This window comes from Aplidium turbinatum, chromosome 1, assembly GCF_918807975.1.
Source record: "Aplidium turbinatum chromosome 1, kaAplTurb1.1, whole genome shotgun sequence".
In the NCBI taxonomy this organism is placed as follows: Eukaryota; Metazoa; Chordata; class Ascidiacea; order Aplousobranchia; family Polyclinidae; genus Aplidium; species Aplidium turbinatum.
In genome coordinates, this window is record NC_137472.1 from 43973914 (window position 1) to 44028299 (window position 54386).

General features: G+C 38.1%; 2 protein-coding genes across 5 annotated transcripts; one reads left to right on the forward strand and one right to left on the reverse strand.

Moving 5' to 3' along the window:
- Window positions 1–5780: 5780 nt before the first annotated feature.
- On the forward strand, window positions 5781–6931 carry LOC145777193 (EKC/KEOPS complex subunit TP53RK-like). The gene has a single exon (XM_082588517.1). It carries the CDS (start codon window positions 5835–5837, stop codon window positions 6528–6530), a length of 696 nt encoding a protein of 231 aa, XP_082444643.1. The 5' UTR covers window positions 5781–5834; the 3' UTR covers window positions 6531–6931.
- Window positions 6932–23973: 17042 nt separating this feature from the next.
- Window positions 23974–35049, reverse strand: LOC145774805 (uncharacterized). 4 transcript variants are annotated; one of them, XM_082586129.1, is made up of 11 exons: window positions 34766–35049; window positions 34107–34289; window positions 32770–32853; window positions 32037–32486; window positions 30525–30707; window positions 29803–30003; window positions 29447–29621; window positions 28917–29139; window positions 26661–26991; window positions 25844–26053; window positions 23974–24831 (listed from the first exon to the last, which is right to left on the reverse strand). In XM_082586129.1, exons 1-11 carry the CDS (start codon window positions 34949–34951, stop codon window positions 24712–24714), a joined length of 2346 nt encoding a protein of 781 aa, XP_082442255.1. In that variant the 5' UTR covers window positions 34952–35049; the 3' UTR covers window positions 23974–24711. The 4 variants fall into 4 exon arrangements, with proteins under 4 accessions (XP_082442255.1, XP_082442248.1, XP_082442263.1 ...); XM_082586122.1 differs by having other exon boundaries at window positions 26661–26994; XM_082586137.1 differs by lacking the exon at window positions 32770–32853 and having other exon boundaries at window positions 26661–26994.
- Between the last annotated feature and the right edge of the window lie 19337 nt (window positions 35050–54386).

The window sequence follows — 54386 nt, forward strand, 5'->3', positions numbered from 1 at the left end:
GAGTTGGCCCTATTTTTGGCCCCTTGTTTTAGAAGTTGGCTCTTTTTTGGCCCTTTTTAAACGTGCAGTTGGCCCCTTGCCAATTTACATCTGGTAACCCTGCTTTATGGAGATTCTGGCGATTGAAAACAAATCACAGTCACAGAGGGTACCTCTAAATACCCATTGTCGGGCATTGTCGGCTTTTTGGGGGGTTGTGGAGCATTTTCAGGGGTTGTCGAACATTTTCAGGGGTTTCAGGTATTGTAGAGTAGGCTAACTCAGGGGTAGGCAAACTACGGTCCGCGGGCCACATTGGTGAACGATAGCAATGGACTGGAGGCAGGCGTGGTTCTTTGTGAGAAATTGTTGAAAGGTTTGATATGCTTCTAAACAACTGACATTAGTCCCACAGCCGACTTAACTTATCCCGGGGGGAATTATTTTTTGTTATTATTAAGGTTGAAATTATCCATCGATTATACATTTTGTGGGGCTGGCTCAGCTGAAACCAACGCTGAGCCAAATGACGTCAGTTGAAACAATCTGAAACTTGAATTGTTATATAGTTTTCATCATAATTTCAATCAATTACCGTAGGCTATATGTCTGCAAACATAGGCGCTGACTTTTATTTTTGCACGGGGTGGCGGATAGCACAATATGGCAACCTAATAACTTTCAAACTGCATGTTTTTGTTTGATTTTTACTAAGCGTGTTTCGTAGATGCAATTGTCTTTTCACACCTGATTTGTAGCTCGATAATTTACAAAGCAACTTTAAAACAAAGCACAGGAGGTATGTCGTGAATTTTATTGTTACGTTGCTGCTCTGACACTTAACACTTGGCAAAAGTATTTTTGTGAACAGCAGCTCTGTCAATCCAACTGTTAGCCTAATCAACTGGTCAAGTTGTAACCGTGAAGCTTCAGCTTGATAAACATTTACAATTAGGACGTGGTTCAATCGCTGTTGCGTCATGGTAGATCGCAGGTAAGTTTTTAGGCGCCTGAGTGCACTAAACGATCGCCTCGCAGGTGGTGGAAGGCAACGTCGATAAGTATATTTTCACAATGCAGACCACGTTGGAAGCATTAATGAAATTGTTTCATTGCTTGCAAATAGATCAAGCAGTTGCGACATAGTTGCAAATCGGACAGAATGCTCTATCTTTGCATCTATCGTATTCTAGCCACGGGAAGTCGCTCTCCCACGATTTTTGATAGCTCCTCCCTTCAACAGCGATTATCCTGCTCGTGCTGGGTTCTTCCACCTCCCTGATAATGCTAACGCCTTTTGGCAGTGGCACACTTTCGTTTCGTTCAGGCGTTTGGTCACTTTCATGCTAGCTGAAATCCTGACTAGACGGTAGACGCAACAAAAAATGACTCAATGGAGGGCTGCAATTTTGAACGCTTTTTCAGTGGCATCTTTAAGCTGAATAAAACTGGAATGTCGGCGAAAACTTTTACTGGACGACTTTTCGTAATTTTTTCTATGATGTAATGTAACAAGCAACTCCTGTGTCAGACCAATAAATTCCCGCCTCACAGTATGTCACGCATTGACACGGTGACGCAATATTACTGCATGAAGTAGATAACAAAGTAGAAATTAAAGCATGAAGTAGATGAGAGTACACTCCAATTGAAATCGGAAAATAATTCAAAATGCAAAATGTTGAGTAATTGAAAAAGGTTGCTTTTATTATTGGGAATTGGCAGGGGGTGTAGCTTTCCTCGAATAAAATCATGTAAACGTGTAAATTTGCAGAACGTTAAAACTGGTACTTTACTAAGTGCACTTTTTAAATAAAACTCAAAAAGTTTCGAAAATTGCATTTTTTTAATGAAATTTGAAAATTGATATTCATTTAGGGGGTGGAGCTATCAATCATCGAGATAATTTTATTTCCAAGTATTTTACAGCTGGCATAATTTATAGCAATATTATGAGCAGTTTAAAAATTTTCAAAAAAGATTTTTGAGGGAGGCAATAGAAAGATCGTATTTTATTGATTAATAAATCCTATTGTAAACCTAACAAGTGTAACAATGACTTATGACAAGTAACAAATAAAACGATCGCAACAACAACAAGGAAAAAACTCGTAGCCACGTGTTGCGTAATCTTCACGTAGCTTGCTTGATGTTACGCGAGTATCATGCTTGTGACAAAAACAATCATTTTCTTCGCAATACTGTATTGGTTCACCTCTTCTTTACGTTGACTTAAAGCGAAAACCAAAGATCAAAAAAAGATTTAAACGTCCGTTCAAATTACATTTATTAGCAGTAAGTAATGTAACCTAAACGGGGTGGCTGCCACCCCGCCACAGCGGTTACGGGGTGGCGTGGCCACCCCGTAAGTCGGCACCAGTGTCTGCAAACATACAAATATCCAATTGGTCATGGACACTGCATAGCCTACAGGGTTTTAAACCAAATTTCAAGTTAATTTTTATTCCAGCAAAATTTATTGATGAGCATGGCTGTTTTAATGTCTATTTTACAGCATATCATATATGTCGTAGTATCATTGTTCACAGTGGCGTAGCCAAAGGGGGGTTGGGGGTTACAACCCGCCCTTTGGCACGCGTGTGACATTGAGAATGATGCTTTCAGTCTCTGTGTCCCTAAAACAAAGTTTTACCTAATTATAAGCGAAACTGCATTAAAAGAGAGAGTTTTGCCAATACCAAGCATTCAAACATCTCAGCCAGGAATTAGCAACAAGAAAACATAAAGACTTAGCTTTATTACCGAAAAAATGCCGAAGAAAACATGATCTTATCCTTTTGCTATGCCACCGGACAGCACCATTTTACAAGAATATTTATACCCATATTTTTGTTGAAAATGCTCTCAGAATGCACCAACTTTAAAGTAATTTTTCAAAATTTTCTGGGGGAGGCCCCCAGACCCCCCACCGCTGGCTGTCACCTTTGGTGAATACGCCGTCGGGCTTTGCCCGTCGGCCGTCAAAAACCCCCAAATTCCTGGCTACGCCACTGATTGTTCATATCTGTTTCATCTTTTTCTTTCTTTATAATTCATTTTCAAATTTTCTGGCCCCCCCCAAAAAAACTCCTAGATCCGCGCCTGACTGGAGGGTGTTTGCCATCAACATCATAAAAAACGACTCCAAGGACAAAAAGACTTCCAGCAAATAACTGAATTTGTAGAATGAAACATATTTGAACAGTGGATGGGTGGTACAAAATTTATACATAGCAGAAGGTGTAGTAAACACTTTGAAGCTTTTTTATTAACTATTATAATCATCTGTTTTTTTGCCAATCTGTTATTTTATAGATAAAATTTAGGTTTTTTTTTCAAAATTGTGGATGGGAGCACTAACAGCTTCTCCAATGTATTCCAATTTCCACCTCGCTGTGCTTGGCAACAAGTGTTGAAGACAAAGTTGGGCCGAAGCCCAAAACAAGACCGTACATTCTTGCAGGTCCAGGGCTGTGCGGTCGGTGGGATTTTGGTGTGTCCGGAGTCGGCCAGTTATAAACCGAGAAGTCGGAGTCATACATTTTTGCCAGACTCCACTGCCCTAGATTCTTCTTGTAGTTGTAAGCTACGGTAGCTAGCCTACTTTTCTTTTGTTGAGGGTGGCTGCTTGACTACAAGACCTTCCAGGTAACTTCGCATTCACCCGTTGCAGTATCCACACATTCTACGTGATCGTTTGTATTACTTGACTTAGCTTAATGAATGTGTGTATTCATGCTCACAACAAAATAAATGGCAATCAATCTTCAGAAAAATATTGCTGAAAAAATTTTTAGTTACAAAATTTGCAGATGGAAGAAAATTTTAGGATAGAAGGGAGAAAATGTCTTCCATGCCATACCCTGACTGTAAAATTTAAAAATTGGCAGAACTGCAAGAAGTTTTCTTTTCTTTTACATGAATCCATTCTCATCAAATGAAATGTTATATTTTGCTTCAAATTTTGGGTTCTAGAACATCGGCAGAACTTTACTACAGCAGTCTGAGGCTACATATCATGTAGGTGATTTTACTATTGCATTATCATGACTTGAATAGTATGTATTAAACAAACTTGATATTACGTATTTACATACATTTAATTCAGCAATACACATTTGGACAGGTCTCGATATGCTGCACCTGGGTACGCGACTTATGGCGGTAGACTTCAAGCTGCAGTTGCAACAAATTTTGTCATAACACTCTGTCCCTCTCGTGGCCTACCTTCTTTTTGAGTGAACTATCCTCTACTTCTATTATAGATAAATTATCGTACATAAGTAATCTCTGTCAAAAGGCAGGCAATGTTATATCAGAAATCATTATCGTTGATTTATACTGTATGGCTGGTTATTTTTTTCTGTCATTTATCGGTCATTGACCGATTTTTTAGCAAAATGTCCAAAAAAATATAGCCAATTCGGTCAAAATGTCTGAAAAAATATATAGTCAATTGACTATATATGACCAAAAATGACCGAAATAAATAAGATTGACCAAATTTTTTCAAGTCATTTCGGACAAATGACCGAAAAGTCTCAGCGAAAAAAAAAACCCAGCAGTGTATGGTACATTACAACCACAAACACTCTTATTACGGTATCGTTAACTGTAAAAAATCACATTTGAAAAAGCATAGAAAATAGAAAATAGGTGTAATAAATCTGGTGATAAGCTTAAGCATTGGTTGCTGTAATAAAAAAATCATTTTTAACATTAATCACAAAAAAAAATCAAACAAAAAGGAAACAGCCAAACTAATATTATACTGTTTTGTGTTCAATTCAATAATCAAAGTTCAACAGTTTCAAATTGTAGTTGAAAAAACATAGGCTCTCAGCATTCATGGTAATAAGAGAACATCGTAAATCAGTCCAAGAGTGCTGAACACTCGTTCGCTGGGGACAGAAGTAGGGGGTGTTACATGATAATTTCTTGCAAGCTTGGCTAACTTCAAAGGGAATCTGGTGCCATTGTTTGCCCACCAAACTATTGGGTCGGTTCGTTTTCGGTGGCATACAGGTTCCTATAGCTGTAAGAACTGGTCAAGTTTGCAAATATTTCCACCTTCGTTTTGCAATGCTTGACAGGATTCAAGCATAGCAGCAAACATGTTGTCCAATGAGCTAGCACTGGCAACATTAGATGAGGTTGTTGGTTTGTTTGAGCAACTTGTGTTTCTTCTAAAGGCATGTATGACTGGTTCTGAGACCTGAGTGTGCTTTTGCTGGCCAATATTTATTGGCAAAAAATAGCTGATACAATATATCGGCTACCCCTGGTATTGGCCGATAAATATCGGCTGACCGATATATCGGTCGAGCTCTAAATATTTCTATATCAGAATATTTCTATTCAGTTAATAAAGCCACAAAAAACATGTCGGCGAGCCCCATGAGGATCGCAAGCTGCAGTTTTCTCACTATTGAAATAGACCATTTGATCATGAAGTTAGTTACTGGAAATGATTTACAGTCAAGAAAATGCATTTATACTGCCGATATCGGTCAACGGTGCTTTATTTGTAGTTTCCTTCATCAGTATACATGAAATCTCCACAACTAAGCTTGCAATAACAGTTTCTCAGCCAAAAGATTTAGATTTATTTAAGTGATAAATTGCTGGGACAACTCGGTTTTTATCTTGGAATAGTTTAATGCTAAGAATGAAACCAATCATTTTGATACTGGTTGTTGAACTATGAGTTTAATTTTTTGCATTGTGAACTATTTTGTTTCTTGCTTTCATTGTTACTATTTATGATTACTTTTAGTTTTGTTGCATTTTGTGACAGATTATATAATAAGGTTGCAATTGTTTGTGTAAGGTTTCTATTAAATACAATCAAATCTATGGAGTCTTATGCTGAGTGTATGAATCTTATCCAGCAAGGAGCTGAAGCCAAACTTTATGAAACAACATACTTTGGACGTAACTGTTTTGTTAAAGAACGATTTCCAAAACTTTATCGTCTACCTGAAATAGATGAAAAACTCACAAAGAAGCGGGTTACTCAGGAAATACGAGCCTTGCAGCGTTGCAGAAAAATTGGTATTTTTACACCAGCTATTTACTTTGTTGATCTTGCCAGAAATACGATTTTCTTAGAGAAACTTGACGGTATTACAGTGAGAGAGCATATAATCAAATGCCGAAAACTATCTTCATCTAATTCTTATGAAAACTTGTATTCTTTGGCAAAAGTTGTTGGAAGAATATTGGCTAAAATGCATGATGCAGACATTATACATGGAGATCTTACTACATCAAACATGATCCTTGCTAATGAAAGAAAACATGATAACATAAAAGAAAGTGATATATATTTGATCGATTTTGGACTGAGTTCATATTCTTCATTAGCAGAAGACAAAGGTGTTGATCTGTACGTTTTAGAAAGAGCGTTTCTTAGCACCCACCCTAAGTCAGAAAATTTGTTTTCTGAATTGCTGGAATCTTATAAAGTTGTATCTAAAAATTCCAAGGTGGCTTTGAATAAATTAGAAGAAGTTCGATCGCGTGGGCGGAAGCGGTCCATGGTTGGTTAACACTGTGAAGACGATTGGTGTACAGACACAGCATGGACAATTTTAAGAGATGGAGGATACAGGCTACATTAATTGGTTTCTGAGACATTTTTATGGATTTAATTTATGGGAGTTATATTCATTTTTATGCAAGTTTGTTAATAACTGTCATAAGTGTTACATATACTGGTTATACGATTTTTAGTAGAGTGGCTGCTTTTTTGAATAATCAGAATGTAAACCAAGCAACATTTTAACATTCATGATGTCATACAAAAATAGATTTATCCAAAGTTTTTAAGCTCTGCTTTGTAAAGTGCCAAGGAGAAACACATTCTGCGATGGGTATGGCATTATATAAAAACACGCATTATAATTATTTTAAGCATCTTAAAAAGTGATTTACATTGCGTATCATGGACTGCGAGTAGTAACGTGAATGTCTCTGGTCAGATTTTGTACAGTCAGCTAGTTCAAACTGCGTTTTTTTTTGGATTTTAGCATTGTAGGTAGAGGAGAACGGGGAGGGTTGTTACAGTTTTCAGTAAATGTAAGATTTCTTTCTTACTATTTGCACAATGTTGCTGCAAATTTAATACATTAGTGTCGCATGACCGCCTGACCGGTTGTTATAATCGCAACTTTAATTATTTTTAATTAAGCTTTAAAAATATTTGCATATACATAACTGACATACCTATGAGTCAGTTGTAACATCTCACCCCAGTATCGGGGTGAGTTGTTACACAGTATGGGGTGAAATGTTACTTTTGTTAAGACTGGAATCAGCTATTTTTTATAACTATTTAAGAAGACTACCTTTAAGAGAAAACATCTAAAGATGCAATATTTAACAAAGTCTGCCAGAATTTTTTGAACACTCAAATTTAATTATACAGCTTCGGTAGAGAGTTTGTCTTGTTGAACCATAGGCATACGAAGCCGAGCAACGTTATCAAGTTTAACATAGCTCGGCTTCGTATGCCTATGGTCCAAATTTAATTGAAAAAACAAACAAACAAGCAACAACACCACCAAAAACAATGCATTAAGTTATTATTGGGTGTAGCAAGCACACAATCTCTACCCAACTACTCATTGCAGTTTTCACAAACATATTGCTTTTCAAAGTCAGTGCATGCTTCATGTGACCAGCCTTTGCAGTGTAGACACATAATCCATGTTTCTCCTGATGCAGAGTTTGAGTATGAATCATCGCACACCATGCAGAGCCACTCCTTTGATTTCTGGCTGCAATTCTTCTTTAAAAGGTTTCACTTGGTTTGTTTTGGCCAGTCTTTTTAGCTTTTCTCATAATGAAGGCATCTTCTATTTTTATTTTATTCGGGAGTTGAAGTAACAACAGCAGAATAACGTTTTTGAGATGTATGCTTGTCTACTCTTGTTGAAGCTTTTGGAAAGGGTCGAATTGAAACAAGAGATGCTGTTATGCCTTCATGTAAATTGTAAAACCTACATTTCAACACATGCGGATGCAGTGTAAGGCATTTTAGATGTTGCACTGATACTTTCCACAGAAGATGAAGTAGAGCATAATTCAACTACTGTACTTGAGCAGGTGAGGCAACAGGCACGTCAGCTCTTTATTGAGCAACAAGATTTGATTGCTCGCTACTCAAAGATCGATCTGTTGCCTTGCGTTTCAAGTAGGGATAGTTCTTCCCGTAATTTATTCCGATAAGCGTACGGCAGAAAACGCGGTGTGGAAACACAAAACGGTTTTGCATCGTCTTTCAGTTTAATGCAGAATTGATCGCCCTCCATTGTTCGAATTTGTCCATCGAAAACTTTTGGAGACTCCTTGAGGAGTTCATTTTCAGTCACTCTTGTGAGACCGGTGTAAGTTTGACAGATACTTTGGATCTGTGTTGGGTAGTCTTTTGGCAATATTCGTAGATCCTTCGCCAACTTCCACGAGAGGAAGAGTCCTCCTGGAATGGATGGAAGTACGTAGATCGTTTCTTCCATTGTCATTTCACCAAGCGTTATGGTGACTGGTAATTCTCCAATCGCACACAAGGGTGTTCCATCTACTGACGAAGCTGCTTTGAGGGATGGTTGGAGGAGATTCTCAACATCTTCTAACAATGATAGAATGAAAACATCTGCGTCGTCACGTCTGCATCAGAATCTGATAGTGCGTCAATGGTGCTGGACCCGTTAAGACCAGTGATATGAACTGTAACTGTAGGAGCTTTGTTACTCATCGTACAAATAGAAGACTGCTCGCATCCTATTTTCAACAGGGAACCGGCTGCTGTAGAGATCTGCCCAAGCGTGTGAGCAGGTGGAGTGGTATGAGGCAGGCGGCGTTCAGAGCCACTGCTTCTACAATGGGACACAAAATGATCCAGTTGTCCACATTTATGACATGTTTTACCTTTGAGAGGGCAGTTTTTTTATGTTCTTGTGCCATGGTCGGCCACATCTACCATATTTGTTCATTCGGTTCTTGTTTTCAGTCTGCGCACGTGGTGAGAATGATGTCACCTTTTCTCTGTCTCGAAAACGTGCGCGCGCAGAAGTACGGTTGATCACGTGACTTTTAATGTTGGCTCTTTGTTGATTCGTGAGCGTGGCATGTGGCTGCTGCTTTATCTAAAGTCAACTTTCGGTCACGTAATAGCTCTTCTATCGCATCGCCATCAAAAATTCTTTCAATAATCTGGTCACAAATAGCTTTGTTTGAACATTCATCAGAACAGTAGTTACACGTTCTTACAAAGTGGCGTCATCAAAAGGTAGTCATCAAAAGATTCACCTCAAGTGTTGTCTTCTTTTGTGAAACGCCTTACGCTCTACCGTTTCGTTGACGGTTCCTTCAACATGTTCTGTCAAAGATTAAATAATGCTTTTGACATCTTGGTTCTTATCGTCTGGTAAGCCTAGGCAGGGTTGGAAGTCGTTAGTCAAAAAGCAATGACTATTTCCTTATTCGATAGTGTCCAAAAAAGCAATGACTTTCCGCTATCGATACTTTAAAAAAAGCAATGAATAGCAATAACTAAAAATTGACTGGCCAAAAAACAAGCCCAAAAACAAGCAACCCGCAAGCTCAAAAAAAAAATACGAAAACTCGAAAAAAACAAGCCCAAACTTGCCGAAAAACCGCAAGGTTGGCAACACTGTTAACGACTCTCACTAGCACGGTTTTCCTGAACTGTATTGCCGCAAAATTTTCCTTAATCCTTAAAAGTTCGAAAACCGGAAGGGGACTAGGTCGGATAGTAATCCGAAAACTAAATCTCGTAAATTCGTTTTGACGACGAAGTAAGTGAACAACAAAAAATGATTCAGCAGTTCTCCTAAATATCGATTAGTGAAAAAGGAATAATGATTTCGTTGCTTGCATAAAAAAGCAGTGAATAACGAGCATTCGATATTTATTTTTAAAAGGAATGGGTATAAGCATTCGATATTCAGAAAGCAACGAATAACGCTATCGAATAGTGACAATTAGTCGTTACTTCCAACCCTGAGCCTAGATTACTGACGCCTGGAGAAAGCCAGTCTCAAGACATTGTACTGGGTAGCGCCATTTTTTTTTCGTTAGTTTTGAAACTAAAGAATAGGCATTCCATTCTTCTACCCAAGCTGCAAACGTACTTCCTCGATCTATATCAAGATCTAACTTCGGAATGTCACTTCTTTTAAAAGTGAAAGGCATACTTCTGTTCTCTTTAAATAACAGATTTGAACTACTCGCAGCGCCATGTTATGTTTCTATACAACGTTTTTATTCAAGAACCGATAAACAGCTTACACATCGGGTTACGATATAGCACTGGAAACGAGACAATGCAATGTTCAGTCCAGGGTTGCCAGATTGTAAAGGCAACAATATACCAAACTTTGAATTAAAATATACCAAACCTATTTTTACCTGAAAAAAACAAACAAACTATGAGCAATTAGAAGCACATATACAAACCACTGGCGCCGGGTTACGGGGTGGCCACGCCACCCCGTAACCGCTGTGGCGGGGTGGCAGCCACCCCGTTTAGGTTACATTACTTACTGCAAATAAATGTAATTTGAACGGACGTTTAAATCTTTTTTGATCATTGGTTGGTTTTCGCTTTAAGTCAACGTAAAGCAAGAGGTGAACCAATACAGTATTGCGAAGAAAATGATTGTTTTTGTCACAAGCAATACAAGCATGATACTCGCGTAACAAGCAAGCTACGTGAAGATTACGCAACACGTGGCTACGAGTTTTTTCCTTGTTGTTGCGATCGTTTTATTTGTTACTTGTCATAAGTCATTGTTACACTTGTTAGGTTTACAATGGAATTTATTAATCAATAAAATACGATCTTTCTATTGCCTCTCTCAAAAATCTTTATTGAAAATTTTTAACCTACTTGCGATCTACCATGACGCAACAGCGATTGAACCAGGTCCTAATTTTAAATGTTTATCAAGCTGAAGCTTCACGGTTACAACTTGACCAGTTGATTAACAGTTGGATTGACAGAGCTGCTGTTCGCAAAAATACTTTTGCCAAATGTTAAGTGTCAGAGCAGCAACGTAACAATAAAATTCACGACATACCTCCTGTGCTTTGTTTTAAAGTTGCTTTGTAAATTATCGAGCTACAAATCAGGTGTGAAAAGACAATTGCATCAACGAAACACGCTTAGTAAACATCAAACAAAAACATGCAGTTTGAAAGTGTTTAGGTTGCCATATTGTGCTATTCGCCACCCCGTGCAAAAATAAAAGTCGGCGCCTATGATACAAACATCATCATCATAATCCATCGTCGGTTTGTTCCCCACTAGTGGGGGTGGCCGATTGTTTCCGCGCAGCAATTGTTTTTATCCCTTTTCTCCATTTCACCCTGTCCCTTGCATCTTCCTCCTTCAGTCCGATTTTTTTAAATTCATCCTTCACTTGTTGTTTCCACGTTCTTCTTGGACGACCGCGTTTTCTCTTCCCATCCACCTTTAGATCTAGTGCCTTTCTAAGAAAACTTCCTTCCTCCCTCCTTATCACATGTCCATACCATCTTACTCCATTTGCCCTTGCCATTTGGTCTATGGTCTCTCTCATCTCTAGCATATCCAACAATTCTTCAGTCCTTTTTTCCCTTCTCGTTTTCACCCCACACATTGCTCTCGCCATTGACCTTTCCGTTCTTCTCAGGATTGCCAGTTCACTCTCTCTCAATACCCATGTCTCGCTACCATATAGCATTGCAGGCCGCACACAGCTCCGATATACTTTTCCTTTCATCCTTAGTGAAAATTTTCTGCCATGCAACATTTCCCCACATTCCCTGAACTTTGCCCAGCCCAATCTTGCCCTTGTTGTCACCGCTGCTTCACATCCACCACTTCCATCTATCCGATCACCCAGATAACAGAAGTCTGTCACTGTTTCGATGCCATGGCAGAACTCATCATCATGGCCTTCCACTTCATTCCTTCCTTTACTGCATTTCCCACAAACAAAACACTTCGACAAACAATACATGTTAACAAAACCGGCCATTTTTCATCAAGAACCTTGAAAAATAAATGTTTGACAATGCATTGATAATATGAATGGAAAAGTTTAGTCAAGTAATTCAAACTCATTTCCATTCTCATTTTCTAGATCATACATATTATGTGAATTAAAGTTTGCGAACATTCGTTGGGTAACATCAAATTTCTTACAGCATTCTCCTTTCATAATTAAACAATGCCTTACCCTCAGAATTGCTTCTAGCATTGGAAGTTTAAGCCTATTTCGGAATTTAGTTTTTACACAAGTGACGTGGCTAAACATTCTCTCAACAATAGCGTTACTGACTGGAGTAGCCAAACAAGCAAGAGCATAATGTGCTAACTCTTTGTAGGGTTTACAACTATCAACAGTTTCAAAGTTTCGGATACCAAGCCAAAATGGAACAGTTTCTTTTGGTAATTCGTCAGGAAAAGCAGACTTTTCTTCTTCCCATATGTGACAAATTAACTTTCTGTACTGGCTTTCAAGATCTGGATTACGTGATAGAAGGTGCTGAAATGGAAGTTGCGAAAACGGTAAACGTGACATCTGTGAAAGAACTACATTTGGATGAACGGAATGGCCCGTTTCGGTGAGTCCGATCCCTATTTGGTGATTTTTTCAATTATTTTTTTTTAAATTATCGGGTACCGTAGCCTAATTAGTAGGCTATTGCCGTTTTAGGGGATAGGGTTAGAGGTTAGAAACTCACCGAATAGTAGCAGACTCTGGATAAAGGCCACTGAGACCTTGAAAAATTTGCTTAGAGGAAGGGAGCCTTTTTTCAACTTGAATCAACAATTCCATTAAAAACTGCATGCATCGCTCAAGTAGAAGCTCCACCGAAACTATAAATTGTGAGTTTCCAGCATTCTCGTTTGCAGCGTAACAATTCAGACTGAAATCTTGAATCAAAATCAATAAGTGAAATTGGTTTTTGATATCCCCGAGTCTCATAGAGTCTTTGCTTCAGGGTTTTGTGATGCACATCCAACTCACTAATCATTTTCTCTGGGCCAGCCTTAGAGGCTTGAAAGAATGCATTAACCTTTTCAAATTCTTGGATCACTGGAGCAACCATAATTAAATACAAGTAAGTTATGTCATCACACAAGATATTACGTAGAGTTGCAGCCTTGTATCTGACAGCTTGAGTTCCAATTAGCTCTGCTGCTGCAAAGTATTCTTTTAAAACTTTCCAATAGATTGGTAATCAACTTTCCGCGTACTAACCACCTTGTTGCACTCATTTTTTGGAAAGGAAGAGAAGCTGAACTGCTCTCAGCAGTATCCTAGGCCTTAAATAAAGTCTTGTACTCGTCTCTCCTAAGTGCACTCTTACTAAACCAAGATGGAATTTCAGCTAAAAGAAAGCCTAAAGCTGAAGGAAGCTTTTCAAAGCCTTTCGCTACACACAGAGCAAGACTGTGGCAAATGCGCTTAAACAAAACACAGCTGGGCGATTCCTTCAAAATCCTTGAAAACAACGAGTTTTGCTCTCCCACCATATTTGCTGCTCCATCACTTCCAAATCCGATGCAGTTCTTCAAATCCATACCAGCATCTGCAAGAGTTTGTTTCAGCAAACAAAACAAAGCTTCTCCTGTAGCTCTGGTGACGGGAACTAATCCGAGTAACCCAACATCAATCTTTTCAAGCCTTTCATTGAAGTAAATCACAAGAGCACACATATGTTTGTCAGAGGAAATGTCACTAGATTCATCACAAATTAAAGAAAAGAGCTTGTTTTTTATATCTTCCATGAATTTTTCAAATAATGATTTGGACAAAACGTTGTGAATTATTTTGGAGCACTTCGTTCTGTGCAAGCGAATATTGGCTAAAGCACTGCCTGTGCCATGCTTTTTTACTATCTCACTTAAATGATCCACAGTTGATACAGAACAATGACAACATACCGAAGCAGCAAGCTCCATTTCCACTTTTTTAACTTCCAGTGAAGGTGACACGCTTTGAAATGTTATTTTTCTTGAATTGTTAGTTGCATTTTCTGATGCTGGATGATGGCTGCTTTTCGTACCGCAAGCACTTTTCCGCAAAGTTTGCAATAAGGTGCATCTCCTCCATCACTTGATTTAGAGATCCAAGGAAATTCATCAGACCATTCTGAACGAAATTTTCGTTGACCATCATAACGTGGTTTCCATTTCCTTGATGCCATTATTATTCAATTTTGAATTTCCTATGCTCTACTGTTACTGTAAAGGGTTGCCAGATTGTAAAGTAAATCTCTGGTAGAAATTCAGAAACAGTTTTTTTAATTTCAAAAATATACCAAGAATATACCAGTTTTCCAAAAGATACCAAACGAAAAAATCGCATACCAAACAGGTTTGAAATATACCAGATTTCTGGAATTTGGTATATAAATATACCAGTTGGCAACCCTGGTTCAGTCGACCATGACATTACAGGGTTGCCATGTCGCACAGTCATAAGAAAGCTCATCAATACATACGGCAAAAAGATAGGGGCTTAACACTCCACTTTGTCTGACTCCATTCGACACAGTAAATGATTGGGACAGGTGACCTCTTCACCTCACTTGCACAAAATTGGTCATGAATATGAGTTTAAAAATGAAGCCTGCAAATGAATTAACTGCCGCTACTTTTTTGTTACAGTTTAAACACGCTATCTGCTCAGTTATTTTTATATGTTACGTGGCAGGGTTTTAGTTACACCATGTAACTCGTTTGTAATATTTTGTCTGTCAAATTATTCCAGTTTTTTCATTTCATATCTAATTTCGAATAAATAGTTAGTTATATATTATGCATAAGTTATGTATAGGGTTGCCAGATGTTCACTATTTTAGTGAACAAATCACTATTTTAAGAAAATGTTCACTGTAAACTATTTTGCTAATAGTGATAGTGAACATGTTCACTATTTTGACAATTAATTTTTGTCTACAATTCTGTCAATATATTTTAGCCAATAGCCATGGATTAACCAGTGACTATACACTTCTGCTGCTTAGAGAGTAAAAGCACATGAGTCTGGTGCTTTGAGGAAAAACCCCTAATATGCTACCCCAGTGTAATTTCGCCAAAGCCAGGCTTGGCCAGCACGAAGTCCAACAGTGGAGTGTACACTGTAGTGTACAGCCTAGGTAGCTGACAAACTGAAAGCCACTAGCCAGAGCAACTAACAGCCTAGAAGTTTGGCCATTTAACTGTTTGTTTATAGACTGTGTAGGCCAGCTACTCAATCATGTGTGATGTGGCTATAATAAGTTAAGATCATCGCTGGAAAAGTGGACTAACTTCTTTCAGAAAGAAACTGCACCTAAATTGTTAAAATTTGTCCAGTATGCAATGTCTCCCTGTATCTAATGCCAATGTTGAGAGAATTTTTAGTGTTATGGGTAACATATGGACAGATGAGCGAAACCAGTGGCGTACCAAGGGGGGAGGGTTGGGGGTCACAACCCCCCCCCCCCTTTGTCACGCGTGTGACATCATGATATTGAGCATGATGCTTTCAATCTCTATGCCTCAAAACAAAGTTTGCCTAATTTTAAACGAAACTGCATTAAAAGAACGAGTTTTGCCAATACCAAACATTTAAATACCTCAGCTGGGAATGAGCAACAAGAAAACATAGAGACTTAGCTTTATTACCGAAAAATGCCCAAGAAAACGTGATCTTATCCTTTTGATATGCCACCGGACAGCACCATTTTAGAGGAATATTTATACCCATATTTTTTGTTGAAAATGCTCTCAGAATGCACCAAATTCAAAGTAATTTTTCAAAATTTTCTGGGGGAGGTCATCCAGACCCCCCGCCGGTCGGGCTTCGCCCGACGGCCGTCAAAACCCCCCCTTTCAAAATTCCTGGCTACGCCACTGAGCGAAACCGTTTAGCTGTTTATTCTGTTAAAAGTGAATTGTGTGTATTCTTTAACATACCTTTTAGCTACCTTAGCCTACTTAGAATTTAAAGAACAAATTTCTGCAAACAAACCTTTATTGAAGGCAGCAGTCGCATGAAAAGTATGTTAAGTAAACTAAGTTACATAAGCAAGTAGGAGTGTTCTAATTAGCGCTTCTAATCGTGGGCAGTGTTGTACGCGTCATTGAAATAATTTGACGGCGTCAGCGTCAGCGCGAATTGCCTAAAAACTTTACGGCGTAAAGGACTGCGTAAGCTCTTGAAGAAATTGACAGCCTCAGCGTCAGCGCTAATTTCTAGCGCTATTTTTTGCCAGCGTCTCATAAAACGGAAATATTTCAACCAAGTTCAGGCTAACAATAGCTATAAATAAAGAGCAGATATTATGTTTTGAGACTGTATTGTAATTAGCTGCTCAGCCTATTAGTTATTTCCTTGCAGAAAAACAAGCATTTCAAAACGTTGTCTGACAATCTGCTGCGTTTGGGACGCATATTCAGGGGCGCCAAAGCGATTTTTGACTGGAGGGGGCAGGAGTATGAAAAAAGGGCACTTTTGCTGCTGAAAAGCCAATTTGTTTTTAAGTTTTAAGATATGATATAGCGATAATGCTCATCTATCAGCTCATTATCGAGTAATGATACAAGTGTCCGCTATACAAACAACAATGGCACGGAAGGGCATCATGCTATTTTATAATGATGTAATATAACTTACTGTAATGGAGAATTTTGTGTCGTGAATATTATTTTGAGGCAAAAATAGAACATTATAATTCGCTAAAAGCGAATAGCATAAATTGTTATATTGCAAAGTGTGCAGTCGCTTACATGACCTTAAAAGGGCACCATTTCCCCCTCTTTACTCCCCATCCAAAAATTTGAGGGCAGGGGGGCATCCGCTCCCCCCCCACGCTTCCGGCGCCCCTGCGCATATTGTCCTTTCCAAGTGAAAACATGCGTTCCACAGCAGCACTGGTTGGTATTGGTGTGTTGTATTTCAAAAACAAGTTGAACGTTTAGTCGGAAAGATATCACTGTTCCAAGCGTGCTGTGATAGTTTAGCATGTATAAATCTTTTAGCGAGGTCCACTGCACCAACATCGCTCTTTTCAGGGGCATAGAGCTCTTGAAATAAAAGTATATTCAACGTCCGCGATGCCATTCATGGATTTTTCGCTTTCTGTCTCTGATCCCTTGTTCTCAATACATGGGTGATCACCATTTGGCGAACTTCTTCCGCGTGTATTCCAGGGAGCCATTCCAACCAACGCCAAAGCCGGTAATTCGGATGAGTCGCGCTGGCCAGAATATATTGTGAAACTCATATTGTGAAACGAGATTTTCCATGAAAACAAACAATGACGCTTAGCGCTTGACGCTTAAAATCGGCAAAATAGTTGACGGCGCTATCACTTCCGTCAACTGAAAAATGAATTGACGGCGCTAGCCTCAGCGTCAACAAAAAGTTGACGCCGTCAAATGACGCCGTCAAATTGACGGCGTCAACGTACAACACTGATCGTGGGTCTCTTTTCTTGCCATTTTAGCATCAGTAGGTAGGAATGCTGTGTACACTGCAAGATACTAGCTAGCCAATTACCTGGATTCAACCTGTGACAAGTAGAGCACTAGGGGAGACCGGGGCTAAAAGTAACAGGGGTAAGTTGTAACACTATCATTTTCTCCCCAACTAAACAGAAAAATGTATTTCTCTATTGCGCCCTCTATCAAGTGTATTGTAGCTAAGTTACAGAGAAATCCTCGTTTTAATATCTCTCCGTACAGTTGAGTTATAACGAAAAGCATTTTTTGCCTACTGAAAGTAAAATTTTAGAAAAATAAACTTGTAGTTACTACGACAAGAAAAAGTAAGCTAGTGGGCTGGTCTTTTTTATTTGGTATAACCATTTACTTAGGTATTTAAAAAATTAAAGGTGACCAAAAATATGTGGCATTTTATTGGTGAAATATCGAACAGTTTATGGCTTACTGCTATTGGGGCAAGATGTAACAAGACCTGTGTTATGTTCTTTGGCAGTAAATGAGCTAGATTACTTGGTAACTGTTACAATTATGCGTAATTATAAAAGAAAAAGTGAACGTGAGAATATTCCACCTGCATCACTGGAAATGAGTCTATTCGAAAAATTGCCAAAGATTACAACATATGCCATGTGACTTTGTACAGACTGGTTAAGAAAGTTGAAGGTAAATTTAACTAGCCTACCAGAGATAGCCTACTGATTGTAAGAAAAAACATTGAACACCTGTAGGCCTATGTCTTTCGAGCGTATTCGAACAGTTGTAGACCGGGGGAAAACTGGGTCAGGTGTGAAAAGTGCCATGGTTGGTCGCATTCTCAATGTACCGAGGGATTGCCAAAGTATTATTGTCACCTTTGTGAGGAGTAGGCTAAAGGAAAAATGTGAATTTTTGAAATGCCTATTATATTGAGTGCAGTTTTGCTTTAGTGTGTACCTTCTGGTGAACATTTTCTGACCTTGAAGAGTGAATAAACCTTTCTTGAGCAAAAGTGAATGTTTAGTAAAGTGTTTGCTATTTATTAGCAGCAAGAATACTCTGTTACAACTTGCCTCTGCCTGTATTACAACTTGCCCCAGATCCGGGGCAAGTTGTAACGCTCGATTGAAGTTTTTCTAGGCCAATTTTCTTAAAATCCTTAATACATATCACATGGCTTTAGGTGGAATAATATGCGCAAATAGTCTACCTATACAACTAATCTCCAAAAAATTTACTCAGACTTGTTTTTACAGACATATAATAAATAATTCAAAAAATGTTGCAACTAGCCCCGGTCTCCCCTATAGCCTACAGTACTTGCTAAAGAAGACCAAGAAAGTAAAATTTTATTAAATTTCATCTGTGGTATCACTTGTGAACCAAATTGTTGTGTCAGACAACATCACATAATTGCAACAATTTTTTGCATATTATTTATGCAATAATTCTTTACATATTTGGGCGTGGTTGCACTCATTTAGGCGTGTGGCATGCGTTAGAGGGTGCAATTGCGCGTATTTTGGGCTTTGGCATGTGTTTGAGACAGTGGCGTAGCCAAGAAGGGGGTTTTGGGGGGTTACAACCCCCCTTTGGCACGCGTGTGACGTCACTATATTGAGAATGATGCTTTCAGTCTCTATATCTTTAAAACAAAGTTTGCCTAATTTTAAACCAAACTGCATTAAAAGAGCGAGTTTTACCAATACGAAACATTCAAATACGGTATCTCAGCCAGAAATTAGCAACAAGAAAACATAGAGACATAGCTTTATTACCGAAAAATGCCCAAGAAAACATGATCTTATCCTTTTGCTATGCCACCAGACAGCACCATTTTACAGGAATACTTATACCCACATTTTTGTTGAAAATGCTCTCAGAATGCACCAAATTCAAAGTCGTTTTTCAAAATTTTCTGGGGGAGGCCCCCCAGACCCCCCGCCACTGGGTGTCGCCTTTGGCGAAGACGCCGTCGGGCTTCGCCCGCCGGCCGTTAACCCCCCTCCCTTTCACAATTCCTAGCTACGCCACTGCTTTAAGAACTTTGAGGATGCGGTCGCGCGCTTTCAAAATGTTCACTATTTTGAGGAAAAAAATTTGGCAACCCTAGTTATGCATCGGTAGCTTACATAGCTGCTGCAGTGCACACTAGTGATGCAAGCCGCGCCGCGCCGCGCCGCGTACGCGGCCGCTTTTGACTTTTTCGCCGCGTGCCGCGCCGCGCCGCGTGGAAGGTTGAAATGACAAAGCCGCGCCGCGCCGCTTGCCGCGTAAACTTTCAAGAAATTAATTTTTCGTAAACGTAAACTTTCAAGAAATTAAACTTTCGTAAACGTAAACTTTCAACTTTTCAAGAATCAGCTATGAAACTTCAAATTTAAATTGGAAACACGGATCAGTTATTTTTCCCTTCGGAAACCCTAAGATGGAAAGCTATGCAAATGCAAATTGCAAATGGCTTGCAGTTGACAGGGTTTTAGGGCTTGCTTGTCAGGGAAGCTGTACGAATGTTTTTGGTTAGTAGCCTAGCTGATAAGCTCAGTTACCAGGCTATAGGCCTAGCGCAACTACCGCATTATTTACTATATCAGTTAGCCCAGTGAGTTCAGGCTATAAGTTTTACTCTTGTGTGTGTAGTTCATATAGCCACTGGCATTATAATTGCATTATTGCTTACAAAAAGTGTTCAAAAGTCCTGATACTGGATCCAGGAACATTCTATTTGTCTTAGTTTGTATTATGTCTTAGAACTTAGATGCATTGCTGATAAGAGAATATGATCTGGTTAGCCTGGCCAATTAGTGCACAACTGTATTGGTACTAGGTTACCAGTTATATGCCATGGATGCTTTTTCCTACAATTGACTTTCTAAACAATAACTCGTTAAAATATTTTTTTTTAATTTTGTAATTTGCGGTGTGCGGTGCGGTGCAGTGTCAAAGTTCCAGATAAATTGCGGTGTGCGGTGCGGTGCGCGGATAGATGAGTCAGTTGCGGTGCGGTGTGCGGATAAAAATTTTGGGTTCGCTGCATCTCTAGTGCACACTGCCAGTTGCTTTAGGTTGGAAAACTTCTGTAGCCTATTAACTTCCTCTTTTATGAAATCCATCTGAAAAAGGCTTGAATCAAACTTTTTAAGACGATAGGCTACATATTACATAGCCTATAATCTGATATGTGCATTGTGCAGGTTTTTTGATTGACAGCTGGATTTCCTAAGTAGACCTCCAATATTCACCTTGTTAAAAATTTAAATCGACTTTGAACAGAGATAGTTAGGTTTTTCACTGGTTAATACAAACTCTTAATTCAGTTACGTTCTTGCTTGTGTGGCTTAAATTTGCAGGGGTTCGAGGTTTTATTGTTGATTTAAATGTTTATTCCCCTGATGACAACAGAACCGCTGGTGGCGTAACAAAGCTTCGATGGTACAAAGGTAACACAATGAGTCTCAAGTTCTTTTATTCGTGAGTTCGAATTGAATTTAGATTTTGAATTTTGAAAAGTTATCTTATGAGTCTGAGTTAATTTTCAGTAATATTATGAGTCTCTGTTAAAATTGTTTTGTGCAGAGGTATATAAACCACTTTCAGAAAAAGGAAAAAGCAAACAGTTACGTAATTTAAAATTGGCAAATTTCAACAATGTTTACAAACTAGGGTGAACTCCTGGTGAGATTCTGTCGCAGAGGTGAACTGCGGATATAACGTTTTGTTAAAGCAGAGAAGATTGAAAGCGATGACTTGCCATTAAACAGAATCACTTGAGGAAAGCTGTCGGTGGAAGATTAGTTGAGTAAAAAATGATCCATCAAAATTATCTCGGTGCACAACAAGTGAGCCTTTTTTAAGAGACGCAAATGTTATGTAAGAATTACATTTTTGTAGAAAGCTAAAAACAATGGAAATTCATTCGGGTCCCTACAAATTGATATGATTTCATGTTGGTAATAAATTTGCTTCAATTTTCGCATAGTCTTTTTGTTAAATAAAAAGTACATGTCTTTCCATTCTTTCTGACACCATTGATTTTTGTCATCAATGTTTTTCTTTGCAGACACACAATGTTTTTTTCCAGCAGGCCATTCTAGATTTTAGCATGAAGTTTACAGAAAAATGGAAAATAAGCTTTGACTTAACCTACAACTAAAGTGGTTGATCACTCAGTTTTTCGCTTTTTATCACGTTTTTGCTGAATATAAATATTCTTTTATCGAGGATATCTTCTTTTTTTTTTATTCTATGTTTTCATATACTGTATAGGCCTATCCATTTAATTCTCAACACGACAAAATGTGTGCCAATATGCTGACAATTCTGAAACTTTGCTTTGGTAAAATCCTAACAGCTAGAATTTAACTACAGACAGTGGCACACCGTTTCGTTCTAAACGCCTTGTCAGTGCATGAGGTAGGCAGTAGGCTGCACTGGGTATGACCACGTGGGAATAAGTGTTTCCACTTTGAAGTTAAATGTAAGACATAGGCTAACAAAGGTCTATACCGTACTAATATTGATGTGGATGAGCAGTTATGATAATAATAATAAAATGGAGAAAGAAAAACGGACATAAAAGAAGCCCATCCTCAGGCGTTTCGATGTGGCCCTGGAGAGCAGGTGTTGAGCTCTTATGGTCAGACTGCACATCACACACACACAGTAGCCTACGACGATTGAGGTTTGAGATCCAGTTTAAGTTAGCCTATTGTTTCTTGTCCTGGTGGGTGATGGAATCATCAGTGGTGCCGAAGTAGGGAGGGATGGGGAGGATATATCCCCCCCAATATTATGATAAATTTTATCTTGCGAAAAGTTTTTTTTCAGTTTTTTTTTGGAAGTAGGGCAGTAGGCCATGTACAGGGGCGCCGGAAGCGGGAGGGCAGGGGGGCGGATGTCCCCCCTGCCCTCAATTTTTCTGCAGATGGAGGGGCAGGGGGGGAAATGGTGCCCTTTTAAAGTCATGTAAGCAACTGCACATTTTGCAATACAAAAATTTCTGCTATTCGCTTTTAGCCTAATAATAATCTTTCATTTTTGCCTCAAAATAATATTTACGGCAGAAAATTTTGCAACACAGTAGCCTACAGGCCTTAAAACTCGTTTTTTTTTTTCGGGAGCTCCTTCTCGGCGGCCAAATCTGTGTGCTTTGAGGCCAAAATACAAAATAAAAATAACGATAGCACAAGTAAATAGAATTAAACTTGCAACAATGCTAAAATGATCACTTAGCGTTGTTGAAGTCTGGGCCTGGGCGACGTCCTACAATAGAATCGTTGCACCACGTAATAACTGCTTTATCGGGATTGTAATCCAGTACTGCGGGACCATCTATTCTAACGACACTCGCACGAGTGTCTCCAATGTGGCTGATTTTAAAGAAGTTCGCCACTCCCCTAGAATTCTTTTTAGCAACGAAAAACAACGCTCGACATGATTGTGTTGACGATGACGGCAAGGTAATAAAATAAGTATTTCAGTGATGTGAAGGACATTACTAAAAAAAGCATAATTTTTGCAAAATATGATCAAAAAATGTTTTCCCCTTGGACGTCAACTAACCTAGTTCTCCTTTTTAACTACGATTCAATGTCCGACAACATCGAATCGACATAAAAACGACAATATTGCCAGCCGATGTAAATTAGCACTTTGGATTAAGACTTTGTTAAAATAAACGTCGAGAATTACAAACAAGACTTACAGCGCTGGTGATCGCAGATGGATATATTCAATCAATAACAACTATCCCCGCACAATGCAACAGTGGCGATTATGACTCGCTGACCTAATTTTGCGTCACTCTTTTATACTACATATTTTCGACAGTTAATCCACGATCATTCTATTGCGAAATTAAATAATTGGTTAGAAGAGACCGGCGGCCAAACTTGGCCGATTGAGGAGGTAGCACCGGCGGTCATTCAAGCACTACTTAGCGGCCATGGCCGCAGGCTGCTTTAAGGCTTGACAGTAGGTTACATCATTATGACATAGCATGATGCCCTTCTTTGTATACTGGACACTTGTGGGCTATCATTACTCAATACATAGTGAGCTGATAGATTAGCATTATCGCTATATCTTATCTTAAAACTTAACAAAAAATTTGCTTTTTAATAAAAAAAAGTGCCCTTTTTTGTAATCTTGCCCCCCCAGTCAAAAATCGTTCCGGCGCCCCTGGCCATGTAGCCTACAGTAGTGACGCTAAGCTGCTAGAAAAGCGCTGAGAACAACGGGTGGCATTTCGATTGCTTGGATTAACGTCGGCAAAAACCAAATGTTGAATCAATGTAAAAATGACTGATTTCTGTCTGGTATGCTATTTGCTGTCTGGCTATGCAACTAATATGCTAAACACTTGTTCTACAGACTCACGATTGAAGTGACCAGAGCAACACAATTGAAGATGTTCTTTCTTTTTGATAACCGCTATGTATATGAGCTGCTATCCAACCTGTCTTCTTCCTAACTTTCGACTCAAGTTCCACGTGTGTTGAGTGAAGATTGATGGTATATTGTTAACAAGAGACGGGTTCAATTGTGATGTGGAATAGTCACTTCACACTCTTATTACGTCCGTAAGTTAGATTCACACATCGTAAAAGAAAGACGCAACACGTTTGGAAAACACAAGTTAGAAAAAATAGAGAAAGAATGACGAGAGATTGTCGCTCAAGCGTGACAGTGCATCGCAATGATGACGTCACGATTGCGCGACAATCCATGTCACAATACGGAGACAGATAACTTGGCCATAATTTCGTGAACAACACTATCTTATTTATATAGAGTACCGTAGTCTAGCTGGGACTCTTAAACGAAATCAATATGGTTTAACAACACAGGTTTTAGTCCGATTCAGTAGGCTAGTTCAAATGCATCGTATTATATGTTTAATTTTGAATAGATATGCTAAGCTTACATGCAACAGTTAATTGAATTTACTGTAGCCTACAATATAGGTCAACAGTAAAACAAACAGCATTTTGTATCGAACCGATGTCAATAACCGAAAAGACCTGAGTTCATTTTATACAACTACAGTTCAGTCCACACGAAAAGCGAATTATAGGCTACTTTGGGATTTTTATAGTGAATGCTAAAGGTCTTTGCCCTTGCTATGAGGGTTAGCCTATTCACAAAAAAAATACAGTTGTTAGGCGAAATCCGACTGCTTTTTTCGCTTCTGGATCTCAAAACAAACTTCACGGCAGTTGACTCAAACCAATTCATGAAAAGTGTTAAACTTCAAAAAATATGAGATAATCTTCGTCTGTTGTGCGAACGGTTGGGATCATATCAACAGCGCGATCATTCCACACTCCTTCACTTGAGTGAGACCCGTTCAGAGCAATGGTCCCCTGTGCAAACAAAAATTAGACTTAGCATTCGTGCAGACTACCAAAATTTTACATTTTATGTTAAGTTATTTAGAGTTCTCAAACAAACAACGTGTCGGTGTTGGCACTGGTAGGGTAGGTATGAATTCCAGACTAGATAGGCTAACACGTATCCACTGTGTTAAGCCTATTTAGATAAAAGCCCTTTTTTGAGACCAAAGAAGCGGCAAAATTAACTACTGATAGGACTTTCTATGTAAGCTATGTCTATGATTTGAGCAAGGCATTTCAAAGAGCCTACCATTCAAGGGCACCTAGTGGATGAAATAATTTAGAAGCAACAAGAAGAAAAGTCACTCTGGTAATCTTGCTGATCGGTCCTGCGTGAATAATTGAAAGCCTGCAGCTTACAAGAGTGTGAAACTGTTTAGATTAAGCTTCAAAACAGGCTTTCTCAGTTTTTGGATAAACATTCTTTTAATAACATTGATTCTTGCTGAAGACGTTTGTTTTTGAATTTCATTGGTTGTTAATTTGGTTTTCACCAATCAATGGCGCCGCTTAAAGGTTTAACAAAAGTTCGACCTCTTCTAAATTTCAAAATAAACGTATTAGCACCGTTGCAAATTAAAAATATAAAATTACAGCAGCCTTCTAATAGGCTATCTGGTTAGCCCACTTAAAAACGTTTGCAGAACTGCCAAGTAATCTAGGAAAAAAGTTAGATCCTTTAGGATTCGTCCGCCCTGTTAGCTCAGTGGCTAAGTGCCCGAATCAGGATCAATCACAAAGCGATGGTTCAGCTTTTGGGCTGTGAGCTAATGAAACGCATTTTAAGAACTGCTCTCCATTCAGCTGCACCTAAAGTGAACGGAATAATTTCCCAGCAACACCACTTCAACAACAATTGGAAAATTTCACTCTGTCAATCTTGGTAACCAGCCTTGCGTCAAAAGCCCATACATTCTACAAGAATAACCTATCATTGGCTTTGTCAGTCCGAGGATAAAGGTTCAAAACCAACCAGCCATACCTTCTCCAAAATCTCCAATCTTCTTTCAAGAATGCATTCCATATCAATGCAGTATAAAACCAAATTTGAATATCGTTGTTTAAGCATCCAAGCAGACCAAAGTACAAAGAACTCTGATACATCTCTGTTGTGGTTTTCCATGACATCTTCCGAAGAAGAAAGGATTCTTGATAAACTCAACTTCCGATCTTGCAGTAACAATAACCGATGCTAAAACAAAGTAAGTAGACTAATGAATGTTTGCAACTAAAGCACAATATCCATAGGCTATTATGCACTTTGAAAGTATGAACTTGTTCTTCACTGGGATTAAATTACGCATGGTTAGTTCTTCAGTTTTTACTTATGGTTTTAGCCCACCTTGAAAACGAAAAACAAAAAATGAAAACGAAAGAATTCTTGATAAACTCAACTTTTGATGTTGCTAGCCGATGCTAAAATAAAGTAGTTTTTTTGTTTGTTTGTTTTTTTCTCATGTCATTCCTTTTGGATGTGTAGCCTAACATGTGTAGGCTACATATCTAAAGCAAATAAATAAATGAACAAAGTCAGTAGACTAATGAATGTTTGCAGCTAAAGCACGATATTCATATGACACTTTGAAAGTATGAACTAATTCTTAACTGGGATTAAATTACATAGGGTTTGCTTAGTTTAAGAGACTTCATTTTTTGTTCTTCGTTTTCAAGGTAGGCTGAAACCATAAGTAAAAACTGAAGAACTAACGCTAAGGGGTTATGCAAATGGCCTGGCCTATCTAACAGTCTAATATAGGTCTAGCTACCATGCAGCTAATATTTTCTATAAAGCAGTTTACCCGATTTTCTACAAGCATATCACGAAGGCGGTGTGGATCCCAGCCAGTCGTGTTTCCTCTTGGTTTATACGCCTTTTCTTCATTTTCCTTCAACCAATGATGAAATTCGTTAATGCGACTGGACAGTAAATATGGGTTGCCAGAGAGCAGGCTACTTTCTGGATCTTCATCTTTGTACTCGAGATCTCTATCGTGCCTCCACCTTGTTTTCTCCAAGTTTCGCCACTTGTCTACGTCTTCAAAAAACCTATTAGGCCTACTGTGTTGAGTTGGACGATGATCGTCTGAGTGACTCTTTGAAGAAGATCCTTTGGGAACCATCCATGGTCCTCTGCTGAAAGTGCACGAACGTTGCATTATATTGTATTAAAAAATTCGACAGTTTTAAAATTAAGAAATTTTAGTGTTGTAGCCTACTGTTAGGATTCTGTAGCTTCTATAAATTATAGTGGTCTTTATTGGGAAAGTTAAACATTTCCCACAGCGGGCTAAATTTAAAACGTCAATAAACTAAGATTTGGTTTTTGGTTTATGGGAATCTAGGAAAAAAAGGTCGATAAAAGGAGATGTAGCATTTATATAGGACACAGTTAACTATGAGGTAGCTCATTATTTCTGAATACGTGTGAATATACAAACTGAGATTTTTGTCATCGAACCAAGATTTAATATAATATTATTAAGGAGTGTATTGAAATGGTGAGATCAGCTTTTTTTAATGTCCGAGCAAATTTAAATGCAAATTCACGCGCTAACCAACTGAGTTATCGCACTAGACTACAAAGTGTAGGCTCTTGCGTGGATGTCACTATACATCCATGGTTTCCCAGCCAGCAAGCCCACATGGGCCCCATATACTATTTTAATGGGCTTGTGGGCATGCGGGTTCTATGTGGGTTTTTGTGTTTTTGCCATATGTGCCCAATATGGGCTTTCTTGCAGAATGTGTTGTTAAATGACAAGGTGGAATATAAAACTTTCAATCTTCAAATGTGTGGTCATATAAATGCATTTTAATAAATTTAGCCACATAAAATTATTGATCATGGGCTAAGCATGAAATATTGATGGGCTTCCCACTTTGTTTATGGGCAGACCATGGGCTTCCCACTTTGTTTATGGGCAGAACATGGGCTGCCCACATTTTTTATGGCAGACCATGGGCTGCCCACATTTTTTATGGCAGACCATGGGCTGCCCACATTTTTTATGGGCAGACCATGGGCTGCCCACATATGGGCAGACCATGGGCTACACACATTTTTTATAGGCAGACCATGGGCTGCCCACAATGTTTTATGGGCAGACCATGGGCTACCCACACAGTGATTCAAAGGTTTGTGGGCAACCCATACTAATATGATATACACCTCGATCAGCATTTGTTTAGACTTTGAGATTTTTAGTTGTCTCAAACGACTTTTATTGATCTTTTAAACAAACACAAAATGAAATTGAACAAGCAAAATTACTGGGGGCACCTTGCTATGCATTGCGCAAAGCTCACTGCTTGCAGTTGGAGCACTTTGGCAAGGTTGGCAGTAGTACTATTTTTGGTGCTTACGTACCACAAATAGGAAAATGTCACATGGAGGTAGATACCTTCATGGCCATTCCAGTGTAAATAAATACTACACTGATGAAACCGGAAAAAAAAAAAAAAAAAAAAAGGAAGTTCGAAACGGTGTGCACTGTCTGCAGTTATTGACGCTCTTGGCTTACGCCAAATGAGCACTTTACTGGAGGCACCTTGCTATGCATTGCGCAAAGTTCACTGCTTGCAGTTTGAGCACTTTGGCAACTGTCTGCAGTCATATATATACCTGATATACATATGGGCACCCTGTATTAGATTTATGGGTTACATATGGGCAGCCCATATTAGATTTATGGGTTGCATATGGCAGCCCATATTAGATTTATGGGTTACATATGGGCAGCCTGTATTAGATTTATGGGTTACATATAGGCAGCCCACATTAATATGTGGGTTGAATGTGAGCAACCCACATGAAACCCATCAATGAATATGGGCAGCCCATACGGGCTCAATGTGATGCCCGCGGACACAATGTGTACGGGCCCCATATAGGCAGCTCACATGGGGCCCGTACATCAGCCCATATGGGTCCCCATGTCAGGCCCATACGTGCTTGTTGGCTGGGTCTTGAGAGTCAAATGTCCCCAAAACGGGTGAAGAAAATCTTCACTTTTTTGTGTATTGCAGCCTACAATACTAAATTAAAAGTTTCTTACCGTCGTTCAATTCGTTTGTGGACAGGTTTGATTTCATTATCGAATTCCGTCCAATTCAAACCCTCATGTGATCCAATCTCAGCACATGCATCAAAATATTCCAAATATGCCAATTCTTTTCTTCTGTATCTTTCGAGTTCATCTGCCAACTGCACAGCTAACCTCCGTTGTCCGATTTGGTTCATAGATAGACTGGAATATGCTTCTAAATCTGCTCCCTGATCTGCTCAAACACAATTCAAAATACTTTTAGTGTTACGAATAGACACCTAGGTTTACAGTTTCTTCCCAGACAGCCACATTATCTAGTATAGGTTACAGATTGCCCTCATATCAGGAGTGCAGATCTGACCCTATCTGGTAGAGACATTATGTACCAAAAAAAGTGGCTGTCTGAGTAAGATTTTTAAATGATGTAGCCTACTCTTCGTTGACTAAGAAAAGTATCAATACTCGCATGCCACAGAATAAAAATAAAGTGATAGACTAAGCTTGTAAACGTATGTAGGCTACAAGCAATGCTGCCGTACCCATGTCGACCCGATCTCTGATCTGGCGAAAACTGAAGTCGCTCAGTTGAACATCAGGTCCAATAAAAGGTCGATGTTGTCTCCATTCTTCCATTGTTAAAGGACGTGCGTATAGTAAATCAGACGCAGCAAACAGCTCACGCTCTCGTGGTTGATAGACTGGAGGTGGATATTGCTGGTAATAATTGTTTTAACAAGTTAGACATAACTTTGTTGAGAATACTATAAGGATGTAGGCAATAGCCTTCGATTCATCCATTTGTTTACAAGGTAGCCTACCGGTATTGCATATTTTAAACTGAATTCAATAGTCGTTAATCTATAAATACACCTCAACAAAAATAATTGATACTGACTTCAACCACTTGCTGCATCCGAGACAACGGTGCCACGTAACAACACAGTTTCTTCACAAGGTCATGCCATAGATGGTCTACTTCCGATATTTTGGTTTGAATGTCGTATCGCATTTCTGGAAACATAGCTTTGATGTAATTCGCCTTCATGTCCAAGCACTCTCGTCTTTCTCTGTTTTTGTCAAACTGATGCCAGTATTTCTGAAAGTGAAGTGCCAAATTTGTGCTTGAAACACATAATTTTATAGTGGGCTACTTCACATATAAACTTAAATAGTACATCTAACAACAAAAGTGCTCAGTGCAAGACGGAACAAAGTTTTCGGTAAACTTGTTAATAAATCTATAATCATCAACTGTGCCATCACAAAACCTCAACAACTTGTAAAGTGTAGACAAATTACATCAAAATCCATCTAAAACTTCTAAAAAACAACGAGAACAAAATAGCGGTCGATAATTTTTGCAAATTTAAGCGCTCATACCATTCGTTTTTGTGACTAGGCCTAAATATGACAAATTGCAATATATGTTAACCTTGCCAATGCAAAAGGAGAAACGGAAAGTAGGCCCACAGTGCCAGAAATATAACCAACACAGACGCTTTGATAAAAGTGAATTACTGTAAACCATGGCCAGATGTTTATTCATGAGGTAGAAGCCACTACAGTAGCCTATGTCGTGATGTTGTTGAAATTATACTAGTAGGCTAATATGTTTACTTCAAATAAGACTTCTATTTCGTCTGTACACAAATCGCTGATTTCCGCCTGTCGTATTTTCATTTCCATGGTTTTTAACCACTCCAGAACCCAATCTATGTCGCTCATAAATTCCATCCAGTTTCTTTGTAAGGTTATGTTGGAAGAGCGAATGAGTAGCTCTCTATTAGACATGATTCTCTCCTAAAAATATTTATGCTCAAGTATTGCAGAATCGACAACCAGAAAACACGGGTGACTTACAAAAGGTTTAGCATAGTCGATGTCATAGCTAATTATTAACTCTTTAGAGCTGAAACTTGCCCGAATCACATGTTAGCAAGTTTTCATTTACCGTTACAACATCTTGCAATTATGTTGGCTAGTGATGTGAAGTTAGCAGTGACGTTCGGTGGCTTAAACCGTTGGTAAAGCAACTTGGAAATATTCTGCAGCAAGGTAGTAGGCACAAAGGGCGTAACCGTCGGGCGAAGCCCGAAGGCGTGTTGCCGAAGGCAACACTTCCAGCGGGGGGTCTGGGGGCCTCCTCCAGAAATTTTTAAAAAACACTTCCAATTTGGTGCGCTCTGAGAGCATTTCCAAAACAAATCAAAAATAAAAATCTGTCAAATTGTGCTTCGCCTATGTCGTGATCATACATCCATTTAATGTTTAGAAGTCATAAACAATCTTAATTTTAACGTTGCAGGACCAGAATCCAGTGTTAGACATGGAATAATACTTGTTTAATTATTTAATTCGTCATGAATATTCTCTCTTAGATATTCAGTTAGGCCTACACTACAAAAACTAACACTTAGGCCTAAACATTACAACCGCAAGCAATTTGTACAAAAAGCTGGATAAGTTTGCTTCCTGCGTATTGAAGCTTAACGAACTAAATATTGCATCCGCACCTGAACGTTCATTGGTGAAGTAACGTTATATCAACGCTGTAAAAAGGGCAAAGGCATGACTATGAAAGCTAATAAGCTAAAGTACATGACGAGGAGACATCAAAAAACAGCAACAATCTTTTCGCCATTATGATGCTGTGCTGTGTACCGTGACGAGAGACCATTCTGTGCGTATGACCAGTTACGTAGTCTAGCGATTGAACGCATTGACGTCACTGGGAAAGCAACTCTAACCATAACACATCTGATTGGCTAAGCAGCTGGTGACGTTTTGCAAAACGAGTGAGGATTGGATAAAACGAAGGCGTTTTTGACGTTTTTGGACGTGGGGAAAGCAACTTTGCAAGTTGATTTTCCTGAAGCCTCAGTGGTTGTTTCTGACAGGAGCGTTTGCGTTAATTGGCATTTATAGGCAAGACATGCGGTTTGGTGAGGACTTAGACTACTCACAAGCGTTACGAGTAATTCTAGTCACGAACACAGTAATTTTCAAGTTGAAATAGACGTGATAAATATAATAAGAAGTTAAACCAAGAATTCAGTCATTATATTTTGCATAGTTTTCGCTCAGGTAAGCACTGCTTTCCCTCACCGATCGTCACTGGAACTTAGGTACCTGAAGTTCAAGAGATCGAACAGTTGGATGGTCATCATTGCAAGGCCTCTCCCACCAAGTTACTGCATCTTTGCGCGTGGCAAGAGTTTGACTTCTTCCCAAAGGTGCTTTGGGTGCTGGAAAGATGCGGGGTGTGGATGTTACTAATGGTGTGAATTCTTCATAGGACGCTAAAGGAGCTGCAAGCTCTCTTTGAATTTTTGAAGGAGCAAAGATGGATCTTTGAGCTTTCTTTAAAGGCATTATGTTGCATAAATCCGAGAAGTCATCTCCAACGCTAATACCGAATCTAAGACATTGCAATTCGACTTTTTGCAAAACAGCCAACACTGTACTTCTTTCCCCAGCTAGATTTCTCAGCAAGATTGCGGCGTCTTCTTTTACGTCCTCATACAATGTTTCAACATGTCTTTTGGCTGCTAATTTTCTCTCACTTTGAGAACTGTAAAACTAATATCAAAAATAAATCTCTTTAGACCAATTTGAAAGATATGTCGCTTCACTCGCTTCAGGCTTTTAAGCCTAAATACAATTGCTGTAGTAATTGCAATTACAGTGGTATCTGCAGTAGTAGGCCCAGTAAAAGGGAAATTTTTAAACATACGTTTCAAGCTTATCAGGCTTACATAATGAATACAAGCCACCAGGCTTGAATATTAATTGAAGATAGATGCTTGTGAAACAACATTTGGTTTTAGAAAAACTCTCTTTACAAAGCAGAAAATTGACTTACATAAGTGACCGTAATTTCATCGTGGTATATATCTTCTAACTCATCGATCCAGCTGAGAAGCATGGTTGTGTTTTGAGAAAATCTCTAAGAAAATTGGTTACAAAACATACCCGTAGTTAAAACATTATAAATTCGTAATTAAGTTTTAAATGCATTACATCTGGAGCGAACAAATGGGGATAAAAGTCATCGGTTGATAGGTGGAAAAGCAATTACGAAATTTGTGATAATGACGATGGATTTAGTATTTAAATTTCAGAATTGCAAAAAGCATCTTCCGTTGACAAAAGAAGTCATTGCATGTTTTTCAAGTGTTTAGACTTGTAACTTGGTCATAAACTTATCCACTCTCTAAAATACTGTACGCCTTGTTCGTGGCATGGCATTTGTTTAATAACGAGTTTTTACAATTTTGGCGTTCAATAAGTTTATTTAAAAGAAACGTTTTGTCACTTAGGATTACGGAAAGCAAGTATTTGTCCACCCAGTCATAGCCATCTGGCTTAATTTCGGAATAGAATTTTTTTGCTTCATGTTAGTTATAGTCCAAAAAACTAATAAATGGCATATAGCCTACGATATAATGGACTATAGGTTATTTCAGATACATCTGAAACCACATTGCTTTTGTCCGATTTTGTTTATGAAATCAACAAAATAATCATTAACCTGCAGACTTGTATCCACTGAGTCTTGAAAGGTGTAATGTTACATTTTTTAAACATGTCTACCTTTGTCAACTACAATAGGCAGTTACTTCACTTGGCTATTGTTTTACTCCAACAAAACATAATTCTATTATGAAGCTATGATAAGATTCTCAACTATTTGTACCCATACTTTCGATATACGGTACCGTTACAGTTTAAAGCTGAACAATAAACTTCACAGCACAAGCCTTAATTTATAAACACACAAGAAGAAAATTAAACCAAGGCACTTGAAACCTTTTCCAATTTTCATTAATAGAAAACTGAACAAAATCCAAGAAAATACGAAGTGTGCTATTTAAAGCGTCGTCTACCATAAGCATCAGTGCTTCAGCTGATCAATGTGTTGTCCTGCATAACTATCATAAGCAACTAAATAATTTCGATTTGCGAATGCCAGATAGAATAATCTTTGTTATATCGTGAAATGCTGTGTTGGTACGATATGTTGGTCATCACATAGAATAGCGAATTCTAATCAATGAACATTGAGTAACCTTTAGCCCACTTTATGCAACAGTTACGTATGATACCATGCAAGAACGTTTCTTTGAAACCAGACTAGTATAAAATCTTGAGGCCAAATCACAATATAAACATGATTAAGAACAAGTAGTTATAAGTTACCTCAACAACTCTATGGATTTCATCCCATTCTTCTGGATTAACACAAAAGCCAACATCTGTAAAAATGTCATCTTTTGAAGTGTGCTTGTCCATTTTTTCAGAATACTCAATCGTGGGAATGGAATTCGATATTTTCCACTCTTTTCTTTGATTTTTGTCTATTTTTTCCAACCTTGGCGTAACCTTTAGAAAATTAAGACATAGCAAAAATACAGATTTTAATTGCAATGTAGGCCTCAGTTAAAATGGAGACATTTTTATGCTTAGCAAGTAGCCTCACTCAACAGATGCCAATTGCCAGTAGGCCTATCCTGTTCTAGCCACCAACACTTTATATTATTACGTGGTATTAAAACGTCTCGAAAAGTCAAAGCTATTTGAAAATTAGCATTTAAAATGGCAAAATGTGTTGTCGGAATATGAATGGCAGCAAAGTCGATATTTTCCTATTGATAACAAAAAAAAGAAAACGTTAAAAGTACCGTACAAGTTGCCTTGTGTAGCCTATACTGTCACTTTACATATTTTCGGTTAAACTTTAATATTACAAGCTTCGAACGTAAACTTATGTTTGCAAACACGTTCTAAGAAATGGAATGCGTGAACGATTTAAGTTTAAGTCTGCAGAGAAGCTTTATAGGTCTTTGTTACACTATTACCTGCATGACTGAATCGGCATCCATTGACAAAGTGTCCGACATAAAGCTCATATTTTCTGCTGCACTTTCGCCAGCTTTAGATTGGTATCCATCGTCTCTTGGAGACACTTCAACCGAAGGGTTTTGCCTATCTGCTTTAATGTGATCTTTAGCTTCTATTGAAGAGCCTTCGGTATTGCTAGCCATTTTGTATACATTTACCTGCAGGCCACTTGGATTACTTTCGTCTTGATTGTGGAAGACAATTTTAAGTTTTCAGTTGTTTGAAATAACGAAATGTATCACTTTTTCTACAAGAAAAGTATTTACTAAGGTTAAGACGTTTTTTCAGCTAACGTTATAGGGTAGGCTATTGGGTTTCACTCTTGTGAGGAACTAAACGCAAAACCACAATTAATTTTTGAATTATTTTTAGCAAGGTCAACTTTCTTTTGTTCAATTATGACAGGCACCCTTGCTTGTGTTAATTGAACTTCTTTGAAATAATTTTATTTGAAAATAACAATAACTTGCTTGCTTGTTTTACAAATTTGAGCTGCTGCTGCTTTATACAAACGCACTTTGACTATGCAACCTGATCTTGCGCTGCCTGAAAAGATATCATAGGCTACTATGCTTTTCATTATTGTATGATCAGGTTGACCTTCGAAGTGTCATAGCGTATTCTGGAATGGCGTTTGACACACCCATCTACCTCGAAAGATAATCTTACACTTTTTGTTACCGTATATTCTTTTCTCGTGTTGTCGCTATATGTCAGGGCATCCGTTGGTTAGCCACTGCCTGGTGTCGTCATCTATAGAAACTAGGCCTTCCATACCATGAGGTGGTCTGTATAGCCGGCAATCCTTGATAATGTGGGCCGCCGTCTGCATTTCACCACACTCACAAGTAGCACTCTCTGCCAAGCCCCAGCGCAGCATGTCTGCACCATAACGCTAAACTGGACATCTGTCTGCAGCAACGCTAAACTAGAATTCATCACACACAGTATATTGAAGTACAGCAATGACACAGTAACCTTAGAAACAAAGAAAATATTCGTCTTGTCGTTTTAGGATGAAAGTGAAGACTTGAGTAGAAAATATCTATATAGGCTAGGCCTACTTTTGTCTAACTGTCATGCAATTTATGTTTTGACAGCGAGTAATGATTTTCCTTGTCTCTTCGGTCTCAAGCTTGACCACGAATGATCTTGAGTTTGTTTTAGCTTACAAAATTCAGGCATGAACACTTGCTTCTATTCTTTAGAAATCAGTAAAAGTAATCATAGGAAATTACGCTTTTGTAGGTTTTATATCTATTGCTTTCATTGTAAAACCTGGGCTATGGATTTGACATAATTTCCCAACAATCGAACACGACAGATGGGTAGCGATCAAAAAGCAAACAACCCATACGATCCACAGCGATTCTAAAACATTTTGTTTAATGCGAACAACACAATACAGAGCTAACATGCTAATGAACCAAACACTGCGCGAGTAGGTTGATACATTAATTCAGTCATCGCAGTTGGTCCGAACAATTAATGGCGTCTTTTAACGGTGTTTGAGCAAATTTCATTCAATTGTAGCAATAAAATTGACAACTCACCCAGTCTCACTGTATACGGAAAGCAAATAGAACAAGTATCCGAATTTGCATATCTTGGTCATCAACTATCCTCGACCAACGATGGAAAAACTGCAGTACAACACCGAATCGGTCTAGGCTGGGCAGCATTCGAAAAGAATAAAAAGATTTTAACCTTCACTAGACTTCCAATCAAACTGAAATCAAAAATGTTCTAAATTTACGTTTATCAGTCGTGATATACAGTGTAGAATGCGTAAATAGGACCTCAACAACAATGAAAAAACCCACTACTTTCCAAAATCACATTAGGAGAAGCATGACCAGCAAAAGGCTACTTGACCATATTAAAATAGAAGACCTATTAACTATAATGAAGCTGTTATAATTGCAGCAAAAATAAAATCAAAAATTCTAAAACTGTTTGACCATACTGAAAGATCAAAATACGGAGTCAGCAAAATCTACATGTCTGTCTTGGCGAAGACACTTAATGGCAAGCCAAAACAAAGGGAAGCAGCTGACTCGCAGACTACAGTATATGTCATTTCGCTGCTTCCTGTCGTCAGTTGTACCGCATCTGTGATCGCAGTGTTCTGTATGTCATCGCAATGGGCGCAAATAAAAGCATGATTATTCTCATATGTAGCGAATTTCAATAACCATGTAAGAGTCAAAACAAAAAAATGGAACATTGAAGATTAAGTTTACATAGAACTTTTGGTGAGTGATAGTTTTTTGTATGTCTTATAAACATGAATCAACCGTTCGTATCTTTAAACTTTAGCATAACCTGTTGTTTCTTTGTGATTCTTACTCATTGTAGTCATGAAAGTGCCATTGTATGAAAGCTTAGAGTGTGATCCAATGTAAGACACAGGAGGTTCTTTTTTGTATTTCTTGGCGTGTGGTCAGAAACAAACCGCATTTGCAAGTGAAAAAGTTTTAGTACATTTTTTTTCCAATTTAAAACGATACAATGACAAGACTGGAATTATTTTACCCTTCAGATCATTATTTGCTTCACTTATTGGGATTGTAAGATATCCTTCTATTGTTTAGTTTTAGATTGTTGTTCTTTATAGAAAGACATTGCTTTGAAATGTTTATCAACGAAAGATGTGAGGACTGTGGATCGCAAATTTCATGTTTCAAAAAATGAGACAAGCATTTTCTTTTCACCAAAAACGTTTAAGGAATCCCAAATATGCAACAAAAGCCATATTTAATGTAGCCTACTAAGTAAGTATTTTAGGTGTACGGTCGTTTGGTCGACAGGACGTTAGGTCGACAGAACGATTCATTTTAGGGTTAGGGTTAGGTTAGGGTTAAGGTTAGTTAACTAATCCTAACCCTAAAATGAATTGTTCTGTCGACCTAACGTCCTGTCGACCAAACGTCCTGTCGACCAAATGACCGGGTAGGCTACCAATATTTTACGTCGTATATAGCGCTGTATCAAACGCAGATATGAGATATGCGTTGCTTTGAACGCTTCCAAAAGCACATTTTGTTGGTGTAATCGTGAACATTATTACTGGCAAGTGCAAAAGCTTGTATTTTTTCTGGTTATAATTTATATATGTGGGCTACTTTGCAAACACTGAAGTGTTTTGATGAGTTGGAAGCCAATTGCTTTGTGTTGAACATGTAAGTGTGAGCTACCACCTCAGTAAAATCACATTTTCTCCAGAAATGTTGCAAAACATTTGGTTACACTTGGTTTGGTTTTGAATCCTTATCCTCAGAGTCTCGGACTGACAAAGCCTTGATAGGTTATTCCTGGTACTTTCGCATACTTGTAGAGGCTTTTGACACAGGGCCGATTACCGAGATTGGCAGAGCAAAGTTTTCGATTGTTGAAGTGTTGTTGCCGGGGAATTATTCTAGGTACCGCTAGAGAGGAGGAGGTGGACAGCAGTTCTTAACATGCGTTGCTCAACCGCACACTCCGACAGTCGAACCAGCGCTGCTTGATCTTGAAGATTCTTCTTTTACAAAGTCACGCGATAACCAAGTGAGCTATTGGGGAGGTGACACTTTTATCTAACATTCTCTTTTACTGGAAGGTGATTACTTGACGTCCGTACTTCTACAAATTACGTTTTTTTAGCGCTACAATGATTGCTATAACCTGAAATAAGCCACGTGTAAACAGCTTTTACTTGTACTGGGAAGGACTTAAGAAGACTTTGTTTAGTTTATTCAAATTCAGTTCGTACGATGGCGCTATAGCGCTGCAATCTGATTAAAGTTTTGACTACACAAACCTATTAAAACAAAGGAAAAGTTTTAATAGTTCCTTTGCAAAACTAAATGTGCTACAAAAGTCTTGCAAGAGTTTTAAAGTGCCGCACTGTTGCAAGTTATAATAGTTTTAGAACCACTGCACAATCGAACAATTTTTGTATGTCGCAATTCCTGTGGCTTTGAACGCATCTTCACAAGGAATAGATGAAAATGTATCATTTGCTTTCTGTTTCACTGGGCATATTTTCTGGATGGAACAACGAACAGATAAGAACATGTTCTTTCATGAGCTTTTATGGCTTTGTTTCAAAAGATGTTACGTTTTACTTAGAGGATGCGTTATCTACGAGTTTGTTACACCAAGAGCGTAAACAATGAGCGGTTCCTCCGGTATAACTTGGTTAGTTTAATGACTTAATAAATAAGATTTCCTTTTTTTATCTCAGAAGTTTTCGCAATAAATATTTCGTGTTTGGCAAAAGTTATTATGTAGGTTAAATTCATTTTAGGTACTTTAGTTCAAACTGTAGCCTACTTGTCTGGAACTATTATTTATTCGTGTCTAAATATAGAAAAAAAATTCAAATTGTGTATAAAAACAAAATGCACGACATACTGTATTTCATGGCTACATTTCATGTTTATCTGACATTTTAATAGTGGTAGTTCGCTTGTCTGCAAACTGATGTGTTTTCAGCATCACTCTGTCTCTCCATTGCAAGAGACTGCAGTATCGATCTTGCGTTGAAATATTTTTTCAAGCTGCCACTACCCCAGACCAATAATAATTGATTTATCTGACGAAGTGGTTAGGTAACGAGTCTGATAGAACCGTTAAAGAATTTGAGTTACATTAGACCGATACTAAATCCCAATACCAATGGTTTATTTACTGGAATCTGAAGGAATCTGAAGTAAGTCAAAGACGTCAAGGGAACAAGAGCTGACATTATGCAAATGCCGCAATGTTAGAAAGAAAACAAAAACTGAAGAAGTTCTTGTCGAAAACGTGTTAGCAGCAAATTCTGAAGTACAACACTTTGGGATCATCATGTTGATAAAAAACAAAATGTGCAATTTGAAAAAAAATGGAGAGTTGACCAAATTGGTTTCCAATTATTGGAAAATATCTTTTCATTATTCGCAGCATTAAAACGATGTAAAAAACTAACTTGTATCAACTAGATATGTGTTACATTTTTACTGAAGAGTTGCATAGCTGAGTGGTGAGAGCCCGAATAGTACGACACTCGAAAGGGCGTCGGTTCGATACCACAAGAGCATGCCGCTGTGTCTTTGGCAAGACACTTAAAGACATGCCTGAAGGTAGAAACAAAGATTGACTTCTTTGACTCCCGTCCATTTCATCCAAATCTTCAATCCCTGTCTTCAACCACCAGCTGTAAGCTTGGATACGATAAAAAAAACTGAAAAAAAAACTGAAAAGCTTTACAACTTGTTGAGCAGGGTGTTAGCCTACAATCGATGAACTTGAAAAAAACAAAAAATAGAACATTAGGTACTCGTGCTTGAAAAATTAGAAATGATGAACTCAAACTTAAAGTGAGACTTAAAATACTTTACACGCTTAAACCTGAATTTGGGTAACTACTGTATTTACCCTAATATGTAAATTGCGCTCAAAAGCAATCGGTTCTTTTAAAGTTATTATTTTATGGTGATAGATGAGGTTCTATGATTTAATGAAGTGTTGAAGCTGTTCTGATCTAAGCGAGCTTGTTTCCAACATGGACACCCATGTCGCAGCACAGATCAATATTGTAGAAGAAAGCAGACAGAATCGAGATCTGACATGCTAGCATGCTTTGATAGAAATCTCATCACTATGTAGGCTACTTTCTATCGAAAAGTCAACAGCAAACCATAAAAAATATTATGTGAAGATAAGCTACCTATTATTTAGTGCTTTACTAGTTTTACGGACAAATTATTTTCGTGTATGCTATCCAAAGTCCTGACAGTGCACAAAAGTAATGAGAACAACAGTAATCATTAAAATCGAGAGCACAATTGAATGACAATGAAAAGTTTCAAAACACGTGAATCCATATGAAGTAGGCTAAATTTTTTTTTTTTCAAAAAGAAAAAAAAATAAATATGTTTGTCAGCCTGAGAAAAAGATTGTTTCCAACGTATTGTACACTTGTACAGTATGTTAGCAAACTTTGGAAAGAACAACAATTTCATTTTCATTTATCTTACTGTCTACTAACTTATTGCTACGAGGAATGAATGAAAAGCAATGCCTAACAAAGAAATCAATGCTAAGGCAGATCTTAAGACCATAAGACTGAAAAGGAATAACACACTTCTTAGTGCTTCTGAATAAACAGTCTTTTGTTACAAAATTGTTTAATACAACTTTTAATGAATTTGAACAGAAACAAATTTACAAACAATGGTGACACTTGCTATACGGAACTGTATATGCAGATAATAATTAAGAGTTGTAAATACACCTTCGATTAATTAAGTAATAAACCACACTGGTAATACTTCACAACATTTATAGACATAGCACTTTCCAACTGTCTCATTTCATATTTACATAGTGCATTTGTTGTTTAAAATTGTTCATATCCTACAGGCTGCTATAATATCAGGGCCGTAGCCAGACCGCAGAGCAAGGGGGGGCCAACTTTTTCTTAGGGGAGGGCAAAAAAATTGAATCATTATAATTGTAGCTGTTGCTCGAGAATGTTGGTATTTCCCCAAGGAGGGGCGAAAATTTTTTCAAGAGGGGCGAGCCCTCCCCTGACCCCCGGCTGGCTACCGGCCTGTATAATACTGCACAGCAGTCTGCAATATTCGAGTAAATATGTTTTTTTTTTTCATGAAACAATATAAATTCACATGCCAATGCCTTTGATGACCATTTACTATCAAAACTATCAAAAGTGTTTTACAGTATAAGCAAGTTATAGATGAAGTAATAGCGGACTTGGTGGGTAGTCCTCGTCACTTAATCCGGCTTGTCCTCTCAAGACTTTAAAAGTAAAAGTGAAGAAAAATGCGCTATTTGCAGCTGTCATTCAAACTCTTCTTCCATACAAGGTGGGCATGCAAGGCAAACACAACTCAAACATATAACCTACTACAGTAGGCTACTAGAAAATCGTCAGTTACATAATGAAGAATGTACAAGCAATAATTGAAAGAGTAAAGGAAAGTAAAGGTAATTAGGTCTAAGCAGTGACGATCGGTGAGGGAAAGCAAGGAAAGCAGTGCTTACCTGAGCGAAAACTATGCAAAATATAATGACTGAATTCTAGGTTTAACTTCTTATTATATTTATCAAGTCTATTTTAACTTGAAAATTACTGTGTTCGTGACTAGAATTACTCGTAACGCTTGTGAGTAGTCTGTCCTCACCAAACCGCATGTCTTGCCTATAAATGCCAATTAACGCAAACGCTTTTGTCAGAAACCATCACTGAAGCTCCAGGGAAATCAACTTTCAAAGTTGCTTTCCCAGGTTCAAAAATGTCAAAAAACGCCTTCGTTTTATCCAATCCTCAATCGTTTTGCAAAACGTCACCAGCTGCTTAGCCAATCAGATGTGTTATGGTTATGGTATGGTTAGTTGTGCTTTCCCAGTGACGTCATGCGTATCTCATAGCGGCTGGTTTTGGTTTCAGACGAAAGGAATACAACCTCTACGCATGAGTGATTTGCGCGCTTGTAACTATAGGCTACTGAGTACGCTGAAAATAAAGCTGGTTCTCTTACCAAAAACAACATAGATTCTACAATAAAACATGCAATTCCAAAGGGTACATTAACCAACCAGTAGGCTACTGAAACAGCACAAGTGTTTTTTAAATTCTTTTGGGTCAATAGACTGACATCACAAGTTCAGAGCAAATTTACTTGTGTTCTTCAAGAATGGACTAGCTTAATTTATAGGCTAATTATTTGCTCTTTACTAGTGCACCAGTCCAATGCATGTCTTAAATGCTTACAGATGACATTGACAATAAGTTTTTGTGCTCAGTCTAAAAACGCAGCCAACATTCTAGACTAGTCCCAGTTTGATTGATTGATTAAATCTTTATCCTCGGACTGGGAAAGTCCGAAGATTTTGTTTTGGAAATGCTCTCAGAGCGCACCAAATTGGAAGAGTTTTTCAAAATTTTCTGGGGGAGGCCCCCCAGACCCCCGCTGGAAGTGTTGCCTTCGGCAACACGCCTTCGGGCTTCGCCCGACGGTTACGCCCTTCGTGCCTAGGCCTACTACCTTGCTGCAGCATATTTCCAAGTTGCTTTCCCAATGGTTTAAGCCACCGAACGTCACTGGGTCTAAGCTTATTGGCGGGTGATTTTCATTTATTTTCTATTATTTTCATATGAGTAAAAAGTTTTTTTTCGCTACTGAGCTACCAGCTGTTGGTGTTCACAAGAACATGTTTGTGATTGATGCGATGAAGGCTCAAAACATCTTTAAAAAAGTTTGCAACTATGAAACTATAATGTCTATAATTTCTATGAATTTTTGATGAAATAAAGACCAAATCACGAAATTTTTTAAACAGAATCTTCTGTTCTACGTACTACCATAGATATCTTACATATAGATATGCAACTCAAGTGGTGCGTAATGATGTTTGAAGGCTAACAGCGTAGCTATGGCTGTATGCATTGACTTCAAACTTGGCACAGCAAAACAACTTTATTTTTAATATATTTTTTTGGTTTTTGTTTAAATAAAACTTTCTTCGTTTTCAAGTTGACGTATGGATTGCTTGTGATGACGTCACATTCTCGTTCCGCATGGACTGCTTTATGGAGATTCTGGCGATTGAAAACAAATCACAGTCACAGAGGGTACCTCTAAGGCTCTAAATACCCATTGTCGGGCATTGTCAGGCATTGTCGGGCATTGTCTGCTTTTTGGGGGGTTGTGGAGCATTTTCAGGGGTTGTCGAACACTTTCAGGGGTTTCAGCTATTGTAGAGTAGGCTAACTACTTTCAGGCATTGTTGGGAATTTCTAGGCATTGTGTAGAATTTCCAGGCATTGTCGATCATTATCAGTGGTTGACAGGCTTGTGAGGCATTGTCGATCATTTTCAGGCATTATCGAACATATTCAGGGGTTGTCGAGCATTTTCAGGGGTTGTCAGGCATTGTAGAGTAGCTACTTTCAGGCATTGTTGGGAATTTCCAGGCATTGTCTAGGATTTCCAGGCATTGTTGATCAATATCAGTGTTTGACAGGTTTGGTAGTCATTATGGAACATTTTCAGGCATTGTCGAACATATTCAGGGGTTGTCGAGCATTTTCAGGTGTTGTCAGGCATTGTAGAGTAGCTACTTTCAGACATTTGTTGGGAACTTCCAGGCATTGTCTAGGATTTCCAGGCATTGTCGATCAATATCAGTGTTCGACAGGTTTGGTAGTCATTATGGAACATTTTCAGGGGTTGTCGAGGATTTCCAGGGGTTGTCAGGCATTGTAGAGTGGCTACTTTCAAGCATTGTTGGGAATTTCCAGGCATTGTCTAGGATTTCCAGGCATTGTTGATCATTATTAGTGGTTGAGGGGTTTGTCAGGCATTGTCGAACATTTTTAGGGGTAGTCAGGCATTCTAGATTAAGCTACTTTCAGGCATTGTTGGGCATTTCCTAGCATTGTCTAGGATTTCCAGGCATTGTTGATCATTATTGGTTTTTGACACATTTGTCAGGCATTGTCGAACATTTTCATACATTTTTATTCCCAGCTTTGCATGCGCAGCAGAATGATCCCTTTCTATTTTGCGTAGGTTGTAAACATATTTACGGTATACACAAACACAGCAGCGTTTAAATGACCTGGCTATCATAAGTATCGACAATGCCTGACAAACCTGTCAAAACCTGGTAATGATCGACAACCCAAGAAAACGTTCGACAATGCCTAACAAACCTATCAACCACTGAATATGTTCGACAATGCCTGAAAATCCTAGACAATGCCTGAAGATGTCCGACAATCAGTGGCGTAGCTAGGGGGGGAGGGAGGGGCGGACCGCTCCGGGCGGCACGTCTGGGGGCGGCACTTTCAGACTACGATTTTTGATTTTGATTATAATCTGATAAAAAACGCATTTCATTTTCACACAGGGCCGGATTTAGCTAATGGGGGGCCCGGGGCACTTTTAGATCAGGGGTCCCGTGCAAAAAAATTCGCCTACGGCGCGAAACACCCCCTCGACGTCTACAGTAGCATTAATCCAGCACTGCACAGTATTTTGCAGAAACCACAAAAGCTAAAAGAAAAAAAGAAAAAAAATCACATTTTTTTCACGTAGGGGGGCCCTTTAAAAGTCGGAGGGTCCGGGGTACCTGCACCCTCTGCCCCCCCCCTAAATCCGGGTCTGTTTTCACATGCTTTTTCTTAAAGGGGCGGCAAAATCTGAATCCACTCCGGGCGGCACATTCCCTAGCTACGCCTACTTTACAATGCCTGAGAGCCCCTGACACCTAAAAATGTTCGATTAAAAATTTCGGACAATAACTGATAATGGTTGACAAGCCTGTCAACCATTGATAATGATCGACAATGCCTGGAAATCCTAGACAATGCCTTGAAATTACCGACAATGCCTGAAAGTAGCTATACGGTAGGCCTACTCTACAATGCCTGACAACCATTGAAAATGCTCGACAACCCCTGAAAATGTTCGACAATCCCTGAAAATGTTCGACAATGCCTGAAAATGTTCCATAATGAGTCATTAATGACTACCAAACCTGTCAACCACTGATATTGATCGACAATGCCTGGAAATCCTAGACAATGCCTGGAAATTTTCAACAATGCCTGGAAATTCCCAACAATGCCTGAAAGTAGCCACTCTACAATGCCTGACAACCCCTGGAAATCCTCGACAACCCCTGAAAATGTTTGGCAATTATCGCTACCGTATATCTCACCCTAAAATCGTTCCGGCGCCCCTCTATCTCAGGTTTGTAAACTGCCTACAACAAGCTTTAATGAGTCACTGGAAATAAGCTTAAATGATAGTTCCAACGATCATGAAACAGAAGTTGCATAACCTACGTGAAGAAAGATTATTGTCTTGATTTTTCATAGTAGGCTATTCTGTGAAAACTTGAAATATACGCCAAACAAAATATTCCAAAAGAGCTCAAAAGCCACCACTCGCCAAGCCCAAACCGTACAATAATAGCCCATCATAGATACGATAGCCAAGCTGGCAACCTTGATTGTTGATTATGTCCATAAAGTCAGTCGAGCGTGACGATAATTCCACGATTGCTGAGTTGCATATCTATATGTAAGATATCTATGGTACTACGACGTTTCATTTATACGCACACATTACATTAATGCATATGACAATACAAGGTTTACGTCACGTCAGGTGGTTTTCCGAAAACAATATCTAAAGCTTATTGACTCGATAATAAACAAAGTAAATGAAAGGTTCCATCAAAATGGATCACAGTCCTATCCTATGGCATTTAGTAAAATATTCTCGTGGCATGGAGAAGAGATCAGAATTAGGAGTTTTTTGGAAAATGCTGTACAAACCTGTTTTATTCGGTGTCGTGCATATGAGTAGCCTATTACGTTCCGAACTGTTGCAAAGAAGAGAAAAGCAAGAAATGCCTTGGAACTGGTTTGAGAAGGTGTTTGCCTGTTGGGCCTTAATTACGTATATTTTGTAAAATATGCAGTTAATAGAGCTTGTGCTTTCCAATTCGATTTATCCAAAATACTTTAACTAGACAAACCTATAAGATAGGTAACTCTTATACCCTTGATAAGAAATTTGGAAAAGTGGCATGTCTTGTTAACAAAGATTCATACCTCTTTCAACAAAAACATCAAATTAAACTGCATCGTATTCGATTTTCCAAGTATTTATGTAGGCTTACAACAAACGTTTTCAATATAATGATTAATTTAACAAAACAACAATCAGTTTCTTGTTGCTTAAAATCGAAACAATTAATATGGTGCGTGCTTTGCAGTAATTTTTTTTTAAGGAAAGCTCTTCATTTTACATCGGTACACGACAATGACCCTCTCGAAGCCACGTCATGGTCAATAAGAACTTGAAGGCTTGCCGGAACCTTTTGTTGCACAAAGCATAGCATACAGGGTTTATTGTACTGTTCAGATAACAAAGATAATATCCTACATGCCAAGCCCAAGTAGGTATGCAATCGCCCATGCAGAACACTCCGACAGTAACCATTACATTGTATGGAAGCCAAAGGATGATAAATGCCAATAGAATTGTAGCTAATAGCCTGGAAGCTTTTTTTTCTTTTCGCAATGAAGTCATTGCATTGCTGCTTTGATTTTGTTTTTTTGGTTTATCAGTAGCTTTATTGATTGCTCGTGTCGGTTCTTTCGTGATTGTTTTTTTGCGCCATCTGTTTGCAGATTTTTTAGCCAGACTGATCTTTCTGTTTCCTATCCTGTTGTTGTTTATTTGTTTATTCGATTCGTCTGCGTTCTCTCTTTGATTTCCGACAACTGTTGAATTTTTCATTGTGTCTGAAGAAGTGACTTTTCCATCTAGCGATGTGCAATCGACAATTTGAAGTTTCGTTGATGAAGGTGTAACTAATCTAGCGCTGACGTCTTGTGTTCTTGGGGTGTTATTGAGCAATTTTCTTGTATTACTCTTTTCTTCATTCTGAACATCTTGTTGGTTCTTTTTCAGATCATTGTCAACAAACATCTTTTGAGCTTTTTTGTCGACCATGGTCGTAGTTTGAGTCTTGGATGATTTTTTTTCAGCTTCCAGCGGATTTCTATATAAAAATGGCTACAATAGTATTTATCTCAATTTTATCAAAATTAATATATTAATTATCAAAGTCCATATATTAACAGTATGTAGCCTACAGTAGGCTACAGATTTTTCAGGCGAGGAGAAAGTTTTTCATTGCCTGAAGCCCCAGTACTTTTCGTCTGACTCTCAAAGTGAAATGAAGAACGTTTTTTTCACGTTGTATCACTTAAAAGCTATATTTATTAACACTCTTGATCCAGACTTTTGCTATCAAAAATATGTTTTTTAGCCTATGTCTTGAAATTCCTTCGTTAGACTAAAATTACTTCTAGTTGATCAGCCAAGATATACTTCAACTTTCTTTTTTCTATCTGATTCCTTCTACCTATAAGAGTATAAATATTTCACCAGATTTAGGGTGACTTTGTTCTGATGACAAGTTCCTGAAGAAAGTCAGATAAAAACACTGTAGTTTCGAGCAATAAAAAACTTTCTGCTAACCGTATTCAAGTTTTGCACTACTAATCAACTCCTTCCAGCCTCGACCTACTAAAACACTGTTCTAGTAGGTCGTGTTCCAGCTCTTTTAATTTTTCCTATTATATTGATATTACACTTTTTCATTTTAAATAAGTTTGCTCTTGATGATTGTTTTGGCAAGACACCTTAGGTATTTTAGTGCATGATGTTTCCTGCTATTTTTTCTATAAAGAGTATCTTTTAATTGTCACGCCATAGTTTTAACCTTTTAATTGCCACGTGGTTTAAAGGTGCAAGCTCATGACTAATCCATAGTTTTTGCAATTAGCATTCCTCCGTTTTTTTTTTTTCAGAACTTTGATTTTTTTAAACTTTCTTCGGCGTGTTACCAACAAATCTCAAGCAAATCCAATTGGCTGCTTTTCCTCATGCAAATTGTTATTGTTGTATAGGGTTTTTGCAACTAAGAAATGTTTGTACATTTAAACAGCTGTTTTCTATTACAGTTAATGTTTGCAATTACCTGTCATTTGTCATAAAAGTCTCTTTTGTTTTCCTCTCATCACAAGGCAATGGAAGAGCTGGTAATTTTCTGCGGTTGGTTGGTTGAAAAACTGCTTCGGGACCATCGCACACCGGAGAAATTTCTTGTGGTGACTTGAAAACAACCACTTCAATTTCGTTTTCTTTTTGATTGTCGTTAAATTTTTGATTGCAAGATCTTTCAGTCCGTTGTTGTCTATCTTTAGCTTTATCCGAAACCAACTGGTTGTTTTGTTTTAAACAACGTTGGAGATAGTCTGGATTGTCTTTTTCTTTTGAGTGACATATGCGTTGTTTTTCACAAGTCACAGGATGCACTGACACATTCTTTTGCGTGTATCCTTGTCGTGTAGCTACATGAAACATTTTTCTATTATCTTGAAAAGCTTGAACATTCCTGCTTTCTTCGGCTTGTGTTGCCCTAGTTTTATACTCTGTTTTTGCAAGTAGTTCTTCAGAAGCTTTGTGTTCAAAAATGTGATGATCCGTTTCGTCACTAATCAACAATGATGTCTTTTCATCTTCTATCGATTTGGTAAAGCTAACTTCTTCTTCCTCTTGGTTAACCATCAAGGCTGTTTTGTCGTTTTTATGTCGAGTGGGGATGTTTTCGTTGGTTTGACAAACTGATGTATGAAATCCGTCCTTATTCGTTTTTAAATCATTTGAAAAAGTAAACGAAGTTTCCGAAGATGTTGACTCTAGAGCTTTTGCTGTGCTCGTATTTTGGAGAGTGAATAGTTTGCTTGCAGAAGTATTTTGCTTCAAGTTTAAATCCAGGTTCGAAGAGCTTTTGTGATCTGCAAGCTTTTTGTCGATGCTTGAGGTGAGATTGTTAAGAATTAAGGTTGCGTCAGATGTGTATGAATTGGAAACTTTGTGGGTAGGCCTAATGTCACTGCCTTTGACATTTTTATACTTTGTCAAAACTGATTTATTACTTGCTCTTGTCGAGTCGTTGCGTTTCCTTCCACAACACAAGAAATTTGGTGACGATAAGTTTTCTTTGTGATTCACAAACTTATTTTTTTTATTGCCACGTAGCACAGCTATTTCTTCTGCTGCAGATGAGCTGTTGCTGCAAGATGGACGATCATGACCACTCGTCGGTTTGGTCAGCCGATTTGTTGACGCAGGTAAACCGTTGCTCATGCTCAATACTTTTCTGAAAAAAAAGCGACATTGGTTTTGAGATGTTCTACAGCTTTAGTTTTCAGACATATCAATCAACCTCTATGTAAATCAGAAACGTGGGAGTTTTTCTACAAGAGCAACGCATTCTAGATTTTTTGTCGAGTCAACTATATTGCTATATTGCTCATAATTGACTTTTCAGAATAAGAGAAAAATTTTTAAATTGAAAAAAAAATTGTTAGTTTCAACAAACATTCCAACCGATTCAAAATTTTAATTCATAATTTGTAAATTTTCTTATTCGCAGGCCGTGTCATTTGTTGGCACACTGCGAGCTCATCATTGGAGTACCGGTAACGTAACCGTTATTTAGAGTATTTACTTTTTTCCGCAATCTTAACTCCTACTTGTATTTTAAAAAGCCCTGGGTGCGGTTTAATCGAGTTCCCTTCACTCTTTGTTCTTTTTTAACTACAAGTAAAATATTTGCTTAAAGTTTGCTGAAAAAGTGAAGTTCCAAAAAAAGGTTACCCTACACGCCACTGATAACCTAGAAACGCCACTGTAAAAAACATATTGCTGTACTTGGTCCGCATTTTGATTCCAATCCAAACTTTCCAATACAAGTAACACATTGCGGACGCCGGAACATAGAAAGCAGCCAAGGCAGTGACTAATGTCACAGCTTTGCTTTCGGTGAGGAATTGTACGTAGCATTGTCCCTGAAAAACATTTTGTTAATATACATTACATCTGAACAGGTAAAACTTACAAGTAAAAGAATTAATCTGTAGGCTACGCAATAAACATGCGTTGGCAATTATGGAACTACACAGGCATACATCAACTTCGGAATAATGAATCTCATCAATATCATGATAATTGTGGTCGCATATAGTCGAAACAACTTGTTACGAAAGTATGCTTCCTATTTCTTTTTTCTGCAATCTGTTGCGTGAAAAAAGCGATTTTACAATGTGAAGTCACATCTAGAGTTTAGGTCGTTTGGATAATCAATAATTTAATTTTTAGATAAGCATTTAAAAAAGGAAACACTTGGAAAAATAAAGACTAAATTCAATTGGCAAGATGTCAACGTAAGCAAAAGTTTTAAGCATGAAGACTTTATTTGTGAGTGATGTTGGTTGGTTGTGAATCCATAAAATAATTAGCCTAGTCCACTCCGTGGCGCCTACTCACCTCAGGAACAGTTCGCTCATGGACAATGTATTGCCAGAAGAGTACCCACGGAGCCCAAAGTACAAATGATAGAATCCACGCTGTAGCAATAGCGGCTATGATTCGTTCTTTAGTTTGCCTATTTCTATACTCCAATGGTTGAGAAATTGAAAAGTATCTAAACGTATGAAAGTTTACCACAAAGTTATTCCTTGTTGCGGTATTTATCTGTTTTGCATGATTTAGTGACAGCTGTTTTTCTCTACAGGGAGCTTATAAATATTTTAACGACGGGCAGGCTAACATGATCTAGTAATTCAAGTGTCTTTTCAATGAAAATTGCTCATCCATCACATTAGACGACTTTAAAGGAACTTTTACAAACGGTCAATGAACTCACAAAAATATTGCGCCTCATTATGCTTACATAAAATTCTTTTCCATATTAACACCAGAACAAATTCATTTTCATGTCCATGAGATATTGGAGATATCTTTTGAAGGAGGTCTTTTGGAACGAATAAATAGAACTTGAATAAAGCAGCTAAAATCGAACATCTTCTTGTAATAAAATTACGTCCGCCGCTATGGTCAACTTAATTTGGACATTAGTAGAGTTTACGTAAGTGCAGGAAGTCCCGTAACTACAAGTTTATGCATGGAATTATGTTCTTGAAGTTGTCCACTAAAACCAAATATGGTCACAAAGGAGGCTTAGCTTCTTCCTCTAGTTTAATTGCTTCACAGCGTACTTTACCCGTTTAGTTGCATCATGAAGTGCAAATATAATGAAACGCCCGCTTATACTACAGGATAGACACCTTTTTTGAATTAGTAAGCTGTGCCAAATTATAAGCTTTTTGCAACCCTGAAATAGAATTAGTAATTAAAGCATTCACTTAATGTCAGTTTTTGGAACGTATTGAATTACTACTGTCTACTACACATTGAAGTTTTTTCATCCCACATTAAAAGCAGTGATGTACGCGCATACAAAAAATATTGACGCCGTCAGCGTAAACGCAAACGTTCGAAAAAACATACGCCGTATGCGTCAACGCAACTTGTAAAAAAAGTTGGCGGCGTCAACGTCAGCGCATACACTAGCGTAAATTAATTTTGTTTGCTAGGTGCCAAACATTCACACGGTATAAACCACTCGAAACAAACAAGTTTTATTTTGAATTTCCACGAAGAAACACAAGCATCTGAAAGTGTTCATCTGACATTTTGCTGTGTTGTAGTACCAATATGTCTTTGCCCATTGAAAACATTCTTTCAACTGCAGCGTTGGAAGGTATTGGCGTGTTGTAGCGAAAAAAAATACATTAAAAAGTATGCGTTGACGCTATGCGCTCAAAAACCGCGAAAACTTTACAGCGTAGCCTCAAGCGCAAACTATCCAAAAAAATGTGGCCGCAAGCGTTAGCGCAAACAAAAAGTCTACGCCGCAAACTTGCGGCGTAGAATTTGCGGCGTATACGTACATCTCTGATTAAAAGAAGCACATGCTTGTGAACCTACTTTACTGCACAGACCAAAACCTTGCATTTAATCTTGTTGCCCTACAACCATAACGGGTATTTGATTTCAAAATTGAAATTGCAGTCATTTTTATCAATAGCCCACTTATCTTCATTGCTTTATTTAACAATTTTTTTGTAGCTATCATAGTCTACGTGGGAGTAGCTTACCTATAATGTAGCATTTTAAATGGACTTTGCAAAACGAAACTCTTAGACTGCACGAGCTATTCATCACCCACCTTATTCTCAAGACAAAATTCTTTGCTAAAAAATTTGCAGGATATGAAAAAGCCAAACTTAACGATGCCCCAATGGTATGAAAAGTTTTGAACAACTAAAGAAAAATTTAAAAATAATCGAGGCTACTGTACTTGCATTGAGCTAAAACCTTGAATCGTAATATTGAGGTATTATGAATTAAGCAAATGTATCGAAAAAGCAAATTTTGGAAGTTTGCAAATTTCATTGCTGCAACGCATTTGATGAAAGACTTCTGAATTTGCAAACTTTTAAGTGATAGTTCAAGGATGTAGTTAAAGTGATTTAAACTTTAGATGACCTAAAAGTGTCAATCAGTGAATGTGTCTGAACAACATTTGGTGCATGGAAAAAAATAGCAATGAATAGGTTATAGGCCCAATGTTGCAACATCTAATGGCGCTGAGCAGCTAAACATCCTCTGTGTATGTTTTCTGCACGGACGATAAACAGATATCAGACTACATTACATGGGATACGTTTAGAGCGGCTGATTTTGTTAAACTGTATAACACTTCCTTTGCATGGTGTGTTGTACAATGCAAAAACTAATCAATGATAGGAATTTCACCCAATAGGCCACAGGAAATATAACAAATCATTATCATAAAAAAGATATAATTCTATTTTTCAAACACCAAATGTCATTCTTTAAGTTTTTGAATAGTTAATTAGTTGATTTCCACACTAACTCAAGTTGGATTAAATCGTCCGATTGTTGAATGTCGGTTGTCGATGTTTTCAACAACAGCATCATAACGAGTCAGCTAAATTACAGGAGTTTTTATGATACATCTTAATCTTTTAGTTTCAAAGTGATCAAAGTCCAAGCATTGTAAACCATAAATTATTTCAAATATGCTTTAGAATAATTTGAACCTTTTTAGAGCTAATAACTGACAAGCGAACACTTTTACAATGGCACACATAATATTTTGAGAATGTAAATTAGATTAAGCAGAAGTTTTCATCGACTAATTCACCATTATGATCCAGTCACACATGTATCAAAGAATTGATATCGCTATAACGAAGGAAGCTTGTAGAGTAGTTTTAAAATGAATAAAGAAAACATTTTCCGGATAAGCCAAAATCCTTCCAATTCCTTCTCTGGCCACTTTGGTTCCACTGCTCGTCGTGAAACCCAAAATGACACCAAAATCAACAAACGAATTATGAAAGCAGCCAAGAAAAAACAATGCAAAAAACTAGATGTTGAGCGACGATTGCATAAACATAATCAAGAATTGTTGTGGGTTCGGCTCCGTACTACCGCATACCAAAGATTTATAGTACAATATAAATGTAAGTATAACTTTCGACAAAACATGAACAAAACGTGGAAAGCCAGTAGAAAGTAGACTTAACAATTCAGGGCAACATCATAAAAGAAGTAATTGATCGTCAAGATATCAAGATGAGGTGGCCTATGTGTTTCCGTAGCAGTGAACAAACATAGAACACAGGCTGAAACACACATTTTATCAAACGATCACTTGTTTTGCAATTAAAATCCATTCTTACTAATTCATCATCATCATCATCAGCCAGTCATGCCACTGCTGGCAGATGCATGGCCTCCACACATGTTTCCACACCATTCTTTCTTTTGCTGTTATCATCCAGGTGGTGCCAATCTTTTCTTCTATGTCATCTCGCCATTTTCTTTTTGATCTCCTTCAAGTTCTTCTTGCATATCTTGGTGCCCATTGTGTGGTTATCTTGGCCCATCTGTTGTCTGTCATTCTTGCTACATGTCCCGCCCATTGTCACTTTAGGTTTGTTGCTGTTTCTATGACATCTTTGATACAAGTTTTGTTTCTGATGACTTCATTTTTAATCTTGTCTTTTCTATTTATGTTTAATATTATTCTTTCCATGTTCCTTTGCGCTGCTGCCAG

Coding starts and splice junctions, on each gene's coding strand:
- LOC145777193 (XM_082588517.1), top strand. CDS start 5,835: ATGGAGTCTTATGCTGAGTGTATGAATCTTATCCAGCAAGGAGCTGAA.
- LOC145774805 (XM_082586122.1), bottom strand. CDS start 34,951: ATGGCTAGCAATACCGAAGGCTCTTCAATAGAAGCTAAAGATCACATT. Junction 32,854..34,106: donor AAATCCATAGAGTTGTTGAG/GTAACTTATAAC, acceptor CAATTTTCTTAG/AGATTTTCTCAAAACACAAC. Junction 32,487..32,769: donor ATGAAATTACGGTCACTTAT/GTAAGTCAATTT, acceptor TTTTGATATTAG/TTTTACAGTTCTCAAAGTGA.